At 36.2% G+C, this 72089-nt stretch overlaps 3 protein-coding genes and 1 pseudogene across 3 annotated transcripts; all 4 read left to right on the forward strand.

Moving 5' to 3' along the window:
• The first annotated feature begins 9416 nt into the window (after nt 1-9416).
• Nucleotides 9417-10355, forward strand: LOC116889954 (olfactory receptor 6C3-like). Its single transcript, XM_032890757.1, has one exon. The coding sequence runs from the start codon at nt 9417-9419 to the stop codon at nt 10353-10355; it is 939 nt and encodes a 312-aa protein (XP_032746648.1).
• Nucleotides 10356-21742: 11387 nt separating this feature from the next.
• LOC116910734 lies at nt 21743-22614 on the forward strand (annotated as a pseudogene).
• Nucleotides 22615-33603: 10989 nt separating this feature from the next.
• Nucleotides 33604-34549, forward strand: LOC116910867 (olfactory receptor 6C3-like). Its single transcript, XM_032914661.1, is given in 2 exon segments — nt 33604-34038; nt 34040-34549. Coding segments are annotated over 2 exon segments (945 nt in total).
• Nucleotides 34550-54689: 20140 nt separating this feature from the next.
• LOC116889955 (olfactory receptor 6C75) lies at nt 54690-55658 on the forward strand. Its single transcript, XM_032890758.1, has one exon. The coding sequence runs from the start codon at nt 54690-54692 to the stop codon at nt 55656-55658; it is 969 nt and encodes a 322-aa protein (XP_032746649.1).
• The last annotated feature ends 16431 nt before the right edge of the window (nt 55659-72089 follow it).

A 72089-nucleotide genomic window follows, 5' to 3' on the forward strand; every position in this document is an offset into this window, starting at 1 on the left:
ATGGGAAAAATATCCATAGGAGGGGATATGGAAGCAAAGTTTAGAGCAGCGACTCAAGAAATTGCCATTCAGAGCCTGACCCACATGTGGCCCCTATATATACAGCAACCAAAACTAGAAAAGATTGATGAAGTTAGGAAATGCATGCTGAAAGGCACTGGATATAGATTTTTTTCCTGAGAGACACATCCAGAGCATGTCCAATACAGAGGTCAATGTTAGCAGCAAAACACAGAACTGAGAATAGGATCCCCTTTGGAGGAATTAGAGGAATTATTGAAAGAATTAAAGGAGCTTGCAACCCTATAAAAACAACAGTGCCAACCAACCAGGGCTTCCAGAGACTAAACCACTACAGAAAGACTACATGGACTGACCCAGGGCTCCAAATGTATATGTAGCAGAAAACAGCCTTGTTGGGGCACCAGCAGAAGGGGAGGCCCTTGGTCCTGCCAGGTTGGACCCACAGTACAGGGGAATATGGGCGGCAATAAGGGATATATATAAGTGGGATACCCGTATGGGGAGGGGTAAGGAATGGGGTCTTTCAGGCAGGAAACCGGGAAGGGGAATAATGTTTGAAATATAATTAAAGAAATATACCTAATATCTTCATATTAAAAATACTTCCATTGTGATCTGTGTTGCACTAGTTTTTTTTTTCTTCCTTTTTATTATATTGGGTATTTTTTATTTACATTTCAAATGTTATCCCCTTTCCTGGCATTTGTGTTCTCTTCAGGTCTGTATGATATCTGTGCAGGATCTTTTGGCTTTTATAGTCTCTGGTAAGAAGTCTTGTGTAATTCTGATACTTCTGACTTTATATGTTACTTAACATTTTTCCCTTACTGCTTTTAACATTCTTTGGTGTTTTGACAGGATGAATTTCTCTTCTGGTCCAACCTATTTGGAGTTCTGTAGGCCTCTTGTATGTTTATGGACATCTATTACTTTAGGTTAGGGACGTTTTCTTCTATGATTTTGTTGAAGATATTTACTGGTCCTTTGAGCTGGGAGTCTTCAATCTCTTCTATACTTATTATCCTTAGGTTTGATCTTATCAGTGTGTACTAGATTTCCTGCATGTTTTGGGCCAGGAGCTTTTTCCATTTTACATTATCTATGACAGTTGTGTTGATGTTTTCTATGGTATCTTATGCTCCTGAGATTTTGTCTACTATCTTTTGTATCTCTTGTATTCTGTTGCATCTATATCTCCTGATCTCTTCCCTATGTTTTCTTTCTCCAGGGTTGTCTCTCTTTTTGCTTTCTTTTTTGTTTCTATTTCCATTTTCAACTACTGTATGATTTTGTTCATTTCCTTTTCCTGTTTGGTGGTCTTTTTCAGTAGTTCTTTAAGGCATTTTTGTGTTTCCTCTTTAAGGCCTCTAGTTGTTTACTTTTGTTGTCCTATATTTCCTTAAGGAAGTTATTTATGACCTTCTTCAAGTTCTCCATCATCTTGGTAGAATGTGATTTTAAATCTTGATCGTACTTTTCTGGTGTGTTTGGGTATCCAGTGTTTGTTTTGGTGGGAGAATTGGACTCTGATGATGTCAAAGTAGTCTTGTTTTCTGTTGCTTGGGTTCCTGTGCTTGCCACTCATCATCAGATTGTCTCTTGTGTTAGCTTCTCTTGCTGTTTCTGATGGTAGCTAGACCCTTCTGTGGGCCTGTATGTCAGCACTCCTGAGGGCATGCTTATGGAACACTGGGTCTGGGAGAACCTGAGTCCCTGGTTAGAATGGATTTGAAACTTTGAATCATGTGGCTCGTTCTCCTAAGGTTTACCTCACCCTGAAACATTTTAGTACTACAAAGAGCTACTTCAGTAGACTTTAGATTTGCTAAATATGTGAGATATTGCTGTTTTGAGGAAATTAAAGTTTCTGATTTATGGGACACAATTATGAAGTTATTCTCTTAAATCCCAAATTAGTTTCTATGCATAACTTTGCACATGTCTACATTACCTTTAATTTAAACTGTCGTATTTCCAGAACTTGTTTTATATTACAAAAATAGCTCAATGCAAATATAGTGTGGAGAATTGTTAAAAGAACACTTCTGGCTAGTTTTATATCAACTTGACACAAGTTAGTCATTTGGGAAAATTCAAATATCAACTAAGAAATTGTCCTCTAGTTTGGTCTGGAGGCATTTGGGTAGGGCATTGTTTTGATTAATGATTGCTGTGAAAGTGCCCAGTCTATTGTGGATGGGAATGCCAATAGGCACGTGATCCAGAATGCTATAAGATCTTCTTAGTACCTCATGGTGCCTTTTCCAAAAGTGATCACAAAGTAGGCATCAAAAGATACAAGAAGTTTGAAATAATTCAATGAAACCTATCAGATCAACATGGGCTAAGGCTGGTCTTCAATAATAAGAAAAAAAATAAGCAGAAGACCCATATACGCGTAGAAGTTGAACAAAGCCTACTTAATTATAACATAGTCAAAGAAAAAATAAAAGAAAATACTTTTTAGAATTTAATGAAAATGAAAGCACAACATACCCAAACTTATGAGACATAAACAAAGAAGCACTAAGAGGAAAAGTCACAGCTTTGAGTGCCTCCAAAAAGAAACTGGGGAGGGCATATACTAGCAGCTTGACAGCACACCTAAAAGCTCTAGAGCAAAAAGAAGCAAATATGCCCACGAGGAGAAGAAGGCAGGAATTAATCAAACTCATTGCTGAAATCAACCAAGTAGAAACAAAATATCTATACAAAGAATCAACAAAAAAAGAGATGGTTCTTTGAGAAAATCAATAAGACAGATAAACCCTTAGCCAGACTTACCAGAGGACAGAGAGAGAATATCAAAATTAACAAAATAAGAAATGAAAATGGAGAAATAACAAACTTTGAGGAAATTTTAAAAAAATCATCAGATCCTACTACAACATTCAACAAAACTGGAAAATATGGATGAAATAGGCAGTTTTCGAGACAGATACCAGATACCAAAGTTAAATCAGGATCAGATAAACCATCAAAACAATCCCATAACTCCTAACAAAATAGAAGCAGTTATTAAAAGTCTCCCAACAAAAAAGGCTCATGACCATTTGGGTTTACTGGAGAATTCTATTAGATTTTCATAGAAGACCTAATACCAATACTGTCCAAACTATCCCACAAAATAGAAATAGAAGGAACAATATCCAATTCCTTCTATGAAGCAATAATTATGCTTATACCAAAACCACACAAAGACCCCCCAAAAGAAGGAAATCTACAGACAAATTTCCCTTAAGAATTTCGATGCAAGACTACTCAATTAAGTTCTCACAAAGTGAATTCAAGAACACATCAAAATAGGCATCCATCATGATCTAGCAGGCTTCTTCCCAGGGATGCTTCTATATACAGGAATCCAACAATGTAATCCACTGTATGAACAAACTAAAATAATAATTATAATAAAAAGATGATCATCATTAGATGCTGAAAAAACATTTGACAAAATTCAATGCCCCTTCATGTTAAATTTCTTGAAAAGAGCAGGAATTCAAGGCCCATACCTAAACTTAGTAAAAGCCATATACAGCAAAGCAGTAGCTAACATTAAACTAAATGGAGGAAAATTTGAAATAATCTCACTAAAATCAGGGACTAGACAAGGCTACCCACTCTCCCTATTTATTCAATATAGTACTTGAAGTTCTAGCCAGAGAAATCAAACAACAAAAAAGAGGTTATTTGGAGAAGAAATGACAGTATACTTAAGTGACCCCAAAAGTTATGGCTACTAAGACAAATACTAAGCCTGATAAACAACTTCAGCAAAGTGATTGGGTGAAAAATTAACTCCTACAAATCAGTAGCCTTCCTCTATTAAAAGGATAAACAGGCTGAGAAATGAATTAGGGAAATGAGAGCCTTCACAATAGTCCCAAATAACATAAAATACCTCATCGTGACTCTAACCAAGCATGTGAAAGACCTGTATGACAAGAATTCAACTCTCTGAAAAAAGAAATTGAAGAAGATCTCAGAAGATGGAAAGATCTTTCATGCTCAGTGATTGGCAGGATTAATATAGTGAAAATGGCCATTTTGGTAAAAAGCCATCTACAGATTTAATACAATCCCCATCAAAATTCCAACTCAATTCTTGATAGGGTTATAAAGAGAAATTTTCAAATTTATTTGGAATAAAAAACAGGATAGCAAAAGCTACCATCAATAAAAAAGAACTTCTGGGGGAATCACCATTCCTGACCTCAATTTGTGTTACAGAACAATAGTGATAAAAACTGTGTGGTATTGGTACAGAGACAGGCAGGTAGATCAATGGAATAGAATTGAAGACTCAGACATGAAACCACACACTTATGATCACCTAATCTATGACAAAGGTGCTAAAACTATCCAGTGAAGAAAGATAGAATTTTCAACCAATGGTGCTGGTTCAACTGAAGGTCAGCATGTAGAAGAATGCAGATCGATCCACTCTTATCACCCTGTACAAAGCTCAACTCCAAGTAGATCAAGGACCTCCACCTCCAAACAGACATACTCAAACTTATAGAAGAAAAAGTGGGAAATTCCTCAAATACATGGGCAGTGGAGAAAATTTCCTGAACAGAACACCAGTGGGTTGTGATCTAAGATCAAGAATCGACAAATGGGATCTCATAAAATTGCAAAGATTTTGCAAGGCATATGACACTATCATTAGGACAAAATGGCAATGAACAGATTGGCAAAAGATCTTTACCAATCCTACAACTGATAGAGAGCTAATATCCAAAATATGCAAAAACCTCAAGAAGTTAGACTCCAGAGAATCAAATAACCCCATTAAAATTGGAATACAGAGCTAAAGAAAGAATTCTCAACTGAGGAATATCCAGTAGCTGAGAAGTACCTAAAGAAATGTTCAACATCCTTAGTCATCAGAGAAATGCTAATCAAAACAACTCTGAGATTTCACCTCATACCAGTCTTAATGGCCATTATCAAAAACTAAGGTGACAACAGATGTTGGCAAGGTTGTAGAGAAAGAAGTACACTCCTCCATTGTTGGTGGAATTGTAAGCTGGTACAACCACTCTGCAAATCAGTCTCCTGGTTCCTCAGAAACTTGAATATAGTACTACCTGAGGGCCCAGCTATACCACTTCTTGGCATATACCCAAATGATGCTCCAATATAAAACAAGGACACATGCTTCCCTATGTTCACAGCAGCCTTATTTATAATATCCAGAAGCTGGAAAGAATCCAGATGTCCTTCAACAGAGAAATGGATACAGAAGATGTGGTACGTCTACACAATAGAGTACTACTCAGCTACCAAAAACAATAACTTCATGAAATCCAATGGCAAATGGATTGAACTAGAAAATATCCTGAGTGAGGTAAGCCTGTCACAGAAAAACACAATATATGCAATCAGTTGTGATTGAATATTAGCCCCAAAGCTTGAATTATCCCAAGATACAATCCACAGACCAAATGAAGCTCAAAAGGGATGACCAAAGTGCAGATGCTTCAGTCCTTCTTAAAAGTGGGAACAAAAATATTCATAGGAGGAAATATAGAGACAAAATTTGGAGCAGAGACTGAAGGAATAGCTGCTCCATCTGGGGATCCAGCCTATAAACATACTGTCACCAAACCCAGGCAATATCGCTGATGCCAAGAAGTACATGTTGACAGGAGCACAATATAACTATCTCCAGCGAGTCCCAGCCAGAGTATGAAAAGTACAGAGTTGAATGATAGCAGCAAACCATTGAACTGAGAACAGGGTCTCCACTGGAGAAGTTAGAGAAAGGATTGATGGAACTGAAGTGGCTTGTAACCCCTGAGAACAGCAATACCAACCAAGCAGAATTCCCAGGGACTAAACGACTACCCAAAGACTACACATGGACAGACCTATGATTCTAGCTGCCTATGTAACTGAGAATGGCCTTGTTGGGCACCATTAGGAGGAGAAGCTCTTGGTCCTGCTGAGGCTGGACCTCCCAGTGTAGGGGAATGTCAGGGCTGGGAGTTAGGAATGGGTGAGTGGTTACACTCTCATAGAAGAAGGGGGAGGAGTTTAGAATATGGGGTTTATGGATGGGAAACCTAGAAAGGAAATAACATTTTAAATGTAAATAAAAAAATCCAAAAAAGAAAAATATTTCTATATAAGAGAAGAAAATTAAAATCAGTCCATTGAATAAAACAAAAAGAAAGAAAGAAGGCTGACTAATTCGTGAGTAGTAATCTAGTAAGCTACACCATACATGCCCTTTATATCAATTCCTGCCTCCAAGTTCCTGCCCTGACTTCCTTAAATTATAGACTCTTCTTACAATATAAAGAAATAAAATGAAATAAACCCTTTCCTGCCCCCCCCACAAATAATTTTTGTCAAATCAGAGAATAAGGTATCAGTTTTTGTGGGGATTAAAGTTATGTATTAAATGGTTCCAGTCAGAGGGATTAAAGATGTGCACTAAAAGGCTGTCTGTGATCTGTCAGTTCACACAGACCTAGAAGGCCTTTGGATGTGGTCAGAGCAGCCATGTGGCTGGATTAAAATTCCTCTACACAACACATTTTTATTAATACTGTGAAGACATTTCTCAAGGGGATTATGTGGTAGGGATGGCTCATCCCCAATATTGGCTACAATGTTCATAGATAAATATATATGGGATAGAATTGAAAAGGAGAAAACTATCTAGGGCAATAGTATTTTCTCTCAGTTCACTAGGACTCCATGATTTAAAATTGATCCATGGTACCATGTAGTCGATCACTAACATAACCTGTTGGAGGGAAATGAAGTATCTATCAAAAATTTGTACTTACATTGTACCAATAGTTGTCACATGTGTGGAAAAAGACAGAAGCACTAAAGCATCACAACCAGTGAGGTGAATTAGTAATGGCCAAATTCCCACTTCTCAATCAAAAATTAAATTAATAAATTGCATCTAACTCATACAACAATTACACAAATGTGAAGTTTGTCTAGATAATTTGACAAGAATAACATTCAATGTTAACTGTATAGTTAAAAAGCAGAATTAGAGAGTTATAGAATTTTTAATGTGACATGATTATACAACTACTGTGTTTGTGGAACTTGTAACATGGATTAAATAAAAAAGTAACTTAATACATAAAATATTTGATAGAATCTGTTTTTATGTTGCTAAACTTGAAGTTTTGATGGTAATGAACACCTGGTAGTAAATACATTGATAAGTTTCTATATACTACTATGCTTTTTGATTTCACATAGTAACTATAAAATTCAACAGTAAAATAAAGCAGAAGTATAATTCTAATTTTTAAAGATATTATTGAATTTTCGTTACTCCTTTTTTGTCTCAAAAGATTTAATAATGAATAAACTAGGTGCCCTACATTCAAAGAAGAATCATTGTAGGATTGGAATCAGCAAATCCCAGAGGTTTTTAGAATACATTATCTTCATTGTATACACTGAGTCTATCTGCTTGTTATGAAAATTAAATTTGGCCAAAGGGAAGCCAGATCAGATATTATCAGCTGATTGGGACAGGTTTCCAATTGTCTCCTTATATAGTGACATCACAGTGTCTTATGAATCTGCTTCTGCTTGCATCCATCATTTCTTCAGCCCAGTCTCTCAGGATTTCTGCACCATCCAGAAAAGGTCACTATCTATTATTTTTGTGCAGCATTGATTCTAACTTAATCAGAGTGCTTTGAAATGTTTCCCCTTCTAGCTTCTAAAAGCAGTTTTCTGACTGCATTTGCTTGAAGAAATCTTAGGGTCACCATAGCAAGTTTTGGAATTTGGGTCTTAGTCTGTTTCTGTGAAATACTAAAAGGTATTAAGGAGCAATATGCTTTATTTGTGAAGCTGGCATAAATCTCAGAAGCAATCCAGCTTGTGATTTTCCTGAGACATGTTTTGTGTAGAAGAGACAAGGGTGAGATGGGTGACAAACATTTGTTCTGAAGAATATTGTGAATATATTTCAACTAGTTTTTAGGTAAATAAAGACTAATTTAGGATTAAATGTTGGATGGTATCATCAGACATACCAAGCATATATTGCTTCCTTGGGAAGAAATGTACATTTTATAACATTTAAAGGCTTATTTTGGAAAAAAAAAGTGGAAGGATTACAATGACTATTTCTTTATAACGACTGATTTTTATATGTTCAGTATATTTCAAACATTGTTCAATCAACAGTATTAGTCTCTGCCTTTTAATGTCTGTTTTATAGCATTAATAACACACACACAGAGCTAAATATAGACAATTCTGAATGACAGAATATGAAACAATAAGAAATAACTAATGCCAATCATTAGCTTTAATATCTAATACATGGTGTGTTGCTCGATAAAGAAAATAACAGAGTGAATATGGTTGAGAACATAAATTATGGGCATTATGATGTTTGTTAAGTTGTAAGAGAGACTGAAGTCAGGATGGTATAGGCTAGCTCTTTGTAGTTTAAATAAGGTAAATCCTATACAAAAAATTATATATTCTGATCAGTCCTTAGAACAATGAGCAATGTTTTACTTTGAGATTTGGAAAGTAATTTAAATGTTCTTTTCTACACTCAGAAAAATTTTAAAGAGATGGCCCAAAGTGATCATAGTAAATAAATATAAAAATGAAAAGCATCCCACTATAATAGATATATTACCAATCTCTATATTATAGCTAATCTCTAGACATGGTTTCAATCCTATAGATTAAGATATTGATAAGAACAAATACTGCACTGGATCCTAGACCAAACTTTATTTTTAAAAGCACAGCTCATTTAGTCCATTATTTTCATGTTATAAATGTGTTTCTCCATTGTCATTTTAAAATGAAACCTATTAAATAATAGTAATTATAACAGGAAAGGGACTTGATATATGTGGTTACATGATTATCTTCTATAATTTAATTACACAATTTGGGAATGGTGTTAAATTTTAAATTAATGTAATATAACAGCATATTTAAAAAATTAAAATCAAAAAGGACTTAATAAAAAATTACACATACAGTTTAAATTTATTGCAAGAATAAATTATTTGAGGGTGTATAGCAGTTCTGACTTAACATAGATATTTCATGTAAAATTATTGAAGGTGATTTTGAACAAAAATCATAAATATTTGTTTTAAATTTAGAATATTATATATACAGTATATACAATTTATGTGTGCATACATAATTATATAAAGTATGTGTTTTATATTTAAATTATATAAATAAGTATATTATCATATATTGTATGTTTCTAGGAGGAATGAAGGGACTTGGTAATAATCTTATAGGAATAATTCTATCACCTTATGGCAAATAGTAATACTAATTTACCTTTTCAATTCTTCTGTATTAAGTTTATATTTCGATTTCTTTTCATCAATAGATTCTGCTAACAGTAACTCAGTATGAAAAACCATTCTGTGATTACTGAATTTGTGCTCTTGGGCATATCAGACAATCCAGAAGTTCAGGTTGCTATTTTTATCTTTTTATTTATTGCGTACATATTAAGTGTCACTGGAAACTTAACCATCATCATACTCACCTTGCTAGACTCCCAGTTAAAGACTCCTATGTATTTTTTCCTCCAGAACTTCTCCTTCTTAGAAATTATTTTCACCAGTGTTTCTATCCCTAGATTTTTGGAGTCAATAATCACTAAAGTCAAGACCATTTCCTATAACAACTGTTTGGCTCAGTTATATTTCTTCATCTCCATGGGAGTATCTGAGTTCTTTCTTTTAACTGCTATGTCTTATGATCGTTATGTTGCAATCTGCAAGCCACTGCACTACACTGTCATCATGAATCAGAAAGTCTGCACCCTTCTTGTTCTCAGCTCATGGATGGCAGGATTCCTGACCATCTTCCCACCATTAATGTTGGTCCTCAAGTTGGACTTCTGTGCTTCTAATGTCATTGATCATTTCTCCTGTGACTACTTCCCTATTTTACAGCTCTCCTGTTCAGATACAAGGAGTTTAGAGATGATTGGTTTTTACTTTGCATTTGTCACTCTGTTGTTTACACTGGCTTTAGTGATCTTGTCATACATCTGCATCATCAGCACCATTCTGAGGTTCCCATCAGCCAGTCAGAGGAAAAAGGCTTTCTCTACTTGTTCCTCTCACATGATTGTCATCTCCATCTCTTATGGAAGCTGCATTTTCATGTATGTCAAACCTTCTGCAAATGAAAGAGCATCACTGACCAAAGGGGTGGCTGTTCTCAATACTTCAATTGCTCCCATGCTGAACCCATTTATTTACACCTTGAGAAATCAACAAGTAAAGCAATCCTTCAAGGATTTAATTCATAAAGTAGTACTTTATAGAAGCAAATGAGGGTACATGTTAAGAGAAAAAAATATTGTAATGGCATAAGACAAAATAAAGTTTACTGTATTCTCCCATCCTGTCCCTATTTCTCAGATGTCTATGCTGCTGAGCACGTTGGTCCTTGGCTTACTATAAATGTGAAAGATATGACAGCATGATTTCCTTTAGACTCATGTATGCTAAATGCAAGCAAAGATTTACATTTCTGGTATTCACTCACTCCTTTCTTGGTTTGCTTGTTTGTTAGATTCGTTTTTGAGATAAAAGTCTGGTGCATAGCCCCAAATGGTCAGACACAACTACTTTCTTGGATTCCTCAGAGCAACTAGAATTTACAAGACTGAGTTTCAGATGTAGAATATTTTACAATTTTGATTAGAGAAACATTTGCTGGGGAACATATATCAATGTGCATATTCTTAATACAAATTTTTATTCTCTTGATATGTAAGAGTAGATACTATCTTGATACTAATATGAAAGTATAGTAAGATTTTATGAAATAAATATTTTAAAGACATCTCTCTGATATTTACACTTATATAATGTATTTATTTTTCTACTTAGAAACAATTTGAAATTGATGGTATTCCTTATTTTTAGTTATTCTGAAAGTATATATATATTGAAACCAATGCTTTATTCTTTCTGTGGTGATCCATGTTTGGCTGTAAAATATATTATAGGGTTAGTCATAATTGTTCTGACCAGAACTATCAATCTGAGAAGAATTTAGTACCAGTGTTTTTATAAAGAACTTATTCTATGTCGTGTCTTGCCTCAGTTATTTTATTCTATTTATACATGGGATATACATATATATCTCCACCTACCCATATATAACCCATAAATATGGATAAATTTATGCTCATAAAGTTGGAGTAACAAGACATGTAAATCAATGACTATATTTTATCCTGGGATTAAAGGAAGATATAACATAATTTTCAGAGCAATAATACCCATTATCATGGTGTAATTTTAAAATGAAACAAAATTTAATGCTTTTTTCTTTTTATGTTTCATAGTATTTAATAAGTCTTTGAACTATTTTTTTCAGCAACTACCTTCATTGAATGTGTTATATGTAATTATGTTCTCTTAAAGGTCTCTCATATATGTTTGGTCTCATAAATAACAATCAATAAAAACAAGGGACTCATAAACTGTCATTGCTATGGTGTAACAGGTTGAGCAGGAAAACATGAATCCTAAGTGATAGAAAAAACTTTCTTAAAGGAAGGAAATGTAAAAGGAATGGAGATGCTGATTTTTAGTACTTTATAGCACCTTCCCAGGTGAAAACTATAGCTAAAACTTGGGTATTAATTCCGATTATGGATTTTTACTCTCTATCTCCAAGAACATTGGTAAACACACTCATACTTGGAGTTATACTCTTGTTATTTACATCCCAATCACCTTGACCACACTCTCTGAGGTTTTAGCTCTATTTTTAATACAAATGTCTGTTATGTTTTATATTTATATTCTTTGTATTTTGTTTATATTGCTTTTATGACAATTTTGGTGGTTTAGACTAGTCCCTTAAGCAGGCTGCAGAGAGAGCAGTTAAAGTATATGTAAAAATATGTCAAACAATTTAACAGACCATTTTTTGATAATTTTCTTTGTTTTTTTCTTTTTTGCTAATTTTCTTTAGTCAAATAAACATGTCTAACTGCAGAAACATTTGTAATACTAGAAAACTAGTTCAGAGACACTGAAAATAGATAGACTTTTAGAAATGTTGGTTTCTCTTCATTGTATAACTGATGTAACTCATTATTCTAAGCATTCTGAATATTAGTTAAACTTTGAAAACTGGAGATGTATAAAACATACACAAGGAAGTAGAAGATTTGAACTTCGACAGACTCATCTGATAGCTCAATGTGTAATCAAACTATATTACATAGGACTTTATTTTTAAGCTTGATATAGTTAGAAGTTTACAGAACATATATATATATAGTATTATTATATCAGTATGTTCATTTCTGTTAATTAAAAATCAGGACTTATTATTTTCTGTCTCTGCTTCATTCAGTTATAGGTTACATAGGACTGTTTTTAAGGGTTATCAGAGATTGTATTCATAATGGTTAGGTGTATGAGAAATGCTAGCTGTGTGAATTAATGCGTACAGTGGAGTTTCTCTGAATAATAATACTTCATTTGTTAATAACCATAGTTTTCAAAGTGCAAATGAGCTGAAAAGTTTCAGTTCAGCTGGATCCCAGCAGCAGGTATGATGGTTCAATTCTGTAGATCTCTTACTTTCTTTTGCTTCTGGAAGCATGGCCTCAGAAGTGGTTTTCTCTTATGGTGCCATCAACAGGATGGTGCTCAAGTTGTCAGCACAGAGGAAGTAAGAAAGTACCAGAGGTAGTGCTTTCTGCCTGAGTATCAGAAAGGAGGGCAAGGTGACCTCACCATGTTCTCGGCAACAAACAGTTGATGATCCTAAACCTGCTTCAGAAGATGCTGCTGTACCAGAGTATACAATGTTTAAGAACAAAATGACCTAAAAAATGGCATCAACAAGAAACTTACAGGAATCAAGCACAAGTAGGAATTACAAGGAAAATAGGAGAAGGCACACCATTTCAGTGAAACTAGAGAACTTCTCATCTTCTCAGAGAGCAAATGTTTTAGTCTTCTCCAGTCTCTTGCCTGAAGTACATAGGAATCTCCTAATTCTTTATGTGTTTTGCAGGCTACCATATTTTTGGCAGAGTTGCTGAGGAGATACAAGCAGATGAAGGATAATCATTTTACCCCTTGACAAATGTCTCTTCTACACCCTCGACTGTCCACCTCTGTCCAACAACTATTTTTTGGTGTTTTATTAACCTTTAATTAAAACAAAACAAAATACCCTCAGGTACCCTGTTTTTGGGGGCATAGGAGTGAACTGTATCTTTTTAAAGACTTCCCTCCTCACCTTTGGTACTCCCTCCCATACTGCCAGCTTCTCAGTTCAATTACTATTGAACTCTACTTGTCTAGTTCTGTGTGAAAAAGGCCCTTCCCTGCACCAACTGGTTGACCTCCTTTTCCTTGACAAATAATGGAAATTAAGGGACCTTTGCCTTAAAAAAATAGTAAAAAATTAACTATTTTTTAAAACATTTGTACTAACTACAAATATAATGCTTTAAAAAGCCACAGATACCATGAATAACCCTCAGAAAGTTGAGAATAATTCCTAATGAAATAAAAAGGAAATAATTAGTACTTTTTGCTATTCTTGGAATCTGAGAGCCACACATTTATGGAAAACAATTATTTATTTTATCAAATATTAAAATATATTTCTTATAATTACATCTCCATGTTAAACAGTGAAATTGAACCTTAAGGACAGTAAGACATCTGTACACTATCACAAGTCTCTTTAATGATTGTTTGTGTTTTTTCCTAGGTCTATCTGATGGCAAAGCACATATTTTTTGTGAATCAAATTTATCCCCTAACATTCTTAATAGCAAATAAACAGTATTTCAGTATAATAATTTTGTTATTTCCTTTTTCACCTCTGTTTAATTATAGAAGCTAGTTAATGAATTGAAAGTATGAAGATTTGAATAAATATTTGCCATAAACCATTATAGTAATGATTGCTACCATTTGTTAATTTGTTATTCAAGGTGATGTAATGATCTCTATATTTCTTTGATTTATTTATATTAACACTTGTATTAGTACCCACAATTAAATGCCCTCATTACTGAAATCAATAATATAAGACTAATATTTTTCTAGAAAAGTTATATAAAATAATTATGGAAAGAGTAAAAAAATCAATAAAATCTTCTAAACACTCAGTGGCCTCTCATGAGGAGTCTTTGTTTTATCTAGTTCAAAGAAATCAACACTAAAGAATTCTTGTGTCATGACCCAGACCCTGCAATGCTTGAATACTGATAAGCATGTTTCAATGTTATTATGAGTAGAGCTGTTTCCTATACCTTGATGTAAATAATCATTTATGTTATATATGTTTTATCTCAAGTTTTTAACACAGTTACAAATGCATAAAATAGAAAGAAAAATATGCCATGAATGATATACTTGTGATTAGCTTGTAAAATGTTTCCAATTATTTTTTAATGAGTTCTAAAAGAATAAAAGACAGGCAAATATAGAAAAAGTTAAAAGTATTTTCCTTATAAAATTATTGAGGTACTTAGGAATGCAATGATCATGTACAGCAAAAATTATTAATTAAAATATAGCACACACATAATAATAACCTATGATGCTTCAAGCCTTATCTCTTTGACTATTAAATATATTTTCCACATCTTAACCAAGTTCACTTGAGGATTGTTCTTGATATTTCTTTGATTTTGGATAAGCAGGGAATAAAGATGTTTTCAAAATGTAAGTCATAAAGGTGTTATATAAACATTTTATTTAAATGTATAAAATCACTTAATTTTTATTTTTCAAGGAATTAATGTTAGAAAGATTATTTGGAGGTTAAGCTAGAATAATTTGGATAAAATCGTTGAAAACAAATGAGAATGAGAATGAAAAAATCATATTCTTCTAGAAAAAATACGAATCTGTGCTAAAGAAGCAAAACATAATTTCAGTGCCTCGGAGTAGCCTGTACAAAGACATCTTTGGGGTAGTTTAAGACTCCAGAAATCACAAGTAATTATATAATATTGAACTTCAAGTTTCTTAAAACTAATTATGTATTTAGCTATCATTTCATATCAATATATAAATCAAAATATGGAATTTTCAAAATGCAAGCCTAGTGTACCACTCCTGCTTTGTATATTGGATCATTTATTTTATTAATTATTTATATATTTACACCCCAAATGTCCCCCCTTCATGGCTTCTTCAACCTCTCCCTCCTTTCCTTTGCTTCTGAGAGGGTGCTCATCTACTCACCCACTCTCACCTTACCTATCCTGGGACATTAAATTTCTATGGGATTAAGTGTATTCTTTCCCACTGAGACCAAATGAGGCAGTCTTCTGCTACATATGTGTGGATGGGGGCACAGACCAGTCCATAAATGCTCTTTGGTTAGTGGCTTAAACTCTGGGAACTCTGAGGGGTTAGTTGATAATATATAATTTGTCCTGTGGTTTGAAATCCCTTTTAGTTCCTTCACTCCTCCCTCTAACTCTTCTGTTTTGACCCTGACCTCAATCCAATGCTTCCTTCAGCAAGGCCACACCTATTCCAAAAAGGCCACACCTTCTAGAACTACCGTTCCCTGGTCCAGGCATATTCAAACCAGCACAATAATCTATGTTGAATTATTAATATACGATAACATTATATTACATATCTAAGTGTAGAAATATAAAATTTTTAGAAGAGGGTTCTTGCCACAAGGAACATGAAAAATGCAACCCTATCTTCATGCCAGATTTATCATGTGTCAGTGTACAGTAAATAAGAAGTTGTGATATATGAAAATGGCACAAGCCATTCTAAAGTGGAGATATTCGTATAAGTTATGTCTTAACTCTTTCCATCAAATATTAATGTTGTATAAAGCAAGTAGAAACTATAAGCACATGTGTTGGCAATAAGATAAGAAGTATTGGATATCCAATTTGAAATTTGAGCAGAAAGCTGGAACTGGGACATCAAAGAAACCAATGGAAAACTGTAAACTTAACAGTCTCACTGTTTTCTACCATGTGATGAATTCATAAATTAAATAACAGGGTTTTAATGACCATGAATATATTGTCTAAACCCATATCTCTGTTGGAACTTTAAAATTCACCTTTTTTGTTTAATTGAAAATAATATTCATTAGATTGGCTTACACAATAAGTCTCCATGCCCCAACAATGGCTGCCTTCACATAGCACATTGAAACTGGTAGTTGTTCAGAACTCAAAGCTGGACACTGGGGACACTACCACTAGTAGCAAAAGAGCCATTGTCTTCAGTCCATGTTGGAAGGCCAAAGAGGCTGGTTCTGATGTCAGCAAATGAGGGTGGGGGCACCACTAGCAGCAGCAGAAGCAGAAATAGGGTAGATGAAATTGACAGCAATACATGAAGACCAAAAGGCAGGGATATAAATGTACTCATCTAGGCCTGCCATGTTTAGTTATGTGCATATGGATCATCACATAAATGAATACAGTAAATTTACATTTTGCTTTGTTATCTGAACTCTTCTTGAAAATTAAAACAAACAAAACCCAAAAACAAGCCTCTAAATCTAAAGCTAACCTACAGAAAAGGACAAGGGTACAGTTTGAGACACTAATATAAACTGTCCTACAGTTAAAATAAAAACAACACTTTTACTACTTCCAAAGAATTAAGTTAAAAGATATCGTAATCCTTGTGATGGAGAGCTACAGTTGCCAAGATCTTTCATTTCCTCACACTTTGTTATACTAAAGGAATTCTCAAGTTTCATATCATGCTTAATATACTTCTCCATGAATAACTTATTATTGCATGCACATATATAACCATATCAAAGTATCATATTATGTACCTTAAATGTATTCAGCTGTTGTCACTCATATTTAATGAGCTGGACAATATAAAATAAAATTTTTGTTATATATACACCATCTCATTTTTATATAAAATAAATGGTTAGTTGCTTTATCAAAATGCATAAAACTTATTTTTCATTAATATTAATTTTGTTAAACTGTACAATATTCTTTCAGAGGACAATCATGACAGGCCCTATTTTGTGAGCACTGCATAGTCTCAGTAATAGTGTCAGGCCTTGGGGCCTCCCACTGACCTGGATCCCACTTTGTACTTGTTGCTGAACCTCCTTTTCCTCAGGTTTTCTCCATTTTGGTTCCTGTAGGTTTTCAGACAAGAACAATTATGGGTCAGTGTTTTGACTGTAGGATGGCAAACCCAGCCCTCACTTGATGCCCTGTCTTTCTGCTAGAGATAGACTCTACAAGTTCCCTCTCCCCGCTATAGGGCATTTCATCACCTCAGGTCCCTTCCTTTGAGTTCTGAGAATCTCTAACCTCCCAGGTCTTTGGTACATTCTCGAAGGTGCCATAAATGTGAACACTAAAATTATGATGATTAAATTATATTGTAAAATGTCATTTTGTTTCATTTTGAGCACAATGTGTTTTAATTGTTAATATTTAACACATCATTCAAACTTTTTATTTTATGATACCTTGGCACCTAACAAAATTAAGAATAAGCCACCAAATGTGTGGAAAAATTACATTTGAAAAATATAATTAAATGTTAATTGTTTAAGGGCTCCAGGTTTTCAAGAAAGCACATTTCATAGATATTTTTGTTGCTCATGAATTATTAGATGAGAATAAATGTGAAGTAATTAATGTAACTAAATGTAACTAATGTCAGTAGGTATTTAGTAGATGACAACATTGTGTGCTCTCTGGGATAGAATTATTAACACATTCTCAAGAGACAACCACTGGTGAGCAGGGTTAGAGGTTACTGAAATATAGAATGTTGACCGGGGAAATCCCCCATGGTCTATAAGACAGCAGAGCTATGGCCTGGGCTTTGTTTTCTTCACAAAGGCACAAGGCTTTTGAAGTAAAAACAGATACATTTAGAACATTTGTTACTTAAGTACAAGCTGTTAGAAACATTTGCACTTATCATACCAAAGTGGTTCCATCCATCTGTTCTCTTGTTAAACAGTACTTCCTGATGAGCTACTCAAAATTACAGATGGCTGGAGGATATTTCCTTATCTCTGAGGAATTTTAATAATCGATTTTTGTATCAAGTATTTCTGTTCAATCATCATAAAAATAAAAAATTAACATCTGATTAATATGAATGTTGTAAATGTCCAGCAGAACAGCCATACCTTACACTCTGTTTCTCAGAGAAAATACCTACCCTTATAAAATAAATAGGCAATGGTATTTAGTATTTAAGAGACAAAAATCTAAAGAATATCATATTCTCTAGTCTTGTGTTTGAATAACTGAGAACTAATTAATTGGTGAATTAGTGAATTAATTAATAGGAAAAATTTTCTATGTACATCTGGGTATCCCTGTGGATGAATGGACCTATACAATGAGTGTTCTTATGTGGATTAAGAAAGCTGGAAAATAGATTATCTACGATTAAGCTTCAAAATAAGCAAAAGTATGATAAAATGGAAAACATGCTATAGGACAATTCAAGAGACAGAGCTACTAAGACCCAAGGCAAGTAAAAAATTCTCCCATTTTTGCTTTAGAGAAAAAATGAAAGCAAATAGTATCTGCCTCTTTAATCTCGAATGGAAAAATTTCTTTGTAATCTGCATGCATTTTTAAATTTGTAGACAGAATCAACTGTTACATATGTTGGTAGAATGTTGTCAATAACTAAATGTATATATTTACTTTTTAAAAAATAAAGTAATTGGTTGGGGATTTAGCTCAGTGGTAGAGTGCTTGCTTAGCAAGCACAAGGCCCTGGGTTCGGTCCCCAGCTCCGGGAAATAAAATAAAGTAATTAAAATTCTATCTTAGTCTTATATGTATATCATATTCTCTTCCTTTGTTCTTAACTGTCATTCCACAATATTCCTGTTAAAATAAATTTAGTTTCTTAAATGTAGATAAAACTTTAAATACTTTATTTGCTAAGAAGAATTATTAGCTGATTTCTCATGTGTAAAAATATAAGAATCTGTCATTACCTTTCAAGAACACTAGAAAAACATTTATGTTTTTTTAGAAGGAAGTCCACTCTAATGGATATATTGACTTAAAAAGCGAAATTCATGTTACAATGTTAACAGTGGTGTGACCTAATTAGACATAAAGTAAAAATTACTGATTTTATATTCCATCTTCTAATGCTATGACTTACAATACAAAAATTTATACTTAAGTGGCCATTAAGTGAGCTGCACTCATAAATGTACACTAAAACTGTGTGATAATAATAGTTCACATCCTCACAGGAGAATGTTTTGTTTAGCTCTGTACCTTATTTTTTAATAGGAGTATTTGGCTCTCTGGAGTCTAACTTCTTGAGCTCTTTGTATATTTTGGATATCAGCCCTATATCAGATGTAGGATTAGTAAAGATCTTGTCCCAATCTGTTGGTAGCCATTTTGTCCTAATGACAGTGTCTTTTGCTTTACAAAAGCTTTGCAGTTTTATGAGGTCCCATTTGTTGATTCTTGATCTTAGAGCATGGGCCATTGGCGCTTGTTTCAGGAAATATTTCCCAGTACCTATATGATTGAGACTCTTCCCCACTTTTTCTTCTATTAGTTTGAGTGTATCTGGTTTGACGTGGAGGTCCTCGATCCACTTGGACTTAAGCTTGGTACATGGTGATAAGAATGGCTCGATTTCCATTTTTCTACATGCTGACCTCAAATTGAACCAGCACCATTTGTTGAAAATGTTCTTCCATTGGATAGTTTTAGCTCCTTTGTCAAGGATCAAGTGACTGTAGGTGTGTGGGTTCATTTCTGGGTCTTCAGTTCTGTTCCATTGCTCTATCTGCCTGTCTCTGTACCAATACTATACAGTTGTTTGGTTTTTTTTTATGTTTATTTCTCTGTAATACTGCTTGAAGTCAGGGATGGTGATTCCCCCAGAAGTACTTTTATTGTTGAGTATAGTTTTTGCTATTCTGGGTTTTTTGTTATTTCAAATAATTTGCAAATTGCTCTTTCTATCTCTGTAAAGAATTGAATAGGAATTTTGATGGGGATTACATAGAATTTGTAGATCGCTTTTGGCAAAATGGCTATCTTTACTATATAATCCTGCCAATCCATGAACATGGAAGATCTTTCCATCTTCTGAGACCTTCCTCAATTTCTTTCTTCAGGACTTGAAGTTCTTGTCATACAGATCTTTCACTTGCTTGGTTAAAGTCACACCAAGATATTTTATATTTTTGGGAATATTTTGAAGGTTTCATTTCCTTAATTTCTTTCTCAGCCTGTTTATCCTTTGAGTAGAGGAAGGCTCTAACTGATTTGTTAGAGTTAATTTTATACCCTGACATTTTGCTGAATTTGTTTTTCAGAAAATTGGACGTTCCCTTACCTGAAGACCCAACTATAACCTCTCGTGGGCATATACCCAAAAGATGATCCAACATTCATAGTAGATTTATTTATAATAGTCAGAAGTTGGAACGAACCCAGATTGGCTTCGATAGAGGAATGGATCCAAAAAATGTGGTAAAACTACACAATGGAATACTACTCAGCTATCAAAAACAATGACTTCATAAAATTCATAGGCAAATAGAATGAACTAGAAAATATCATCCTGAGTGGGGTAACTCAATCACAGAAAAACACACTTGGTATGCACTCATTGATAAGTGAAAATTAGCCAAAAACCTCAAATTAACCAAGATGCAAACAGACCACGGGAATCTCAAGAAGAAGAATGAACAAAATGCAGTTGCTCCCACTCCCTCTTAAAAGGGGGGAAATATCCATAGGAAGGAATATGGAAGAAAATTTCAGAGCAGTGATTCAAGGAATGGCCATTCAGAGCTTGACCCATATGTGGTCCATATATATATAGCCACCAAAACTAGATAAGATTGATGAAGCTAGAAAGTGCATGTTGAAAGGGACCAGATATAGATCTCTCCTGAGAGACACATCCAGAACATGACCAATACAGAGGTCAATGCTAGCAGAAAACCACTAAACTGAGAATTAGACCCCATTTGGGGGAATTAGAGGAAGTATTGAAAGAGTTGAAGGGGGGGGGGATTTAGCTCAGTGGTAGAGTGCTTGCCTAGCAAGTGCAAGGCCCTGGGTTCGGTCCCCAGCTCCAAAAAAAAAAAAAAAAAAAAAAAAAAAAAAGAAAAAAAAACAAAGAAAGTTGAAAGGGCTTGTAACACGATAAAAACAACAATGCCAATCAACCAGAGCTTCCAGGGACTAAACCACTACAGAAAGACTATATATGGACTGACCCAGGGCTCCAACTGCTTATGTGGCACAGAATAGCCTTCTTGGTGCACCAGGAGAAGGGGAAGCCCTTGGTCCTGCCAAGGTTAGACCCCAGTGCAGGGGAGTATGGGGGGCAACAAGGGGGATGTACAGGAGGTATACCCATATGGGGGAGGGGGAAGAAAGGGATTGGAGGCTTATGGACAGGAAACCGGAATGGGGAATAACCTTTGAAATGAAAGTAAAGAAATATATCTAATAAAAATTTTAAAAATAATAGTTCATATCTAATTGTTATGAAGTATAGAAAATATTTTAAAACTATTTGTTACAATGATATTAATCATGAACCATATCTTTCAATTCATTTAAAATATTTCTGTTTTACACAAACTATCTTTAAAAGAGGAAATAGAAGAAGATGCAACATCAGGAAGGGGAAAAGAGGGAGGATGTGTTCCCACGGAGATTAAAGAAATTATCCTCATGACTCTGAACTTAAGATTGATTTTCCTCATTTTATTAACCACGTATATATTAAGTGTCACTGGAAATCTGACTATCATCGCTTTGACCATCGTAGACTCCCATCTACAAACACCAATGTATTTTGCTTCCATGGAAGTCTCATTTACAAACATATGTATCCCTAGATTTCTGGGATCTATTGTCACCCGGAATAAGACAATTTCTTATAATAACTGTGCTGCCCAGCTCTTTTTCTTTATCTTCATGGGGATGTGTGAATTTTACATTCCAACTGCCATGTCCTATGACTGCTGTGTTGCCTTCTGTAAACCTCTTCACTACACAACCATCATGAACAGGAAACTCTGCACCTTGTTTGTATTGTGTGTCTGGCTAGGTAGTTTTCTGACTGTTTTCCCACCTCTTATGTTTTTGCCACCACATGATTATCGTGCTTCTAATGTCCTTGATCATTTTGCTGTGACTTTTTCCCCCTCTTGTAACTGTCTTGCTCAGATACATTGTTTCTAGAAGTGATTGGTTTCTAAGTTGCTCTTATTGCTCTGCTGTTCACTTTGGCATTGGTAATTTTATCTTACATGTACATTATCGGGACTATTTTAAGAATTCCATCTACCAGCCAGAGGAAAACGTCTTTCTCCACTTGTTCCTCTCACATGATTGTCATCTCCCTCTCTTATGGAAGCTACATATTAATTTATACCAATCCTTCAGCAAAAGAAAAGGCCTCATTGACCAAAGATGTGGCAATTCTCAATATTTCTGTTGTCCCCATGTTAAACCCCTTCATTTATAGCCTAAGGAACTAGGAAGTAAAGCAAGCATTCAAAGGTGTAGTACACAAAGTAGTATTTCCTGTAAGCAAATGAAATTAAAAGCACTTTAAAAATAAAAAAAAACTCTACTAAGATATAATGAATTATAATTTTGAAATTATTAGTATCTTTTCTGATAGTTTCTTTGCATCTAACATTGTAGCAACCTATATAGTTTTAGAGTCACTTCTCTTATCTTTACAATCATGTATATATTTATATTACACTGTTGTTTGGAAATCTTTAAAAATATTGACAGGATGGAAAAATCCAAAGCCAGATCAATTCTCAGTACTGAGAGGAAATTGAGGCAGAAAATTACACCCGTAGCCTAGGAGTTCTTGGTAATTCTTGGATGCCTGGAAAAAGTGTTTGTTTCTTTTAGTGTATAAACCTGAATAAGTTGTTTACATTCTAATGAAAGGCAAAACAACTAAGAATATTTCGGTAGCACAAATTGGCCTTGGTAGTCAAAAATTGACAAAGACACAAAGTCGATTGAGAAGGAAGGGGAAAAGAAAGATGAATGTGACCAAACTCTGTTGTACAAAATTTCCAAAAAACTAACAAAAGCAATAAAAAGTATTTTTTGCACAGATTCTTTTGGAAATGTTATATATTTTAAAGAAATATTCTATGGGAGGGTACCATATAGCAGTTCTAATTCTGTTTATATATCCATAATTTATATATATTCTATCATCAAAATAATCAGAAAAAACTTATAGATTTTATGTTCCATATTTTCAAAATTTATTGACATTTTTCATAGCATTTAAGATTGTCTATGTTCTGTATACTCATTCCTTATGAGCAATAGGCTCTATTTCAATGTATTTTTAAATGCAAGTTTATGTTTTGTAGATTTTAAACTGTGCCACACTTGTTCTCTCTGTAAATTAAGTGAGTTATGTCTTTAAAACAGAAAAGGTAATTTGGGGATGCCCTCTAATTGTTTCAACCATGTGGGCATCAATTCCATAACTTGTCTTCTGCCTTGAGATATCTGTAGCTAATTAATAATTATACAGTGTGAGAGTTCATTTCTTTCTTTTACATTTTCCCAACTAGTTAAGATTAGAAAATGTTATATCAGCAACACCCCATGAGCAAACTTAAGCCTCGGGACGACAGGTAAGACAAACTTTCCAGCTCCAAGCGACCTGCCTGGTGAACTCAAGACACAGGCCCACAGGAACAGCTGAAGACCTGTAGATAGGAAAAACTACACGCCCGAAAGCAGAACACTCTGTCCCTATAACTGGCTGAAAGAAAACAGGTCTACAGCACTCCTGAAACACAGGCTTATAGGACAGTCTAGCCACTGTCAGTAATAGCAGAACAAAGTAACACTAGAGATAATCTGATGGCGAGAGGCAATCACAGGAACCCAAGCAACAGAAACCAAGACTACATGGCATCATCGGAGCCCAATTCTCCCACCAAAGCAAACACAGAATATCCAAACACACAAGAAAAGCAAGATCTAGTTTCAAAATCATATTTGGTCATGATGCTGGAGGACTTCAAGAAAGACATGAAGAACTTCCTTAGAGAAACACAGGAAAACATAAATAAACAAGTAGAAGCCTACAGAGAGGAATCACAAAAATCCCTGAAAAAATTCCAGGAAAACATAAATAAACAAGTAGAAATCTATAGAGAGGAATCACAAAAATTCCTGAAAGAATTCCAGGAAAACACAATCAAATAATTGAAGGGTTTAAAAATGGAAATAGAAGAAATCAAGAAAGAACACATGTAAACAACCCTGGATATAGAAAACCAAAGGAAGAGACAAGGAGCCGTAGATACAAGCATCATCAATAGAATACAAGAGATAGAAGAGAGAATCTCAGGAGCAGAGAGTCCATAGTAATCATCAACTCATCAGTCAAAGATAATGTAAAGCAGAAAAAGCTACTGGTCCAAAACATACAGGAAATCCAGGACTCAATGAGAAGATCAAACCTAAGGATAATAGGTATAATAGGTATAGAGTGAAGACTCCCAGCTCAAAGGACCAGTAATTGCTTCAACAAAATCATAGAAGAAAACTTCCCTAACCTAAAAAAAGAGATACCCATAGGCATACAAGAAGCCTACAGAACTCCAAATAGATTGGACCAGAAAGGAAACACCTCCCGACACATAATAGTCAAAACAACAAACGCACAAAATAAAGGAAGAATATTAAAAGCAGTAAGGGAAAAAGGTCAAGTAACATATAAAGGCAGACCTATCAGAATCAAACCAGACTTTTCGCCAGAGACTATGAAAGCCAGAAGATCCTGGACAGATGTCACACAGACCCTAAGAGAACACAAATGCAAGCCCAGGTTACTGTATCTGGCAAAAATCTCAATTAACATAGATGGAGAAACCAAGATATTCCATGACAAAACCAAATTAACACAATATCTTTCTACAAATCCAGCACTATAAAGGATAATAAATGGTAAAGCCCAACATAAAGAGGCAAGCTACACCCTAGAAAAAGCAAGAAACTAACGTTTTGGCAACAAAACGAAGAGAAGAAAAGCACACAAACATATCCTCACATCCAAATATGAATAAAACAGAAAGAAATGATCACTATTCCTTAATACCTGTCAACATCAATGGTCTCAACTCCCCAATAAAAAGGCATAGATTAACAGACTGGATATGCAATGAGGACCCTGCATTATGCTGCCTACAGGAAACACACCTCAGAGACAAAGACAGACGCTACCTCAGAGTGAAAGGCTGGAAATCAACTTTCCAAGCAGATGGTCGGAAGAAGCAAGCTGGGATAGCCATTCTAATATCAAATAAAATCAATTTTCAACTAAAATTCATCATAAAAGATAAGGAAGGACACTTCATATTCATTAAAGGAAAAATCCACCAAGATGAATTCTCAATCCTAAATATCTATGCCCCAAATACAAGGGCATCTACATAAGTAAAAGAAACCTTACTAAAGCTCAAAACACACATTGCACCTCACACAATAATAGTAGGAGATTTCAACACCCTACTCTCATCAATGGACAGATCATGGAAACAGAAATTAAACAGAGACGTAGACAGACTAAGAGAAGTCATGAACCAAACGGACTTAACAAATATTTATAGAACATTCTATCTTAAAGCAAAAGGATATACATTCTTCTCAGCTCTTCATGGTACTTTCTCCAAAATTGACCATATAATTGGTCAAAAAACGGGCCTCAACAGGTACAGAAAGATAGAAATAATCCCATGCGTGCTATCAGACCACCACGGCCTAAAGCTGGTCTTCAATAACAATAAGGGAAGAACGCCCACATATACCTGGAAGTTGAACAATGCTCTACTCAACGATAACCTGGTCAAGGAAGAAATAAAGAAAGAAATTAAAGACTTCTTAGAATTTAATGAAAATGAAGGTACAACATACCCAAACTTATGGGACACAGTGAAAGCTGTGCTACGAGGAAAATTCATAGCTCTGAGTGCCTGCAGAAAGAAACAGGAGAGAGCATATGTCAGCAGCTTGACATTACACGTAAAAGCTCTAGAACAAAAGGAAGCAAATACAACCAGGGGGAGTAAAAGACAAGAAATAATCAAATTCAGAGCTGAATCCAACCAAGTAGAACCAAAAAAGACCTTAGAAAGAATCAACAGGACCAAAAGTTGATTCTTTGAGAAAATCAACAAGATAGATAAACTCTTAGCCAGACTAACAAGAGGACACAGAGATTGTGTCCAAATTAACAAAGTCAGAAATGAAAAGGGAGACATAACTACAGATTGAAAGGAAATTCAAAAAATCATCAAATCTTACTATAAAAGCCTGCATTCAATAAAACTTGAAAATCCGCAGGAAATGGACAATTTCCTAGACAGATACCAGGTACCGAAGTTAAATCAGGAACAGATAAACCAGTTAAACAACCCCATAACTCCTAAGGAAATAGAAGGAGTCATTAAAGGTCTCCCAACCAAAAAGAGCCCAGGTCCAGTCGGCTTTAGTACAAATTCTATCAGACCTTCATAGAAGACCTCATACCAATACTATCCAAACTATTCCACAGAATTGAAACAGATAGAGCACTACCAAATTCCTTCTATGAAGCCACTATTACTCTTATACCTAAACCACACAAAGTCCCAACAAAGAAAGAGAACTTCAGATCAATTTTCCTGATGAATATCGATGCAAAAGTACTCAATAAAATTCTGGCAAACTGAATCCAAGAGCATATCAAAACAATCATCCACCATGATCAAGTAGGCTTCATCCCAGGCATGCAGGGATGGTTTAATATACGGAAAACCATCAAGGTGATCCATTATATAAACAAACTGAAAGAACAAAACTACATGATCATTTCATTAGACGCTGAGAAAGCATTTGACAAAATTCAACACCCTTTCATGATAAAAGTCCTGGAAAGAATAGGAATTCAAGGCCCATACCTAAACATAGTAAAAGCCATATACAGCAAACCAGTTGCTAACATTAAACTAAATGGAGAGAAACTTGAAGCAATCCCACTAAAATCAGCTACTAGACAAGGCTGCCCACTCTCTCCCTACTTATTCAATATAGTTCTTGAAGTTCTAGCCAGAGCAATCAGACAACAAAAGGAGATCAAGGGGATACAGATCGGAAAAGAAGAAGTCAAAATATCACTATTTGCAGATGATATGATAGTATATTTAAGTGATCCCAAAAGTTCCACCAGAGAACTACTAAAGCTGATAAACAACTTCAGCAAAGTGGCTGGATATAAAATTAACTCAAATAAATCAGCAGCCTTCCTCTACACAAAAGAGAAACAAGACAAGAAAGAAATTAGAGAAACAACACGCTTCATAATAGACCAAAACAGTATAAAATACCTCAGTGTGACTTTAACCAAGCAAGTAAAAGATTTGTACAATAAGAACTTCAAGACTCTGAAGAAAGAAATTGAAGAAGACCTCAGAAGATGGAAAGATCTCCCATGCTCATGAATTGGCAGGATTAATATAGCAAAAATGGCCATTTTACCAAAAGCGATCTACAGATTCAATGCAATCCCCATCAAAATACCAATCCTCCAAAAGATCCAACAAGCAGCTAAAAGAGTCAGATAAATATATTTGTACTCAACCAATGAACAGAAGCTGCTAACCTTTCTGGTTTTATTTGAAAACTGGAGGAAGCTGAGGAGGAATGTAACCGTGTAGCAGGACTAGCAGTCTCAATTAACTTGGACCCTGGAGATCTCTCAGACACTGGATCACTACCCATGTAGCATACACCAGCTGATATGAGACCTACAACACATATAAAATGGAGGACTCCCAGGTCTGGGTTCAGTCAGAGAAGATGCACTTAACCCTCAAGAGACTGAAGGCCCCAGGAAGTTTAGAGGTCTGGTGGGGTGGGTAGGGTGGGGGCATCCTTGTGGAGATGGAGGTGGGTGGGTATGGGATGTAGAATAGTCAGGGAGTAGACTGTGAGGTGAATAAAATCTGGAGTGTAAAAGTAAATAAATAAATAAATAAATAATATATTCATATTGAATAAAAAATGAGTCAGTAAAATAAAAGATTTGTCTTGTCCCAATATAGTTATAAAGGAGAAAAAATACAAGAGATTAAAATATATACCACAACAGGTAACTTTATAAATTTTAGCACAGCACATTGTACAAATTACCAATGATATTGAAACCTAAAGAATAAACAAGTTAGTATTATCAGCAGTGTATTCATTATACCAAGGAGAGAACAAACCTGCCATTGCTATTTTTCCTTACTCGAGAATATCATGAAGCCTTGAGAGAGAAACATGGTAAGGAAATGCACATATCACAAAGTCTCAGATGAACAGACATACCCGTACTAAGCAGAAAACTCTTACTATCTAAAACCCATCTAAGACTTGCTGTAAAGTAGAGCTTATGAGATATGGAGAAATAATTCTTTTCTGTCACTAGACAACTTATCAATACTATGTAACACAAGTGATACGACACTTTTTTTTTTTTTTTTTTGCTTTTAAGTTGAAGTGCTATGTAAACACAACTTCCATTCTAACGATTAGTCTGAATTTTCCCTCTGGTATAATATTTGTTTATAAAACTCTTTAAAAAGGGGGGAAGAAGCTTTTACTATTTGTATAACTGTATTTGATGTCTGTTCAAATATTGTCCATTTATGATTCATTATGTCATTTATGAATCATTATAATAATTTGAAAAACAAATTATTAGCAAGGAAATATATTTTTGGCTACATTGTGAAACATTATTGGTTTAATTTAAAAATAATTTTGTGTTATTCTGTTATTGTGTGATTATGTCATTACCCTTCCCTTTTCTCTTCCCATCTTTTTTTATGTACCACACTTTCTTGCTCTTTTTCTCTCTTTCAAAATCACAATTCAAGGGCTGGGTAGATTAAGAACACCAACTGCTCTTCCAGAGGTCCTGATTTCAAATCCCAGCAATCACATGGTAGCTCACAACCATCTTTAATGAGATCTGATGCCCTCTTCTGGTGTGTCTGAAGACTGCTACAGTGTACTTATATATAATAAATAAATAAATCTTTAAAAAATCACATTTCACCATTAATCACTATTATATACATATAAATACAACCTATTTAGTCTGTATATAGGTCTGTGTGTCTGAGACCTAAATTACAACATGTCCTAACTAAAAATTCAAGAAAATTTAGACACACTAGCATTTTGAGGCTAATACTAAAGTTTGTTATTACTTTAGGATGAACCTAAAAACTCAGAACTGCAAATCACAACTAGAGGGAAATATGTTCCTATTTCAGAAATAAGAAATTAGGAAAAATTATTTTAAATGAAATGCTGAAGATTTTTTTCCAAGACTTTCAACATGAAGGGGTATTGAATTTTGTCAAATGTTTTCTCAGCATCTAATGAGATGATCATGTGGAAATTTTTTTTTTGAGTATTTTTATATTTACATTTCAAATGTTATTCCCTTTCCCAGTTTCTGTCCATAAGCCCTCTATCCCATTACTCTCTCCCTTCTATAAGGGTGTTCCCTTCCCCAACCATGCCCACTCCTGCCTTCTGTCCCTGGCATTCCCCTACACTGGGGGAGGGGCCAGCTTTGGCAGGACTAAAGGCTTCTCCTTACATTGGTGCCTAACAAGGCCATTCTCTGCTAAATATGCATCTGGAACCTGGGTCTGTCCATGTGTAGTCTTTGGGTAGTGGTTTCATCCCTGGAAGATCTGGTTAGTTGGTATTGTTGTTCTTATGGTATTGCTAGCCCCTTCAGCTCCTTCAATCCTTTCTCTAACTCCTCCAATGTGGACCCCATTCTCAGTTCATCGTTTTGCTGCAGAATTTGCTTCTGTATTTGTCACGCTCTGGTTGAGCCTCTCAGGAGATGGCAATATCATATCAGGGTCGTATCAGCATGTACTTCTTGGCTTCATCAAGATTGTCTAGGTTTGGTGGCTAGATCCACTGGTGGGGCAGTCTATGAATGACTATTCCTTCAGTCAGTGCTCCAAACTTTGTTTCCATATGTCATCATATGAATATTTTTGTTCTCTCTTTTAAGAAGAACTGAAGAATCCACAGTTCGTTCGTCCTTCTTCTTGACTGAAGAATTTTTTAAAGGAACTCTTAAAACCCTTGCCTATTTTTGGTAGAGATATGAAATTATATAGCAATTCTCTATGGATTTTCCTAAAAGTATTAAATATAGAAGTGCCATATAATTCAACTATTAGGTAAATGTGAAGTGAAGTCAACATGCTGAATAGCCAATAAAATGGAAAGAATATCACTGTCCACCTAAAAGAAAAACTAGGGTAAATTAGCATTTATATAGAATAATTAATCAGCTGTAGAAAAGAATAGACCCTATTTCATGTAGTAACATGGAAGAAAATGAAAATCGTTGTAAAAAAATAAAGCAAGCACAGAAAGTCAAATGTTAGTTGTACTCCCATGTGTACTTGAATTCATAGAAGAAACTAAAGAGATACGGTTGATTAGTACATATTAAGTTGTAGTTAAACAGTAACAAGAAGTTCTGGTGTGCTATCAAAGAAGGATAATTATAGACAAAGCTAATGTACTGTATATTTCAAAAACAGAAAAAATATTCTGAAATAATATATTAATTAAAATTCATATTAAATAGACATCCTTCAGAAATCTATATCCCATTCCTTGAAACTGTTATAATTGATTTAATCACTTGACCTCTTGTTATAAATCATTCTTTTATTAACATAATTAATAAAATGAGAAATTAATATCAAATTTCAAATGATGACTTCTTAAAACAAGGTATGGAAGTGTCTAGACTTCTCTGGGTGAAGCAATAACACTATTTTCATATTTTAATAGAATGGAAATCAAAACAGTACATTTATGTCAGTCATGGGAAAGCATGACATTTTTTCCTTTACTAATTCTCTAAGATAGTACAAATTGTGTTTTGATCATATTGACCCCTTTCTTCAACTCATTCCAGATCCATCCGCATCTCCCAATTTCATTTTTATTTTTAAATACGTTATATCCATTTAAAATCCATTATACCCAAATATCCTCGGTGGACGGATTCCTGTGGAATGCAGTAAACATACTGGGGATCACATCCTTAAAAAAAAAAAAAAAAAAGCTTACTCTCCCTCTCCTAAGAGCTACCAATGCTCAACATCTTCTCAGCTAAGTGTGGTGTGGCACATTGTGCCTTTATCTTTGCACACAGCAGGAATTTTGTTTGGCTTGACCTTCCATAGGTCTTCAGAATGTTGTTTCTGCCACTGTGGGTCCATTTGTGCAACATTCCTGTTGTATCTTGAAAACAATGTTTTGTTGTAGTCATATACCCCCTCTAGCTCTTACAATTTTTCTTTCCCCTTTCCACAGTGACCCTTGTGCCTTTAGAGGTCAGACTGTAATGTAAATATCCTATTTAGGTCTGAGCACTCTGCTAGCTTTTATTCTCTACAGGATGACCAGTTGTCGGTTTTCATATTAACTGCCACCTACTGAAAGAAGAAAATTCTCTAGTAGGTGCTGAGAGGCACACTAATTTATAGGTATAGAATTAAGTCATTATAAATCACTTTATTATGTCTATTTATCAGAAGGACGCCCCTAGGGCTTATGACTTTTCTATGGAAGACTTTTTGCAATAGCAATGGTTTCATAGGTATATTCCATTGTAGGAGCAGAACTTAAATCTAACAATCTTTTTTATTTCTTGCAATGTTCAGAACTGAGTAAACTAATGATTACTATTCTCCTTCAATAGCATTAACACCTTTAGCACTATGAAATCCAGACTGCTGGAAGACCAGCATGAATTAACACATTTAGCACAAGAAACTTAGGGGGCTTATATCCAGAAACCAGGAAAGGGAATAAAATTTGAAATGTACATAAAAATATACCATAAAAAATTAAAAAAGAAGCCAAGCCTGCCAGAGGACCAGCATACATTAACACCTTTACCACTAGAAACCTAGCCTGTCTGAGAACTACCATGCATTAACACCTTTAGTACTGGAAACCTAACAAGCCTGAGGACCATCTTCAATTCTCTATGTTGTTATTCAAGTGTGTGTTGGTTTCTGGGATAGTGACTTGCCACCAAATCCTGAGGATAACCAAAAGCAGTAACAATAACCTGCAATATTTGGGTAGTCTATGTATCCACTCCAGCCAACAACTCTAAAAAGGGTAGCCTAGTCCTTACATTTGGGCCTTTTATTTACTAATGTGTGTTTCTGCTATGGACATTGTCAGCCCATTATAATGTAACTTCATTTAAACACTTTTTTATAAATGGATATGTATAGATTTTAAGAAGTTTTATAGTAATGGGGTTCTAAGTGAGTCTTCCATGAGATCTTTCTTGTTATCCCCCCATACTTAATTAGTGTGGCAGTAGGACTAATCAAATCTCATGAAATTAAAAAAATTATATTCAGAAAAGTATCATTTAACTGAAAAGGCAGGTAAAAGAACAGAAAAAATCTTTACCAGATATACATCTGACAAATATTTTGTAGCTAGAATATACAAAGAATTCAAACAAAACTAAACAAAAAACTAAACAAAATATGGGACATTAAACTAAACAGAAAATTGCCATATGATAAATCACAAATGACTTAGAAAATTTCTAATGGTCAACATACTTAACAATCCAGGGAAATAAAAATTAAAACTACTTTGAAATTCATATGGTTAGTCCTCAGAATATTGAAAATAGTTCTAGTTCCCAGAAAGTTGATCTCTGTTTTATTTCTGAAGGAATGCTGAAAGAAGGTGTCTTTTTTCTCCCTCATTTTGAATTTTCAATCCCATTCTTTCCAGTATATAAGATTTCTATTAATATCTCTTTTGGTAGGCACATTGGGTCTCCTGTGAATTATCTCCTTTTCTCTTGCTACTCTTAGAATCTACTATTCTTCTCAGGTCTCAATAGTTTGATTACCCTAAGCCTTGAGGTAACTTTTTTTTCCTTTTTTTTCTTTATTAACTTGAGTATGTCTTATTTACATTTCGATTGTTATTCCCTTTCCCCATTTCCGGGCCAACATCCCCCTAACCCCTCCCCCTCCCCTTCTATATGGTTGTTCCCCTCCCCATCCTCCCCCCATTATCACCCTACCCCCAAGAATCATGTTCACTGGGTGTTCAGTTTAGCAGGACCAAGGGCTTCCCCTTCCACTGGTGCTCTTACTAGGATATTCATTGCTACCTATGAGGTTGGAGCACAGGGTCAGTCCATGTATAGTCTTTGGGTAGTGGCTTAGTCCCTGGAAGCTCTGGTTGGTTGGCATTGTTGTTCATATGGGGTCTCGAGCCCCTTCAAGCTCTTCCAGTCCTTTCTCTGATTCCTTCAACGGGGGTCCTATTCTCAGTTCAGTGGTTTGCTGCTGGCAATCGCCTATGTATTTGCTGTATTCTGGGTGTGTCTCTCAGGAGAGATCTACATCCGGTTCCTGTCAGCCTGCACTTCTTTGCTTCATCCATCTTATCTAATTGGGTGGCTGTATATGTATGGAAAGAATATTCATAGTGAAAAACTGCACAATGCCCACAGACTGTCACATAACCCTGAGATTCAGATTGTGATATTCCTTTCTTTTATTCTCATGTACATGCTAAGCATCACTGGAAACCTCATCATAATTATGCTCACCTTGGTAGACCCTCATCTACAGACCCCCATCTATTTCTTCCTCAGGAACTTCTCAGTTTTAGAAATAACCTTTACAACTCTCTGTATCCCTAGATTTCTAAGCACAATTGTTACCAGAGACAAAACTATTTCCTGCAATAATTGTACAGCTCACTTGTTCTTCTTGATCTTCCTGAGTATCACTGAATTTTACCTTCTAACTGCTATGTCTTATGATCGCTATGTGGCCATCTGCAGACCATTGCATTATACCACCATTATGAACAGAAAAGTCTGCATATTGCTGGTTTTTTTCTGCTTGGCTGCCAGAGTTTCTAAACATCTTTCCACCTGTCATTCTCTTTCTTCAATTAGATTACTGCGGCTCCAATGTCATCGATCACTTTGCTTGTGACTGCTTCCCCCTCCTGCAGTTATCCTACTCAGACACATGGCTCCTGGAACTGATTGGGTTTTATTCTGCAATAGTGATACTGCTCTTCACTTTAGCATTAATCATTCTTTCCTACATGTTCATCGTCAACACAATTTTGAAACTGCCATCTGTTAGTCAGAGGAAAAAGGCTTTCTCTACATGTTCCTCCCCCATGATTGTCATTTCTCTCACATATGGCAGCTGTATATTCATGTATGCTAACCCTTCTGCCAAGGAGAGAGCATCACTGACCAAAGGAATAGCTGTTCTCAATACTTCTGTGGCTCCTATGGTGAATCCATTTATCTACAACCTGAGGAACCAGCACATAAAGCAAGCCTTTAAGGACACCATCCATAAAGTAGTGCTTTTCTCTGGCAAATGAAGACATTTGTAATGTTAAAAGCACAAGTTCTTCTTTCCAAATCTATAGGTAACAGAGATAAAGCATGATTTTGGATAGGGTTGGCATTTTGGTATTTAATATTCCACGTTCAGGATAAGAATAATGATCTGTACATCCAGCTCATTTTATCATCCATTGTATATACATTTTTTCCTAAAAAAATAAAATCCTTTTAGGTGTTTCTATATTGTGCAATCCATATCTGAACTCTCCTTCATGACCATTATTACTATAATTACCATATTACTACAATTTTATTCTCATTATAGTTAAAAAATCTTGGGGAAAACTGAAAACTTTTTTAATATTATCTAATATTTCAAATCTTTATTGAAATTTATTTAGATGATATGGAAAGTCTAGGCTAATATTCATGCTTTAGGATAGGCATATATTATTTTTTGTAGGGAAAATACATTTAGTATGCTAGACAATGTCAGGACTAGATTTAAGAATTATCATTTTACCATTTAATGGGAGAGAAAAATACCAGAAAATCTAGTTCTACTCAGCATTCTGTGAAATCAGATAACCACAATCATTGGTGGTTTTATGAAAAATATAAATATCCACTAAATATTTTAAATATTATAATCATATCAATCATATTCTTTATACTAATAATTATAATAAGGAGAAATGGAATAAAAGGTGAAATAAAAGTATGCAGTGATTATTAGTGATTGTGACAGTGAAGACATTTTCTGTTTTAACATTTTGGTTAATTGACTATTTTTCAACAAGTTCATGAGGTATCTGCTCCCCATCAATATGATTCTTTTTAAGATTTAGTAACTATATTAACATAAAGCAGAAATGAAAACTAGTACGAAGAAAACAAAATTATAGTATGCCTATGTGACTTCAGTTTTCTGGAGAGTTAATTTCTAATCTCAGGGTCTAGTACTTTAGAATTGCTGATAGGGTCTAGTTTCAGTCTGAGAAGATGCACCTAAGCCTCATAAGACTGGAGGTCTTATGAAGTGGAGAGATCTGGTAGGGTGTGGGTGGAGAGTGGGAACAACTTCATGGAGCCTTAGTGGGAGCAGTGGAAGAGGTATGGGATGTGAAACAGTCAGAGATTGGACCGGGAGGGGGATAAAATCTGGAATGTAAATCCCATGTTATATACTCTATTGTTGATGGACTTTGCAATGTATGGTTTATTCACTCCCATAAGTTTTGCTGTGAGTTTTAAAACCAGAGTAAATTCCACATACATTTTTCAAAACTTCTCATTAATAGGAACCACCATCCAAAGAGTACACATGGACAGACCCATGGCTCCAGCCAAATATACAGCAGAGTATGGCCTTATGAGGCACCAATGGGAGGAGAAGCCCTGGGCTTTTCCTGGGGATTTTTAGGGTGGAGAGTCAGAAAGTGGTGTGTGTGTGTGTGTGTGTGTGTGTGTGTGTGTGTGTATGTGTGTGTGTGTGTGTGTGTGTGTGAATATCCTAATAGAAGTGGGGAGGAATGAAGATGGTATAAGGGATTTATGGATGGGAAACAACCGGGAAAGGGGATAACACTTGAAATGTAAAAAAATAAAAATAAATCCCCTCCCCAAGAAAAAGAAAGGAAAGAAAAAGAAAAGTAAAACCTCAAAAAGCTGCTGAAGTTAAAAGAAAATAGGAATTGGATTTCTTATTTGGCATCGTACAATGATCACTCACTTAATATCTTAATTTCTCTGAAACCATCATAGAGAAGGATCCCTTATCTGTCCCTGTACCTCCTCTGACTCCAGAAGTATTATAGAAAATTACCTTAGCTATGCGTGGGTTAAATTCAAATATTTTGTGTATTTCATTGTATGGTAAAATAATGGGCATTAATCTAAAATTAAAACACTTAGTCTATAAAACAAACAGAAAAGGGGAATAGGTCAAATATTGTTCCTATTGACAGAGACAAATAGCATGTGTCTCTGTCTCATCCTTGAAATTTCCTGGAATGATCAGTCATTTTTTTTTTTATTAACTTGAGTATTTCTTATATATATTTCGAGTGTTACTCCCTTTCCCGGTTTCCGGGCAAACATCCCCCTAATCCCTCCCCCTCCCCTTCTTTATGGGTGTTACCCTCCCCATCCTCCCCCGATTGCTGCTCTCCCCCCAACAATCAAGTTCACTGGGGGTTCAGTCTTAGCAGGACCCAGGGCTTCCCCTTCCACTGGTGCTCTTACTAGGATATTCATTGCCACCTATGAGGTCAGAGTCCAGGGTCAGTCCATGTATAGTCTTTAGGTAGTGCCTTAGTCCCTGGAAGCTCTGGTTGCTTGGCATTGTTGTACATATGGGGTCTCGAGCCCCTTCAAGCTCTTACAGTTCTTTCTCTGATTCCTTCAACTGGGGTCCTATTCTCAGTTCAGTGGTTTGCTGCTGGCATTTGCCTCTGTATTTACTGTACTCTGGCTGTGTCTCTCAGGAGCGATCTACATCTGGCTCCTGTCGGTCTGCACTTCTTTGCTTCATCCATCTTGTCTAATTGAGTGGCTGTATATGTATGGGCCACATGTGGGGCAGGCTCTGAATGGGTGTTCCTTCTGTGTCTGTTTTAATCGTTGCCTCTCTATTCCCTGCCAAGAATATTCTTGTTCCCCTTTTAAAGAAGGAGTGAAGCATTTGCATTTTGGTCATCCTTCTTGAGTTTCATGTGTTCTAGGCATCTAGGGTAATTCAAGCATTTGGGCTAATAGCCACTTATCAATGAGTTCATACTATGTGTGTTTTTCTCTGATTGGGTTACCTCACTCAGGATGATATTTTCCAGTTCCATCCATTTGCCTAAGAATTTCATAAAGTCATTGTTTTTGATAGCTGAGTAATATTCCATTGTGTAGATGTACCACATTTTCTGTATCCATTCCTCTGTTGAAGGGCATCTTGGTTCTTTCCAGCTTCTGGCTATTATAAATAAGGCTGCTATGAACATAGTGGAGCACGTGTCTTTTTTATATGTTGGGGAATCTTTTGGGTATATGCCCAAAAGTGGTATAGCTGGATCCTCAGGCAGTTCAATGTCCAATTTTCTGAGGAACCTCCAGACTGATTTCCAGAATTGTTGTACCAGTCTGCAATCTCACCAACAATGGAGGAGTGTTCCTCTTTCTCAGCATCCTCGCCAGCATCTGCTGTCACCAGAGTTTATGATATTAGCCATTCTCACTGGTGTGAGGTGAAATCTCAGGGTTGTTTTGATTTGCATTTCCCTTATGACTAACGATGTTGAACATTTCTTTAGGTGTTTCTCAGCCATTCAGCATTCCTCAGCTGTGAATTCTTTGTTTAGCTCTGAACCCCATTTTTTAATAGGGTTATTTGTCTCCCTGCGGTCTAACTTCTTGAGTTCTTTGTATATTTTGGATATAAGGCCTCTATCTGTTGTAGGATTGGTAAAGATCTTTTCCCAATCTGTTGGTTGTCGTTTTGTCCTAACCACAGTGTCCTTTGCCTTACAGAAGCTTTGCAGTTTTATGAGATCCCATTTGTCGATTCTTGATCTTAGAGCATAAGCCATTGCTGTTTTGTTCAGGAAATTTTTTCCAGTGCCCATGTGTTCCAGATGCTTCCCTATTTTTCTTCTATTAGTTTGAGTGTATCTGGTTTGATGTGGAGGTCCTTGATCCACTTGGACGTAAGCTTTGCACAGGGTGATAAGCATGGATCGATCTGCATTCTTCTACATGTTGACCTCCAGTTGAACCAGCACCATTTGCTGAAAATGCTATCCTTTTTCCATTGAACGGTTTTCGATCCTTTTTCAAAAACCAGGTGCCCATAGGTGTGTGGGTTCATTTCTGGGTCTTCAATTCTGTTCCATTGGTCTATCTGTCTGTCTCTGTGCCAATACTATGCAGTTTTTATCACTATTGCTCAGTAATATTGCTTGAGTTCAGGGGTAGTGATTCCCCCTGAAGTCCTTTTATTATTGAGAATAGTTTTAGCTATCCTGGGTTTTTTGTTATTCCAGATGAATTTGAAAATTGTTCTGTCTAACTCTTTGAAGAATTTGGTTGGTATTTTGATGGGGATTGCATTGAATCTGTAGATCGCTTTTGGTAAATTGGCCATTTTTACTATATTAATCCTGCCAATCCATGAGCATGGGAGATCTTTCCATCTTCTGAGGTCTTCTTCAATTTCTTTATTCAGAGTCTTGAAGTTCTTATTGTACAGATATTTTACTTGCTTGGTTAAAGTCACACCGAGGTATTTTATACTGTTTTGGTCTATTATGAAGCGTGTCATTTCCCTAATTTCTTTCTTGGCTTGTTTCTCTTTTGTGTAGAGGAAGGTTACAGATTTATTTGAGTTAATTTTATACCCAGCCACTTTGCTGACATTGTTTATCAGCTTTAGTAGTTCTCTGGTGGAACTTTTGGGATCACTTAAATATACTATCATATCATCTGCAAATAGTGATATTTTGACTTCTTCTTTACCAATCTGTATCCCCTTGATTTCCATTTGTTGTCTGATTGCTCTGGCTAGAACTTCAAGAACTTTATTGAATAAGTAGGGAGATAGTTGGCAGCCTTGTTTAGTAGCTGATTTTAGTGGGATTGCTTCAAGTTTCTCTCCATTTAGTTTAATGTTAGCAACTGGTTTGCTGTATATGGCTTTTACTATGTTTAGGTATGGGCCTTGAATTCCTATTCTTTCCAGGACTCTTATCATGAAGGGGTGTTGAATTTTGTCAAATGCTTTCTCAGCGTCTAATGAAATGATCATGTGGTTTTGTTCTTTCAGTTTGTTTATATAATAGATCACGTTGATGGTTTTCCGTATATTAAACCATCCCTGCATGCCTGGGATGAAGCCTACTTGATCATGGTGGATGATTGTTTTGATATGCTCTTGGATTCGGTTTGCCAGAATTTTATTGAGTATTTTTGCGTTGCTATTCATAAGGGAAATTGGTCTGAAGTTCTCTTTCTTTGTTGGGTCTTTGTGTGGTTTAGGTATAAGAGTAATTGTGGCTTCATAGAAGGAATTTGGTAGTGCTCCATCTGTTTCAATTTTGTGGAATAGTTTGGATAATATTGGTATGAGGTCTTCTATGAAGGTCTGATAGAATTCTACACTAAACCTGTCTGCAACTGGGCTCTTTTTGGTTGGGAGACCTTTAATGACTGCTTCTATTTCCTTAGGAGTTATGGGGTTGTTTAACTGGTTTATCTGTTCCTAATTTAACTTCGGTACCTGGGATCTGTCTAGAAAATTGTCCATTTCCTGCAGATTTTCAAGCTTTGTTGAATATAGGCTTTTATAGAAAGATCTGATGATTTTTTGAATTTCCTCTGAATCTGTAGTTATGTCTCCCTTTTCATTTCTCATTTTGTAAATTTGGACACACTCTCTGTGTCCTCTCATTAGTCTGGCTAAGGGTTTATCTATCTTGTTGATTTTCTCAAAGAACCAACTTTTGGTTCTGTTGATTCTTTCTATGGTTCTTTTTGTTTGATTTTGATTATTATTTTTTTTAGTTTGATTATTTCCTGCCTTCTTCTCCTCCTGGGTGTATTTGCTTCTTTTTGTTCTAGAGCTTTTAGGTGTGCTGTCAGGCTGCTGACATATGCTCTCTCCTGTTTCTTTCTGCAGGCACTCAGCGCTATGAGTTTTCCTCTTAGCACAGCTTTCATTGTGTCCCATATTTTTGGGTATGTTGTATCTTCATTTTCATTAAATTCTAAAAAGTCTTCAATTTCTTTCTTTATTTCTTCCTTGACCAGGTTATCATTGAGTAGAGCATTGTTCAATTTCCACGTATATGTGGGCATTCTTCCCTTATTGTTATTGAAGACCAGCTTTAGGCCGTGGTGGTCTGATAGCACGCATGGGATTATTTCTATCTTTCTGTACCTGTTGAGGCCCATTTTTTGACCAATTATATGGTCAATTTTGGAGAAAGTACCATGAGGAGCTGAGAAGAAGTTATATCCTTTTGCTTTAGGATAGAATGTTCTATAAATATCTGTTAAGTCCATTTGGTTCATGTCTTCTCTTAGTCTGTCTACGTCTCTGTTTAATTTCTGTTTCCATGATCTGTCCATTGATGAGAGTCAGGTGTTGAAATCTCCTATTATTTTTGTGTGAGGTGCAATGTGTGTTTTGAGCTTTATTAAGGTTTCTTTTTTGTATGTAGGGGCATAGATATTTAGGATTGAGAGTTCATCTTGGTGGATTTTTCCTTTGATGAATATGAAGTGTCCTTGCTTATCTTTGTTATGACTTTTAGTTGAAAATTGATTTTATTTGATGTTAGAATGGCTACTCCAGCTTGCTTCTTCCGACCATCTGCTTAGAAAGTTTATTTCCAGCCTTTCACTCTGAGGTAGTGTCTGTCTTTGTCTCTGAGGTGTGTTTCCTGTAGGCAGCAGAATGCAGGGTCCTCGTTGTGTATCCAGTTTGTTAATCTATGTCTTTTTATTGGGGAGTTGAGGCCATTGATGTTGAGAGATATTAAGGAATAGTGATTATTGCTTCCTTTTATATTCATATTTGGATGTGAGGTTATGTTTGTGTGCTTTTCTTCTCTTTGTTTTGTTGCCAAGACGATTAGTTTCTTGCTTCTTCTAGGGTATAGCTTGCCTCCTTATGTTGGGCTTTACCATTTATTATCCTTTATAGTGCTGGATTTGTAGAAAGATATTGTGTAAATTTGGTTTTGTCATGGAATATCTTGGTTTCTCCATCTATGTTAATTGAGAGTTTTGCAGGATACAGTAACCTGGGCTTGCATTTGTGTTCTCTTAGGGTCTGTATGACATCTGTCCAGGATCTTCTGGCTTTCATAGTTTCTGGCGAAAAGACTGGTGTGATTCTGATAGGTCTGCCTTTATATGTTACTTGACCTTGTTCCCTTACTCTTTTTAATATTCTTCCTTTATTTTGTGCGTTTGGTGTTTTGACTATTATGTGTCGGGAGGTGTTTCTTTTCTGGTCCAATCTATTTGAAGTTCTGTAGGCTTCTTGTATGCTTATGGGTATCTCTTTCTTTAGGTTAGGGAAATTTTCTTCTATGATTTTGTTGAAGATATTTACTGGTCCTTTGAGCTGGGAGTCTTCACTCTCTTCTATACCTATTATCCTTAGGTTTGATCTTCTCATTGAGGTCCTGGATTTCCTGTATTTTTTGGACCAGTAGCTTTTTCTGCTTTACATTATCTTTGACAGTTGAGTCGATGATTTCTATGGAATCTTCTGCTCCTGAGATTCTCTCTTCCATCTCTTGTATTCTGTTGGTGAAGCTCGTATCTACAGCTCCTTGTCTCTTCTTTTGATTTTCTGTATTCAGGGTTGTTTCCATGTGTTCTTTTTGATTTCTTCTATTTCCATTTTTAATTCCTTCAACTGTTTGATTGTGTTTTCCTGGAATTCTTTTAGGGATTTTTGCGACTCCTCTCTACGGGCTTCTACTTGTTTATTTATGTTTTCCTGGAATTCTTTTGGGGATTTTTGCGATTCCTCTCTGTAGGCTTCTACTTGTTCTCTAAGGGAGTTCTTCACGTCTTTCTTGAAGTCCTCCAGCATCATGACCAAATATGATTTTGAAACTAGATATTGCTTTTCTGGTGTGTTTGGATATTCTGTGTTTGCTTTGGTGAGAGAATTGGGCTCCGATGATGCCATGTAGTCTTGGTTTCTGTTGCTTGGGTTCCTGTGCTTGCCTCTTGCCATCAGATTATCTCTAATGTTACTTTGTTCTGCTATTTCTGACAGTGGCTAGACTGTCCTATAAGCCTGTGTGTCAGGAGTGCTGTAGACCTGTTTTCCTGTTTTCTTTCAGGCAGTTATTGGAATAGAGTGTTCTGCTTTCAGGCGTGTAGTTTTTCCTATCTACAGGTCTTCAGCTGTTCCTGTGGGCCTGTGTCTTGAGTTCACCAGGTGGGTCACTTGCAGCAGAAAAGTTGGTCTTAGCTGTGGTCCCCAGGCTCAAGTTTGCTCGTGGGGTGCTGCCTACGAGCTCTACGTGGCAGCAGCAACCAGGAAGATCTGCGCCACCCTTTCTGTGAGCTTCAGTGCACCAGGGTTCCAGATGGCGTTTTCCTCTGGCGTCAGAGATGTGTGCAGAGTGCAGTCTCTTCTGGTTTCCCAGGCGTGTCTGCCTCTCTGAAGGTTTAGCTCTCCCTCCCATGGGATTTGGGTGCAGAGAGCTGTTTTTCTGGTTGGTCCCTTCAGGCTCTGGTGTCTCAGACGCAGCGGACCAGCTACTCCTGGGCCCTCCTCTACCGGAACCCAGAGGCCGTATACAGTTTCTTCTTGGGCCAGGGATGTGAGCAGGGGTGGGCAGTGTTGGTGGTCTCTTCTGCTCTGCAGCCTCAGGAGTGCCCACCTGACCAGGTGGTGAGGTCTCTCTCCCACGGGGTTTGGGATCAGAGAGCTGCTGCGGGCAGGGATTCGCCAGTTTTCTGAACCTGGAATGATCAGTCTTATAATTGCTAAATATGTGTTCATGTTGGCCCACAATCAGAAGCCTATGATACATGAGAGATCTTGACTTCTGTCTTGACTTTGATCCTTGTGTTTCTCGATTGACTTGGAATCATAATCATATTACTTCCTTATTGCAGGGGATTGTTTGAATCAGAGTATGATGATCCCCAAATAGTGACAAAGACCCACTGGTGATTCTATATTCTTCCAATTCTATTTGTAAAGAGTTATATGAAATGGTTTGTACGTTAAGAGCATTGACTCTTATTCCAGAGAATCAGGGTTAATTCCAGCACACAGGGCAACTCACAGCCATCTGTAACTCCAGCTCCAGGGAATTCAACACCCTCTTTCAGCTTCCACTGCCACCTGGCACCCACATGTATACACTGTATGTGTAAACAAATCCCCAAGTACATTAAAGACTAAAATAATATTTAATTAAGTTATTTACATTCTAGATATCAGACTGTTTCAAGTATTTATTATTCTACATCTAGGAAAACCAACTGTGTTCTATACACAAAATCCTGAAAAGTATAAATAGTGAATAATCAAACAAAGTATCTTGTAAATAATTAAACAGGTGATTATACTCTACTCGCACAATGTATTCATCATATCAATGTGTGGATTGGTTTTTAAAAATGATCAGGTACCTGCCAGGTATAAATTTTCACAAATTTTTATAAGGTGTTAGAAATTTATACGATTTAATTCTAAAGTATAAATTACTTAATTTCATTGTATTATTTTTTAGTAAGGGTCTCACTATGTAGTTCATGATGGCCTCTATTTAAGATGCCCCTGCTTTAGCCTCCCCTCCCATGTGCTGAGATTACAGTCAAGCACCTTCAAGCTCAGATGCCTTCTCTCTCTCTCTCTCTCTCTCTCTCTCTCTCTCTCTCTCTCCTCTCTCTTTCTCCCTCTCCCTCTCTCTCTTTTCACTCTCCTCCCTCCTTTCTACTTCTTTCCTTTCTTCCTTTCTTTCATTCATTTTTATTGCTTCTTTTCTTATTACTTTTTTTTAACACTCCCGTCATTGCTCCCCTCCTGGTCCACCCTCCCACAGTTCCTCACCCCATTCCTCCTCCCCCTTTCTCCAAGAGGATGTCCCACACCTGCGAAGCCTCCCCACTCCCTGGGGCCTCAAGTTTCTTGAGGTAACATTAGGGGCTTCTTCTTCCACTGACAGACCACACAGTCCTCTGCGGTGTATGTTTTAGGAGCCTTGGACCAGTTCCAGTATTCTGCCTGGCTGGTGGCTCAGTGTTTGTGAGACATCAGGGGTCTGGGTTAGTTAAGACTGCTGTTCTTCTTCCTATGGGGTTGAAAACCCCTTCAGCTTCTTCAGTCCTTTCTCCAACTCCTCCATTGGGTTCCCTGTGCTCAGTCCAATGGTTAGCTGCAAGAATCCCCATCTGTATCAGTAAGGCTTTGGCAGAGCCTCTGTGGAGACATCCATGTAAGTCTCATGTCAACGAGCACTTCTTGGCATCAGCAATAGTGACTGGGTTTGGTGGCTGCATATGGGATGGATTCCCAGGTTGGGCAGTCTTTGGATGGCCTTTGTTTCAGTCTCTGCTCCTTTCTTTGTGGAAAGGGGGGAACCGGAAAAGAGAATAACATTTGGAATGTAAATATATAAAATATCCTATAAAAAAGACTGCTGGTCTTCTTATGCCCGCCTCTTCAGCTTCTTCCAACTTTTCCCTAATTCAACTACAGGGGGTCCCCAACTTTAGTGTAATGGTTTGGGTTTGGAGCAAGTACCTATATCTGTCTGAGTCAGCTTCCCATTGGGCTTCTCAGCAGACCTAGACTCTTTTCTGTAAGCACCCCATATCATCAGTAATAGTGGCTGGCCTTGGCATCTCCCCTTGAGATGGATCCCAAGTTCGGCCAGCCACTGGACTGCCTTTCCCTGTATGTTCTTCTTTCTTGTCCCTGAAGTTCTTTTAGACAGGAACAATTCTGGGTTAATGGTTTTGACTCTGGGATGAAAACACCAGCCCTCCATTTGATGTCCTGTCTTTCTACTGGTGGTGAGCTCTGTATATTCCCTCTCCCCACTGCTGGACATCTCATCTAAGGTCTCTCTCTTTGAATTCTGACAGTCTCTCAGCTTCCAGGTCTCTGGTACTTTTAAGAGGGTCTCCTCACCCCCCAACCCCTGTGTTGTATATTTCCATTCATTCTGCTAGCCCTTAGGGCTTTTTACAAGGTACTTAGGAATTTTTACAAGGTACAGGAATTTCAGTTTTAAAGCCATCTCTATTAATGACTGTGATATTTTTAAAGCAAAGAGAGCATTGTGCTCATTATTGTCTCCCAAAGGATGTATTCAATTATACTCATTCAGTAAAATGTATTTGTTAAATTAATAAGCAAATAAAAGTTTCAAAATACCTGCTCCCTGATCCCAATATCAATAATTTTTTTCAAATATAATATTTATTTCTATCTTTTATATTTTTTCTTAAAACTGCTACTGATTCTTTAAACATTTTTTAATTTATTTATTCACTTTGTACCCCAATATCAGTCTCAGTTCTCCCTGACATAGATCCTACCCCCTTTCCTCTTTCTTTCTCCTCTGAGAAGGAGGAGGCCTATTGTGTCTTCTCCTCCCCCAAGCAAATCAAGTCACTTAGGACTAGACTTAAAAGTTCCCACTGTGACTAGAGAAGGCAGCTTTTTTGTTTTTTTTTTTTTTAAGAATTATTGGGTTTTATTTATTTTTAATTTTTCCTATGCTTCTATCCAAAAAACATACATTCAGTGATCAAAGTTTATTTTAAATATATTTTTATCTATTTTTCAAATTTTCATATAAGCACACAAGGATCCATCTATCACTCTCCTTCTCCATACATACCTTCCTATACTCGTCCCACTATTTCCTTCCCAGCTTGAAATCTCTCTCTCTCTCTCTCTCTCTCTCTCTCTCTCTCTCTCTCTCTCTCATTATCTTTAATTTTTTTTTCTTACAGTCCAGATGTTACCACTATCCCTGTCTGCCTTCCCACATTTCCTTATCCCATACCTCCTCCCTATTCTCCAAGACCACTGTATCCCTAGCCCCAGCCCCATCCTGCTAGGCCTCCTCACTCCCTGGGCCACAAGTCTCTTGAGGTTTAGGTGCATTTTCTCTCACTAAAGCCGGGTCAGACAGGTCTCTCTCTCTCCTCCTCCCTCCTCCCTCTCCCTCTCTCTCTCCCTCTCTCTCTCCCCTCCCTCTCTCTCTCTCTCTCCTCTTCTCTCGTGCTCTCCCTCTCTCTCTCTGTCTCTCTCTCTCTCTGTGTGTGTGTGTGTGTGTGTGTGTGTGTGTGTGTGTGTGTGTGTTGGGGACTGATTTAGACTAGCTAATGTATGCTGCCTGGGAGATCTGGAAGGTGAGAGACTCTCAGTACTGGAAGGGAGGGATCTTAGCTGAAATGACCAACAGTGGGAAGAGAGAACTTGTAGAGTGCACCTCCATTAGAAAGATGGGGCATCAAGTGGAGGGACGGGGTTGCCATCTCACAGTCAAAAATTCTGACCCATAATTGTTTCTGTCTAAAAGAACTGCAGGGACAAAAATGGAGAAGTGACTAAGGGAAAGTAGGCCCCGCTTCAAATATTTTTATAACTTGCTTGTTGATACCCAGATGCATATGATTGTTGGGTCATCCATTAGAGAATATTCCTAAAGAAAACTGTTCCTGACTCAGGTAGTAATTATCAGCTATCAATAGCTCCTTAGCTAGATGTGGGGGTCTGACTCTGCCTGCCCCTTCCATGTTAGAGTGTTGATTTTGCTCAATCATGTACAGACCTCATGTAGGCAACTGCAGCAGCTGCACATGGATGGAATGGATGTAACTGTATTGCCATGTCCAGAAGACAGTTTTGCCTAGTGCTCTTTATACTCTGGTTCTTAGCATTTATAGTCATTTTAATTATCTCTCCCACATTGTCTCTGAGCCTTTCAAGGAGAGTTTCTGACACAGATGTGATGCTTTTGTGGCTGAGCATTCCATAAACACTTCTGTCCTGCTGTTTGACCAGCTATGGGTCTGTGTATTTAACCCACTGTAAAAGAAGCTTCTCTGATGGAGACTAAGAACTATGTGAAGTACAACTACATTTTTCTATTAATTAGTATTCCCATGTCTGTTTGCTTACCTTTACTTACAAAACTAATGGAGTCAGTTTTCAATAACCCTTCAACAGTACTGAATGATTTTTTTTTTTAAAAAAATATTGCTTATTCAAAGACTGGAAGTGCACATTCTCTCTCCCTCTTCTTTGAAGATATATCTTCCAGGATTGCTACTGGAGGCATAGACAGAGAAAAATTATTTTCTTTTCTCACTAAGCTACCATTTTAATTCCTATGATCAAATTATGTTGAATAGAACAGCTTTGGTATTTTCTTAATTTGGAATATTTCGATATAAGATGATAGCAAAATACATTATACTACAGAATTTAATTAACAAGAAACTTCTGCCTCACTCCTCAGATCTCACTGCTAATAATCTAAGTATCATCTCAGCTATTTCCTCACTGGCTCTGTTGAGTCTTAGGGATTAAACTCTTGATATAACTTTGGGAACTTGCCTAAACATACAATGAGATAGTTTCAATGTCTGACAGCTAGGGAGAGTAACGTTCTCTACTGGTATGAAACCCTCATAAAATATCTATATATCTGATATGCTTAATAAAGTGCAACTATGGAGGGAGAGGGAGAAGCCGTGGCAGGAAGATGGAGGCTGACATAAAGATCTCGCTCTGTGTATTTACAGCACTGGGATCGCATGAATGCTGGGGATCGAACTCAGGACCCTTATGTCTGCAAAGCAAGCAAGCTCTTTACTGACTAAGCTGTCTCTCCAGACCTGGAATGGTTTCTCTACCTGGTTTGTCACGTCTGGGCGACCAGCAATTGTGCTGATTGCCTGAAATGAGGTACTGTCTGCTGCAGCCTCTGGGCTCATGGCATGCATGCTGACAAAAGAGGCAGAACACATAGTCACTGCTGAGATGACAAGAGGGTCTGAGGTAGTGTGGATAGGAAACAAGAGCAGGGCCTTGGGTGTCCTGCTGCTGAGAGAAATGGGAGAAATGGAATGGGTGTGTAGTTCTAATGGCCTTGAAGCCAACAGCATGATTTACCTTCCATTAGAGGCGGAGGAACCAGAAGCCAGGAGGCACTGAATCCTGCCCAGAAGTGAAGACCTTGAAATATTCAGAAAATGACTGGATCCTGAGAAGCATGCAGAGGCTGAGAGTGGCGCTCATTAGCAGCCAGCGGAGGTCAGGGAGGATAGGCACCTGTGGGCCAGTGAGTTTGAGAGTAAGCCCACAAGCCCACTTAGGCTCCCCGGGAATGTGGGAGGCAGGGAATCTTCACTGAGAGAAAAGAGCCTTGCCTGTGTTTTGTCTGTAAATCAAGAGGGTTGGTCTGTAATGCCTGTTAGCGTTGGGGTGCTGCCCTGCAGGTTCTGGTTAAAATGGAAATTTAAGTGCCCTCATCTGACTCCTCGACACCACACAAGGACAAAGCAGATCTTCCGTCTGGGCTGCCCTTTGGGGCTTTAAAGAACCAAAAGAAAGAGGAGTCATTATGTACAGTTTCAACTGCCACCTGGGTCCCTGGGAAGAAAGGGTGGCTTTGTGTAGACAGGGAAGTCAGGCTTGGAATGAGACCTTGAGTAGGAAGGCTATGAATGGACTTTTCGGAAGCAGGGCTCCGAGAAGCTTGTGGCCACTGGCTCAAGCGCAGTGGAGGCAGGAGGGGTGGCAGCTGACAGAGCATTTCCAAGAACAGTGCTATCTAACATCAGATGCTTCTCAAGCCCTCTGCGCTGTGAGCCTGCCACCACTCTAAGCCCTGAAATTAAGCACGCCATCTGGAGATAGAGACCTCTTACCAGGAGTTCGGACGTTTGCAGGCAGAAGCTAAAGGCTTGGGTTATCTTGATAACACTTCCTAGGGGCTTTTCCTTCTGACTCCTGTAATACTTCTGTCAGAACATTTTCATAGTCTATTGACTTTTTTTTTCCTTCTCAAAGTCTATGTGTTATTAAGCTATGTCCAGATAGCACTTGGCCATAGCAGACTCCCAGGCTTGGGAAATAGGTTCAGGGAATCACCGCCTACTTCTGCTCTGTTGTTTCACCCAGGGCTTTCTGTGCTGACATGGCGGAAGACCAGAAAAGTTTTTGAAATGTGAGCTACAAGAGTTGTGCTTCCTATATCCTCAAAGCATTTCTACAAAGTATGTAGCTATAGAATACAAATTCCACTTCCAGGGTCATGAGTGTCACCTGGTAATTCAACATCATATACTACCCACTCCACTCACCATACTTTAAATTAAAAAAAAATTCATTTATGTATTCAGTGTTCTGCCTGCATGTATACCTAGTGCCAGAAGAGGGCACCAGATCTCATTATAGATGGTTATGAACCATTATGTGATGCTGAGAATTGAATAAGGACCTCGGGAAGAACAGTCAGTGCTTTTAAACTCTGAGCCATCTCTCCAGCGCTCCCCTCCCCAATCCTCCTACTTGTGTGCATAATTACTCCCCATTCAACCTCAGGACAATTAGAGAAGCTTGGTTTTGGGGTGTAGTTCAGTTGGTGGACTTCTAGGTTAGAATGCAAGACTTCCTGTTTCAATCTTTGGCACACCATAGAAACTGAACTAAGCCTTGGGCACATGTAATCCCAGCATGTGAGTGGTGAAGCCAGGAAGATCTTTTAGCAATGTAGTGAGTTAGAGGCCAGGTTATTGTAGATGAAGTCCTGTCAGAAGAAATAAAGATGTCTATTCTCTTGAATTGGACTTAAGGCAGTGGTTCTCAACCTTCCTAATGCTGTGACCCTTAATACATTGCCTCATGTTGTGGTGACACTCATCTATAATATTATTGTTACTACATCATAATTGTAATTTTCTACTATTAGGAATCATAACATCAATATCTAATATGCAGTATTTCTGATATGTGGCCCCTGAAGGAATGAAGACTCAAGACTCATGGGTTGAGAACTGCTGACCTTAGGGTCATAGAGCAAATAAAATATTATTAATTGTGAAAAAAGTGTAACTATTAGTTTTAGGTTTAATTTAATCATAAATGGTGATATATAGCCATTTTCTCATTCAGTTGTATCAAAACCAATAGAGCTTATGCCCCCTAATAGTGGTAACAGAATAATAGCCTTTGTGTACTGCCTTATATGGTACAATCTTAATTACAGTGGAACCAGATCAGTTTTCTCATGTGAACATTAGAGAAAATAAACCTTAATGATGTATTTATGTAAATGTCATTTTTCTTCACAGTCATAAAATTTAAAATAACATGTATATATTCATTTTTCACTTTTCAAAATACTTCAGATAATGCCTATCTACATGCAGAGACTATATTCAACACTTTTCCAGTTGTAAATGTTACTTCATTCTTCAAGTCATATATATTCATAGAGATTTGAACTTCTAACTCAGGTACAGTTATGCATCTAAGGTGCCAGTTTAGATCTCAGGGGTGAAAGAAGTCCTAAACATACACTAATAACATTGAATTTATAAATGTTTGCTCTCCTGAGAAATCAGTTTGGTCAGTGGCTTTAAGATCATTCCCCCAAAGTGAACCATTCTTTAATGTATATTGTGTGATATTATGTGTAACCACATAGAGTGAAGGCATATCACTTGATATTAAAAGGATCCTTAAGAAACTGACCTTAAAATACTAAGAATCTATGACCACTTAATGAAGTTTGATATGGAATAAGCCATTCTATTAGGCAATGAAACACTGGTGGTCTGCAAAAAACACATTATATAAGACTATATATCCAGTATGTACACTGAGAATGCCGATTGTTTATGCAATATCGAATGGTCATATCTGAAACATATACATAATAATAAGATTCATAGAAGGGGAGGGAGAAGGGGGTACAGGAGAGAGGGGAAAGGGAATAATATTGAAATGCAAATACATAATATACCCACGAAAAAAAATAAAACCCAACTTTTTAACATAGACATAATTATAGACCATCTCAGGGTAATTTTAACTCTATTACACATTCCAAGCACACACACACACACACACACACGTATGCTCACAGGTTTTCAAAACAATAAAGTATTTTATTGAGCTCAAAAAATTACATTACATAGACTGAGGGGGTTATATTTATATATTGAGGTGTGAGTGTGTGTGTGTGTGTGTGTGTGTGTGTGTGTGTGTGTGTGTGTGTAACAAGAGGCCAGAGACTTGAAAGACAGCAAAGGTTAGTACATAGGAAGGTTTAGAGAGATGAAAGAGAAGGAAGAAATTCCATAATTATATTATAATATCAAAAAATTTAAAATAAAAGATGGTAAGTGTGCAGAAAGAAGGTTATTGGCATTGGAATTGAAAACTGAACTGACTCCAACATTGTATCTAATTATCACTCTGTTTGGTAAAAGTAAAATCCAAATGAGTACTGCCTTTAATATTTCTGTATGCCTAGAATCTAAGGCATATAGAATCAAAGGCATACAATATTTAAGGCGTAAGAAGGTAAAACAGATGAATTTTGGAAAATAATGGTTGAATGAATAAATGGTAGTGATTATAACCACAACTTGTTGAAGGATATAAAACCATAAAGAATAGTCTTATATCTTTCATCATACAGGCTAATGGGCATTTCAAATCATTCTAAAATCCCATAATTAACTATCATTTGCCTCTAAAATAGAAACATCTCACTCATTCACAGTTTATTATGCTGCCATTTAGAAGCTATTGACCTCTATTTTTTGTTTGCTTATTTTATGTGTTTAAATATTTTACATATGTGCATGCATGTATACCAAATACATTTCTGGTTACAATAGAAGTCAGAGGAGAGTATCAGATTCCCTGGAATGAGAGTTGTATATGGTGAGATACTTATGAGGTACTGAAAACCAAATGCTGCTCCTCCATAGGCATATCGAATGTTCGTAACTGCCAAGCCATCTTTCCAGTCTCTAATCTTTATTTTTCTTCTATTTTTAAAGTTATAGTATATTATAAAATATAAATGATTTCTTTTATTTTTCTGCTTTGATTTCAGGTCATAATCTACTCTAAATTATATACAGTAACTTGGACACATTAATACTAAGTATCCTGAGGATCTATTCTCCATGGTGTTTCCTGTTTACTCATTCAACCCCTTGGGTCCAAGATAAATATAACAGATAAAATTAGGACTATCCTGAATAGCATTGCTGTAGCATCAATCTATCATCTCTGCCATCAAGCTATTAAAGAAATTATATTAACTTTTAAATGATAATTTATTTTTAACTATCAAGGTATTATTTCTTTAGGTACAGAGATACAATAATCTGGACCATAGGTTCTTACATGTACTTGGATTCATGAGGAAAATTGAGTTGATAGGTGTCTTTTTAAAAATTCTTAGAATTTTATTTATTTAATTATTTTATTATTGATATTTTGGAGATTTGATTACAAGTATAAGATAACAGGATAAATCAGTTACAAAACTATATTTAAAGGTATGAAAAGTTATAGAAACAAACTAATAGGATATTAGAAATAAAAGTGACTAATTCAGTAATAATGGAGTAAAATGTAAGTATGTTTTTTCAGGAATATAATTTTTGCTTTTCAAGTATGTATTTGTGGTCTGTAAAAGCAATATATAATTGAACAATAAATTCCAATTACATACAAAAATTAAGGAAAAAATTAGCACTGCAATGAAATGTTTACATTGTAGCAAAACTATATTATAAGACGTAGGAGTAAATACTTTTTCATGTTCTCATCATTTCAATGGCTTGCACTACATTTTAGTTTATGGAACCATGTGATCAATTTGTATAAAACAGGAAATAGTCTTTGGTATACTAAGCATGTATATTTTATTTTGGCTTTGCATGTGAATTTTGTGACATGGATTGCAAAGATTAGGACCCAACACATAAAACCAGAAGACAAGAAGCTGTAGACCTGCTGTATGTGATCACAAAGAACAGAAGACAGATAGTGAGACCACCTCATTTGCAAGAAAACCTATAGGTAAAAGTTTGAGGTTAATATATTGACCCTTAAAATGAATCAACTAATGCCTAGAAAATATTATTCTGCTTCTCAGTAGTTCGTTCTGAGCAAAAATTTGTTTTCAGAGAACGGAGAAGACAGGGGCAAGTTGCCTGGACATAGAGGCAAAACTAAAACTTAGAAATAACTTCATTCACGAATACACATGTTAAAAATAAAAACACCTGTATGACATCAAAAGTTATGATGGATGCTAATTATGGAAATAATTATGGAAATAAAATAATCTTTCTCTCCTGGAAAGTTACCTTGAATTTTGAATGCTGTTGTTTATTTTTTTTACAAAGAGAATACACAATGTTGCATTAAAAGTGCTTTAAAGCATTGAAAATAGAACAGGCAAGGAAACTTATAATTCCACCAAATAAAATTAGAGTCTGGAATAGCAGTACACATCTGTAGTCTCATAGTTCATGGTGTTGAGACACGAGATTGTGAATTCAAGCCAGAATGCCAATATAACAAGACTTGTCTGACTGACAAAATAAGATAAGGTCATTTATGTCAGTACTGCTTTATATGTCATGCTGTAGTTTCAAGATAGAAATGTGGTAAATTAAATAGATCCAATAAAGAGTAGATTCCTACAAAGAATAATTATAACAGACAAGAAATGTCCTACAACATAAACATTGAGATTACACTAAAGTGTCTTTCATCTATCCGATATGTCCACGTGTACAGACCAGGAACACATTTCTACAAACCATAGAGTTATATCTAAGAGCATAAAGTTTTGAAAAGAGGAAAAGAAAGATAAGACAGAAAAATTAAAATGTAGAGGAAAGCACTATAAATGAAAATCTTTTATACTATACTGAAAATGTGTTCTTGGGCATTTTCTTTTTTCAGGAACTATTCAATAGACATAGACTTGTGACTAAATATGTGAGAATATGGTGAAGAAAACAAAGTTATGATTATGAAATGAGTAAGAACAGAGCATTTTAAAGTCTTTCATTTTATTTACCACAAAATCAATTTTAAATAATGATAACAACAATAATTCTTAAGTATATGTGTTTAACCCAGGTATTTTATTCATTAGATATATAAAGTATACAGGTATTTCTTGATACATACATGTAGTAAAATGATTCCTACAACAATGAAAATTATTTTTATCCATCATTTTCTAGTTATTGTTTTTCCTTTTGCTGCAAGAGTTCATAAAGTACACTCCAAAAATAAGTTTTAGTAAACTATACAACAGTATTAATTGTGCTTTAGTTAATATACACACTACCCATTGGTTATCTAAATTTATTTATCCTATGTGACTACAAATTTATACTCTTTGAATGTATTAGGATTACATTGACTATGTTATAAATATAAAAAATGTATAGTGCTACTCTACTCATGCATACATTTTGTAATAATATCTAGCTTTACAGAGGAGAAATGGCCGTCTTAACATCTGTAACATCACAGATGTATATGACAATATGGTAAGAAAATAAACCAGATACACATAACAAGTGTGTCTCTTTATTAGCAAAGTTGATTTCTTTTTTTTTTAATCTATTTAGGAAATGTCTTCAGAAGCAGAGACTATTATGAGAAATTCCACAGCAGTGACCAATTTTATTCTTCTTGGACTGACAAATGATCCACGGTGGCAGTTTGTGGTTTTCACATTTCTTCTTGTTACCTACATGTTAAGTGTGACTGGGAACCTCATCATTATCATCCTCACACTTTCAGATGCCCATCTGATGACACCAATGTATTTCTTCCTTCGTAATTTCTCACTCTTAGAAATATCATTCACATCAGTCTGCATCCCTAGGTTCCTTGTCACTATTGTGACAGGAGACAGAACTATTTCCTACAATGGTTGTGTGGCTCAGCTATTCTTTTTCATTTTCTTGGGAGTGACAGAATTTTACCTTCTGGCTGCCATGTCATATGACCGTTATGTGGCCATCTGCAAACCTCTTCACTACACAACAATCATGAGCAACCGTGTGTGCAATCTTCTTGTCTTTAGCTCATGGTTTGCAGGATTCCTGATTATCTTTCCACCAATTATCCTTCTGCTACAGTTAGACTTCTGTGCCTCAAACATAATTGATCACTTTATCTGTGACTCTTCTCCAATTTTGCAGCTTTCTTGTTCAAATTCTCACTTTCTAGAACTCATGGCATTTCTGTTAGCTGTAATAACACTCATGGTCACCTTGACATTAATTATTCTTTCCTATACAAATATTATCCGAACAATTCTGAGAATTCCTTCTACAAATCAAAGGAAAAAGGCCTTTTCAACCTGTTCCTCTCATATGATAGTTGTCTCCCTCTCTTATGGCAGCTGCATCTTCATGTACATTAAGCCTTCTGCAAGGGAGAGGGTGACTTTAAACAAAGGAGTAGCTGTGCTCAACACTTCAGTGGCTCCTCTCCTGAACCCCTTCATCTATACACTGAGGAACCAGCAAGTAAAACAAGCCTTCAAAACTATGACTCAGAGGATACTGTTTTCCTCAAAGAAATTTACATGACCATAAGGAAAGTGAACCTCTGAAGACAGAGCTGAATGAAAACCTTTGCCCTTCTCTACGTAGACTCTTTCCAAACACCTAGTAAAAATTTTATATTTACTAATAAGATGGAACAAAAGAGAATAAATATAAATATAAGGTAAAATATTTTGTTTTCTAAATTTATTTTTCTAAGGAAAATATAAATAAAAGTAGGAAATTAATTTTATTCTTTGATACTATTTCTTAAATAATAATTATTCAAATGAAAATGACTTTATATCTACTAATCATATTTTAAGTATAAAAATTATATTCTCTAAGAGTCCCTTGTTGTCCTGATTTTAGTTTCAGATTATTTCTACTTGTACATTTGTAATTTCTGCTACCATACTACCAAATGAACAGAAAGTGTTGACATGAGAGGAATGACGAAATGCTGACTTTCTATTTACCATCCTAGAATTTGTGAATGGTATTTACTAATATCTTTGATATTTTCTGTTCAATATGCAATGATGACTTTCATCTTTCCATTGTATCCTTTACAGAAGTTTCCTTCCCCACACTTGTACTCAAGATAATGACTTTTTTAAATGGCCAAGCAAATGAAAACAGTGTTCCAAAGTTGGTCCTGTATTAATGAGTCCCTCAACTCCTGTGTTTCATTAAGGAGATTAATTGCCTTGGGATAGAAGATAAGAGTCTGACTAGGTACTAGCTAAGATTTTTACCTTCTTTTTTTCAGCTGATCTAAATTGTAAGCTAATGCAATGATCTCTACATATTTCCTATGTGACTTAAAGAAATAATTATTCTCACAAACAAGAACAATCAGAAACTCTGATTATTTCGCTTCACTCACAATAAATGATATACACATCATTCAAATATATTTTAAACTAGTGGTTTATGAAACAGAAATTATGTAATGTTTATTTGATTATAACTTTTAGAGTCAACTGATTAAAAAATGAAATTATGTAAGTTGATTTTGTAGGATAAAGAAAGTGAGCAGAAATATAAAATGAAAATTCAAAGTGTGAAAAAACTAGAAAGATTAAGTAAATGAATATAAACAATAGGCAAACAGGAAAGACTATTTGAAATAGGAAAAGATAAATGGAAAGTAAGAGTCTAAGGCAAACATTATACTCTTGATTAGCAAAGATTATCTGAAGATTTCAACTCCAATTTCCAAATAGGAAAAAAACACAGACAAACTGCTGTTCTACACAAGCTCAAACTGCCTGGATTCATTTATAAAGAAGTATTTCCTTTTTCTCCTATTATTTTCTGTTTAGAGATTTGTAACAATTTGAAAGAGCTACATATCAGATAATATGCTTGTCTTGGAGATACTGATAAAAATTTGAGTAATATTGCTTGTGTGATTTTTACTTATATTCCATTATCATATCTTAATGGTTATAATTTTTTCCAGCCAAATACACTGTTGTTATGAATCCAAGGAATACAGTTTTGCACATTCACAAATATATTTAGATGCTAGTATCTTTTGTCACTTTCTGCATTAAATACAAATAAAATAGTTATTTAAAATAACACATAAGATTATTGAAATGTATGGATACATGCACTTAGAGGGCACATTGTAGCTCCATTCAAAGAGAAGGAAAATAAAAGAAAACTCAAAGATGTATAACATTGATTATAATCAACTCTGTGATTGTACATAATTTCTGTCCTGTTTCTACTTCAGTCAGCACAAGTATTGACAAATATTCCTAAAAAGTCTATTTTTCTCTCAAGAGTAATAGGCTATTCCAATAATTTATTGTTGTAGTAAAAATGATCTTTTACTTCTTACTTCATCTTATTTTTCCACTGTATGTAATCTATAAAATAAACAAAATTACATATCAGCAAGGGCTTTAGAAGCTGGGAAAATGACTCAGTTTGTAAAGTGTTTTTCATTCAATCATGAAGATTTGTGTTTGGATCCAGATATTTGTGTGAAAAGCAAGGTGTGATGTTGTGCACCAGGATGTATGTCAGACAGAGGTGGATATAGGAGGAATCTTCCTGGAAATGATGAGTTCCAGGTTTAGTGAGAAAACGTGGCTTAAACAATATAATCAAAAGCAATAGAGGAACACACCGAACATTTACTTTTGGACTACACACACACATACACACACACACACACACACACACACACACACACACACGCACACACACACACACACACACATACACACATGTGAATATTGCCCTATACACAGGCAAGCATGCACTATATAAAACATACATGATCAGGCTTTTGTTTTATCAGCAACACTTTCTGATAAAATTAAGTTACCAGCAATTTATTATGAGTTAGTCTTTGGATAGTCAGCTGTTATGCATAGTGTTTTGACTTTATGGGAGCACAAAATACGCACTTATGAAAGACACAACCCCCAATGTAGAGGAATGCCAGGGCATTAAGGTTGAGTGAATGGGTAAGAAAGGGAGCATCCTCATAAATGAGGGGGAGGGGGTATGGAAGAGGAGGGAAATGGAGTAATATTTGAAATATAAATACATAAAATATCCAAGAAAAATAAAATTAAAAAATAATAATTAAAAAAAGAAAGAGAAAGCCTAGTGGTGCAAACCTAAAAGACAGATTTTTATCATCAAGATCCCTGCTCTCATTATTCACCACACCAACAAGACTATACTATAATGACAACAGGTTATAACTGTGAAGTAAAAGTAGACTTATTTACTCTGAGAATGTGTTCTTACAGAAGGTAAGTCAACAAGAGGGACAAAAGAAAGAACTGGATTATATCAAAGAGTCTGGTACGTTATTCTCCTGCTACTCCATCACCAAATACGGTAACTAATAAAACATGTTCTGATTTCAACAAAACAATCAAAAACATCACAAAAGATATTATCACCAGAGCCGGACATAACATAAGGAATTGAGCTCTTTGACTAGGAATTTAAAACTATGATTAATACTTGTTAAATATATTGAATGATTAATATGGCAGAGACTCTGATGGGAAAATCAGATAGAATGTAATTAACTGTTAACCACTCTAAGTAGAGAAATGAAAACTAAAAGAAGGAATCAAATGGAGATCCTAGAAATTAAAAGCCATTATAAACGAAGAATGCCTTTAATAGGCAAACTGTTTATAGGCAGAAAGCAATGAGTCAGTAATTCCTAAAGAGAAGCACAGTAGAACTCTACCAAATAACATTTTTAAACAAAAAAGTAATGTTTAATTAACAAAGCAGAGCTTCCAAAAATGATTTCCTAGTCTCATGTTAATGTCTCACGTGTTAGGTCCCCAGCATGACTTTGGAAAAGAAGAGACACAGCTCAACCATAACAAGTTCTGCAGCATGGATGACAGTTTTATGATTATTTGGCAATGCTTTTCTCCTTTAAAACTCTTTCTAAGGACAGACCTTATGGATCTTCTTTTCAATATTACACATGTCATATTTCTATAAATAATTAAATTACCATATTGATAAAGAAATTAAAGAATTTTAAAAATTTCAATCTGAGAAGAGGAAAATTTGCAAAACTTGCCAATCAAAAATTTAATTTATGACAAAAATGGAAACATGAATTCAAGAAACTTTGAGTAGAGCACACACTAAAACTGGATGTATTTTAATTACAATACTGAGTGTCACATTCAAAATGAGAAAAATGTATAAAATTTGTAGGGAGAATATTATTTTGTTTTTTTTTTTTTTATTAACTTGAGTAATTCTTATTTACATTTCGAATGTTATTCCCTTTCCTGGTTTCTGGACCAACATCTCCCAAACCCTCTCCCTCCCCTTCTTTATGGGTGTTCCCATCCCCATCCTCCCCCCATTACCGCCCTTCCCCCAACAGGCACATTCACTGGGGGTTCAGTCTACCAAGGGCTTCCCCTTCCACTGGTGCTCTTACTAGGCTATTCATTGCTGCCTATGAGGTCAGAGTCCACGTTCAGTCCATGTATAGCCTTTGGGTAGTGGCTTAGTCCCTGGAAGCTCTGGTTGCTTGGCATTGTTGTTCATATGGGGTCTGAAGCCCCTTCAAGCTCTTCCAGTCCTTTCTCTGATTCCTTCAGTGGGGGTCCTATTCTCAGTACTGTGGTTTGCTGCTGGCATTCGCCTCTGTTTTTGCTGTATTCTGGCTGTGTCTCTCAGGATAGATCTACATCCATGCTCCTGTTGGCCTGCACTTCTTTGCTTCATCCATCTTGTCTAATTGGGTGGCTGTATATGTATGGGCCACATGTGGGGTAGGCTCTGAATGGGTGTTCCATCTGCCTCTGTTTTAATCTTTGCCTCTCTATTCTCTGCCAAGGGTATTCTTGTTCCCCTTTTAAAGAAGGAATGAAGCATTCACATTTTGATCATCCGTCTTGAGTTTCATGTGTTCTGTACATCTAGGGTAAGTCAAGCATTTGGGCTAATAGCCACTTATCAATGAGTGCATACCATGTGTGTTTTTCTCTGATTGGGTTACCTCAATTAGGATGATATTTTCCAGTTCCAACCATTTGCCTATGAATTTCATAAAGTCATTGTTTTTGATAGCTGAGTAATATCCCATTGTGTAGATGTACCACATTTTCTGTATCCATTCCTCTGTTGAAGGGCATCTGCGTTCTTTCCAGCTTCTGGCTATTATAAATAAGGCTGCTATGAACATAGTTGAGCACGTGTCTTTTTTATATGTTGGGGAATCTTTTGGGTATATGCCCAAAAGAGGTATAGCTGGATCCTCAGGTAGTTCAATGTCCAGACTGTTTTCCAGAATGTTTGTACCAGTCTGCAATCCCACCAACAATGGAGGAGTGTTCCTCTTTCTCCACATCCTTGCCAGCATTTGCTGTCACCTGAGTTTTTGATCTTAGCCATTCTGACTGGTGTGAGGTGAAATCTCAGGGTTGTTTTGATTTGCATTGTAGGGAGAATATCTTATAAGCACCACGTATATATAAAAATACTTATGGCCAATGAGCTGAGGCAGGAAATCAGAGGCAAGACATCTTGCAGGGGTAGAGCGACTTCTGGGAAATAGAGAATCAGGAGATTCACCCTGATATAGAAAAAATGATGGTCCTATGAAAATGAGGACCCGAAACCAGCCACATGGCAGAACATAGAATAAAATAATTTTCTTTTTTTAAATTAAGGTATTAAGGTAATTAAAATGTGTGCTAGAGGGGGAACAGAGCCAAAGCTATTGGTGTCAACAAGTATTAATAAAGAGAAATCTCAGACTTGGCAATTCAGGGAACTTTTGCTAAAATGCAGTTATGGGAATGACAGGTTTAAAAAAAGGTAAATTCAAAGCATATTATAATGAGAAAATGCATAGGAAATAAAATGTAAAGTTGAAAAAGAAAGGCCACTAAGTTCTATTTATTTATGCCGTATGTTGGAACTCTTGAATAACCATTTAAAAGGTGAAATATATATGATTATTGGGGCCTCTTGGGCTCCCTCAGTCTTTTCCCCTTGATGAGCCTTCCTGACACATGTAGAAACTTGTTTTTTTTTTTAATGAAAAAAAATCTTTGTCTTTTGTTTTTAAGAAAATAACATCTTAGCCTTTGCTGTTCGGCCAATGGGCAGTAACACCATTGAGTCATTTCCTGTTTTTATCCTGAGAGTATAAAATTGGTTTTGCATTTCCATATTACTGTTTCTATCCTGAGAATATAAACTTGTTTTTCCACTGTGTTTCTGGGGTTTTTCTACCTGGTGGACTTGGTGTATATATTCTGTGAACGTCATTAAGCTTTGGCATTCTCGTAGCATGAATCACCCTAGTCTGTGTCTGTTGTTAAATTCCCCAGACCTATGCCTGGTTCTTGGTACTGTGGCAGTGCAGGTGCGTTCATATGATATATTAGGATTGGTTATAAAAGAAACCAAATAAATTTACTATTAAGAATGTAAAATCAATATTCAAAATAAGTTTAAAATTACAAACATAGGCAATATTATATGAATTATTTGAAAATTACATTAAATGTGACTAATTTTTCCATATCAATTAAAAAACAGATTAAAAAGGAATTAAAAACGCATATTATCAAAAACTAAATTTAAATACAAAAACACAATTAGATTAAAATTAAAGGGACAGACAGCCCAACGTGGAGTATATAGTACAAACCTGGGAACAGAAATGGTCTAAGATCCTGAGATGGTAGATTGCTATAAGGAAACATTGTCTTCTGGAAACAGTAGGGACACTGAAAGGACACTGTAAAGATGATACAACAGGAATGTTTCACCTTGTACAAAATCTGTTCACATCTAAAACAAACCATATCCCTGTATGTAGACAGGAGGGTCTACTGAAAATTGAACACTGCTAGGAGAGAAAGAGTCAACTTTATATAAAAGTCTGGGCCCTCATAATTCTCTGTGACCTTGACAGAAGATCACTTACCCAAGATTATTAGCTTAGCATAAATTGACTGATGGGGAAAAAATTCATAAAGCTGAATAGGAAGGTAAGAGGTGGTGGATCTGGAAAATGGGGGAAGGATGAATATGATCAAAAAACATTGAACAAACTTCTCAACAAATTATTTTAGAAGGAGGAGGAGGGAGTTGTGGAAGATAAAGATCAGAGGATAAAGTGTTTGTATAGGATTTAGGAAGCCTCGAGTTCTAGTGCATTGTAGTTTACATCTGAAATCCATTCACTTGAGAGACAGAGGCAGGAGAACAAGAAGTTCAAAATCATTCTCTGCTATACAGGAAACAAGTTGAGACAAAGTTTTTCAACAAAATATTAGTAAATCAAATTGAACAGTACCTAAACATCTATACTTTACATATTTAGTCTTAACTACACTAAATAATTTGTAAATTAAGACATGTATCACATCACCAACCTCAAAAATCTAAAAAAATAAAAAATATTTTATCAAATAGAGCATTATTTTCAGAAGATTTTTTTAATTTTCTTGTTTAATTTTTTCAGACATGAAAAAATTTACATTTGAGTAAGATTTTACAGACTCTGAATGTTACAGGAATATATATGTATGCATACATGTATATAAGAACAATTAATAAAAATGAGGCCATGAAATAGAAAGAGAACAAGGAGGAATGTATGCAAGGGTTTTGGTTGGAGGAAAGAAAATGGAGAAGTGATGTAATTATAATCCTAAAACAAAAAGAATAAAAAGTTTATAGGGAAGGGGAAGGGGAAGCATAATAAATATATGCTAGTTTAAAACATTACAATTTTTAATTGAAAATGTAAGAAAGAATATGTTGTTGGAGATTGGTTCTAGTGTTTTGAGTTAATTCAGTTCCTCAAATTGGGAATTTGTGTGTCCAAATGCTGACAGTCTTTGTACCCAATTGTTTTCTGATAAATCAATAAAGATCCAACCGCCAGTGACTGGGCAGGTAGACTGAGGCAGGACCTTTGGGTTTGTGAGGTATAGGAACAGGAAGAAAGGAAGGCAGAGATCTTCATAGAAGGGAAGAATTAAGGCCAGACCTAAAGGCCTACCAAAATGTGAGAATAAGGGAAAGTGGTCACACTGGCCCCTTCCCCAATTATGTTTGGCATAGCAGAGAAGAAACAGAGATTTTAAAAGATGTTAACTTAGGACTAATGGGGAGTGTTTGCTAGCAGCAGGGAGGATTATAACTGCCCAACCTTTGAGTTAATCATGTAATTTATAACTAACTGCTTTGTGTGTGTGTGTGTGTGTGTGTGTGTGTGTGTGTGTGTGTGTGTGTGTGTGGGTATGTGTGTTAGTCATGAATCCAGAGGGCTCTGGAGGTGGCAGGGTGCAGGAACTGCCTGGAGGAACATTAAAGCACTTTAACTACAGCCACAAAATATAATTAGAATAAGACATTCCCAAAGCTCCCAGAGATTAAAGCACCAAGCAGAGTACACACGGGGGAACCCATGGCTCCAGCTGGATGTGTAGCAGAGGATGGAATTATTGGGCATCACTGGGAGGGGAGCCCCTTGGTCCTGTGGAGGCTCCATGACCCAGTGTCGGGTAATGCTAAGGTGCTGAGGCAGGTGCCGGAGGGTGGGTGGAGGAGTCCCTCATAGAAGCAGGGGAAAGAAGAATAGGGTAGGGGGTTTGGGAAAGGAAAATAGTGGAGAGAGAATAACATCTGAAATGTAAATAAATAAAATAACTAATGAAAATGAAAAAATTATAGATTTAATGGAGTTTTATTCATCCACACATTAAAACAAAATTCTGTCATTTAAAGAAAAATGAGAGAAAGATTTTAGTACTCATTTTAGTAAATAAAATATGAGAGATTCAGAAAGACAAATACTATATATTTAGACATATGCAGTATTTAGTTGTATGTGCATGTGTGTGAATGTGTATGTGCATGTATGTGTATGTATATGTGTGTGCATATGTTTTTATATGTGTGTATGTGTATGCATGTGTCCCTGTGTATGTGTGTGTATGTATGTGTGAATGTGTGTATATGTGTATGTATGTATGTGTGCATGCATGCATGCATGCGTGTATGTGTGTGTGTGTGTGTGCGTGCGTGCATGTGTGTGTGTGTGTGTGTGTGTGTGTGTGTGTGTGTGTGTGTGTGTGTGTTGTTTCTTGGAAACATAGAATATGTTGATAAAGGAGAGAGCGTAAAGAAGAGGGAGAAAGAGCTACAAAATACAGTGTATCATTTCTTTTCACAGACCTAGATTTAACTATATAATACATAGTGTGCATACATGAATAGACATATAATTATATGTACACAAATCTATACCTGCATGTATATGGCATGAAAGCAGTAATATTTAAAGGAAGGGGTCAGCAAAACTGGGAACAAGGGAATGTTAGCTTGGCAGAAGGGTGGCTATAAGTAAAATACATTATTTGTATATGAATGTCATATGTAAACTCATTGTAAATATGGCAATTATTAAATTTTATTTTAAAGTAAAGTAATAGAATAGGAAAAAATATACAATATATTTTGACAATGTTGTTCCCTTCAAAATCAATTTATTTGCATGTAAAATATTCTATTCAAAAAATTCTGAGGAATTAATGGAGATAATATTTTTAAGTGTCTACAAAAAATATAGCTGTTCAGAGAATGAAATGCAAGTGATAAAGCAGGATAAAATATTCACAAATCAGTAACTTATATAGATCCTTTCTTCAAAATGTTTGAAGAATTCTCAAAGCTAATGAGAAATTTCCTTAGCATTTCTTTTTACTTTCTGGTTTTTGTGTAGTTGTTTTGAAGTTTATGGAAATGTTTCAGTTGGAGGATTTGTAGAGACAGTTATTAATCAATTGTCCACAATTACCAAAGAGACCTCATTCTGCAATACCTGCCTTCCCACTTACTTAACACAAGATTGTCACAGACAGTTCGCATATTACAAGATTTAAATCTCTGGTAAAATAAGGACTGTGGAACTAGAGTATTACATATCTGGAGTCACTATGATTTACTAGAAACATCATTTACTTTATTAATATATATTGAATTTCTGTATATTAAATGTGTGGGTGAGTGCATGTGTGTGTGTATGTGTGTGTACATGAGTGTATCTGTATAGTTATTACTAAATATAACAAGTTTTTACAAAACAAGACATTTCTGAGACCAGGCTACACACACACTTGCCAGCCTGGACCCCCCAGGTAACATTCTGTTTTATCAACTGCAACTGCCTATCCAAACTCAGTTCCAGACTGTACAAGTAGTTAAAACATCCACCCACCACGTAAGGCTCTGAAATACCAGTCCATGCAGGTTCCACCAGCTCTGGTGACACAAGTTCCTCTAATTTCAGAATGAATACTCCTAGCTGCAGATCTGGGTGTGGGTCCAGTCCTTCCTTTTTTGGTCGCTGAACTTGAGCCACTGGTGACTGGTTCCCATCCCAAAGGTCTTCCATGGAAACTCAGAAACGAGCCTGGTAATGAAGAATGTGGAATGACCTCAATATCATCCTTATGGCAATAAACAGGTCAACCAGACAAATACTAAATAAAGAAATTATTGAATAATGTTATAATTGGACATACACAAGAGACATTTCTAGAATATTCCACCAAAACACAAGAATATCCTTTATTCTCAGCAGCCCATGGAACTGTTTTCAAAACTAACCACATATCAGGACACAAAGCAAGTATAAGTTAAGTAGAAGGAGCAGAAAGATTGTAGAGAAAGGATTGGTGGATAACTATAAGAAAGTAGTACCTGCCTCACCTTGGGATCCAGCTCATATACAAACGGCCACCAAACCCAGGCCATATTGCTGATGTCAAGAAGTGTATACTGACAGGAGCCTGATATAGCTGTCTCCTGAGAGGCTCTGCCAGAGCATGACAAATACAGAGGTGGATGCTCACAGCTAACTGTTGAAATGAGAATGGGGTCCCCATTGGAGTAGTTAGAGAAGAGATTTAAGGAGTTGAAGGGTTTTGAAACTCCATAAGAATAACAATACAAACAAACCAGAGCTCTCATGGACTAAACAACCTTGCAAAGAGTACAAATGGACAGACACATGGCTTCAGCTGCATATGTAGCAGAGGATGATCTTTTTGGAGCCCGATGGGAGGAGAAGTCCTGGTCTTGCCAAGGTTTGACCCCTTGTATAAGGGCAGGGAAGCAGGAAGGGGTGAGTGAGGGAAAGGGGATAACATTTGAAATATAAATAAAAAATCTAAAGAAAGAAAGGAAGGAAGGAAGAAAGAAAGAAAGAAAGAAAGAAAGAAAGAAAGAAAGAAAGAAAGAAAGAAAGAAAGAAAGAGTTTTCATGGCACAAAAGGGCAGATACACACAGACTGTGACACCATGCACAATACCTGATAAATTTCAAACCAAACAAAATCTAAGGATGAAGAAAAGGAAGCGAACACAAAGTAACATCAATATGTGAGAATCTATTTGCAATTGATACCTTTTGAGAAAGGGGAATTTGATTTTCTTCAATGGTGTGATGCTAGGTATGTCAACCACACTCCAGGGTATGGCCCATGATAAGGAGTAGTTGGCAAATTCAAAGGATTCCATAGATCTGTGCTTTATGGTTTAATTTGTTATTTTTTGACATTGGGTTGTTTGTTTGTGAGAGACAGAGAGACAGAGAGAGAAAAAGAGAGAGAGAGGCAGCAAGAGACAGAGAGACAGAGACAGAGAGACAGACAAAGACAGAGAGAGACAGAGAGACAGACAGAGACAGACAGAGACAGAGAGAAAGATGAAAAGAGAGGCAGCGAGAAACACAGATAGAGACAGACAGACAGAAATACAGAGCAAGACAGAGTGAGACATGGAGAGAGACAGAGAGAGAGGGAAGGAAAAGGTTTGTGTGTGTGAGTTTTGTGGTTATGTTTGAAAGAGCGAGAGAGAGAAACAGAGAGAGAGAGAGAGAGAGAGAGAGAGAGAGAGAGAGAGAGAGAGAGAGAGAGTTGAATAGGTATGGAGGTTTGGAGGTCCTGAGAGGAGCTGAGACAGAAGAAATAGAAAGGTATAGTGGTGGCCCTTGCATAGCTCTCTAAATGAGTTTAAGGCCGACTCAATAGGATGGAAATCACACAAAGATATAAATTTAGCCAACTTCCTCTGGATCATGAGTCTGTTGGTCTTAGAGTTGAATCTACCACTGCTGCTTTCATAAACATTTAGTAATTCTAAAAGTTTAACTTTATACCTATAGATAAATGTAGATCACATATTACATATAAGAAACTTCCTGTTACAGAAGACAGAGACCATTAAAGAAAGTCACAATGGAAAAAAAACAGAGAGCAACTGCCCAACCTAAAATGGTGAATCTGTCAAACCACTGACGCACATAAAAGTTAAGGAGTATGTTCATAGCAGCGTTATTTATAATAGCCGGAAGCTGTAAAGAACCGTGATGCCCTTCAACAGAGGAATGGATACAGAAAATGTGGTACATCTACACAATGGAATATTACTCAGCTATCAAAAACAAAGACTTGGGGTTGGGGATTTAGCTCAGTGGTAGAGCACTTGCCTAGCAAGCACAAGGCCCTGTGTTCGGTCCCTAGCTCCGAAAAAAAAAAAAGAAAAGAAAAGAAAAGAAAAACAAACAAACAAACCAAAAAAAAAAAAACAAAGACTTTGTGAAATTCAGAGGCAAATGAATGGAACTGGAAAATATCATCCTGAGTGAAGTAACCCAATCACAGAAAAACACACATGGTATGCACTCATTGATAAGTGGCTATTAGCCCAAATGCTTGAATTACCCTAGATGAAACTCAAGAAGGATAACCAAAATGTGAAGGCTTCACTCCTTCTTTAAAAGGGGAACAAGAATACCCTTGGCAGGGAATAGGGAGGCAAAGTTTAGAACAGAGGCAGAAGGAACACCCATTCAGAACCTGCCCCACATGTGGCCCACACATACACAGTCACCAAACTACATAAGATAGATGAAGCAAAGAAGTGCAGACTGACAGGAACCGGATGTAGATCTCTCCTGAGAGACACACCCAGAATACAGTAAATACATAGGCGAATGCCAACAGAAAACCACTGAACTGAGAACAGGACCTCCTTTGAAGGAATCAGAGAAAGGACTGGAAGAGCTTGAAGGGGCTTGAGACTCCATATGAACAACAACGCCAAGCAACCAGAGCTTCCAGGGACTAAGCCACTACCCAAAGACTATACATGGACTGACCCTGGGTTCCAACCTCATAGGTAGCTATGAATAGCCTAGTAAGAGCACCAGTGGAAGGGGAAGCCCTTGGTCCTGCCAAGACTGAACACCTAGTGAACATGATTGTTCGGGGGAGGGTGGTAATGAGGGGAGAATAGGGAGGGGAAGCCCATATAAAAGGGGAGAGTGAGGGGTTGGGGGATGTTGGTGTGGAAACCGAGAATGGGAATAAAAATCTAAATGTAAATAAGAAATACTCAAGTTAATAAAGATAAAAAAAAAGAAAGAGGACAGGAAAGATAATAAGAGACAGAGGACCAGGAAGTCTGCCATTAGATTGTGTCTTCTAGATGTGACAGAAAAGTGACATTCATGAAATTTCAACAAATGACTGTCTAAGCAAGACTTAAACAGTGACAATACTAACTTACATACCAAAATGAATAGAGGAAATCTCATGGAACTCCACTCCTAAATGAGAAACGTCAGGCAATTAGCAGCTACTGAAGAGACGGGGCATTACTCTTGCTAAGGAATAAACTCCCTGACTGCTTGTCCAACATAAATTAGTAATTCCTACATGCAAGTAACACTAAAGGGATTCAGCAGGGTATATTTACATATTTATTCACATGTCCATATATATATATGAGTCTCTCTCTCTCTCTCTCTCTCTCTCTCTCTCTCTCTCTCTTTATATATATATATATATGTGTGTGTGTGTGTGTGTGTGTGTGTGTATATATATGTGTGTGTGTGTATATATATATAATGAATGTGCTATGTGATATATGGTATATCAAATACACACACATATATATATATTTATGTAAATATAAATACATATATATATATATATGATTGTGAATTTGAGGAGTAGGAGAGAAAGTTGAAGTGCTGAGAAGATAGTTATATTTAATTTAAAAATTATCAAAAACAATAAAACCTTTGCCTACATAAAAACTATATGTCCAGGTCTTTGCTATTTTTGTTGTTGTTTTGGTTTTTTAACTTTTGACTGATTCTTTGGGAGTTTTACACCATGTACCCAGTCTCACTAATTTCCCAGTTCCCTCATATCTGCTCTCAACCTTTATAACCTCCCCTCCAGAAGAAAATAAAACAAAAAATCACAAACAAAAAATTAAACCAAACAAAACATAGACAACATCTTGTGGAAGCTGTAGTGTGTCATAGTGTGTCCCACAGTATATCCCTATCTCCACACATCTTCATTTGCAAATAGTCACTGCAATGAGTCATTGGCCTGGTTTCAGATCTCTAGATTCTGTGACACTGTCAATATTGGATCCTCATTGGACTAACTCTCAGTTATCCTTTTGTTGCCCATTGTCATGGAGATACCGTAGCATCAGTAGAGCTAACACTTTCATGTGCTTCAACAGTTGATAGGTTATGTAGATTTAGGGATAGGCCAATTCAAAGCGCTGGATCTGGCCAGATCCACTTTCACACCCTCAAGGATGGTTCACATTCACCATCAAGGCCAGCTCCATTATGTTGCTCTGGTGAGAGTAGATGCAGGCCTCAACTTCCTGAATGCTACAGTTAGTCAGAGGCAGAGCTAGCTCTCCCACTCTCCTAACCTTGCTGCCAGCAGTCCGAACTACCTCAGGTGGCAAAGGACAAAGGAGAATATTATCAGCCTACATTCTATCTCATGGCAGACTAGTGGTGGGGCCAGCTCTGCCACCCCCACATCCACAGCACCACTCATCCACATTCCCTCCACCAGGGTAAGCTCTGCTGTGCTGCCCAATACCTGCTTTCCCGAGTACTGCAGATGATCAGGGGTTAGGATCTCCTTACTTCCTCTCATGACTCTATGCACTTGCTCTTCAGATTGCAACAGTTGTGGGTGTGTATGTGTGTAGGGGGAGGGGAGCGTAAAACCTGCACACTTTCTACCTTAATATGTCCAGGTTTATTACAGCATTATTTCCACCTACCCCAACTGAAAACATTCAGCATGCTCATTAATATATGAATGGATTAAAAAAATAGTATTAGGTACATGCTGTCTTTCAGTAAGTAAAGCAAATAAGAAATTAAACAAAAACTATATAAATGACCCTTGAATAAAGACTGCCAAGTGATGAATGTATATCTGATAAGACAATATAAAATATTATTCAAGTTGAATAATATTCTGAAAAGGGAAACTTTTACAGAAAATAAAAGTGTCAGTGGCTATCAGCACCGAAGGAAAAGATAATTAAATGTACTCTTAGCAAGCATGATTTAATGCAATAAAATTCTAATAACGACAAATTCAATTGTCAAAAATGCTAGATATTGCTGTGCCAAAGAGATTATCACTAAAGCCATTCCTGAGGGAACTAAGAATTATCCAAAATGAAAACTTCCATTTTTGCATTTTTTGAAAACCCTCAGGAAGCTGTAGTTGTATGACACTGGCTGCTCTGCTTGGTCAACATTTCAGTACACGTTCTCCTAGATCAACAGCAATCCTCCAAGTTTTCTGTAAAAGTGACCACTTACCCAGAATAATCTTCTGAAAAGGAACTGAGCTATGCTTTATGTTCCCTATTGGATTTATAAGACTTAAGTCTCTAAGAACGATGATTTGTTTTTCTACAACCAGAGGGATGACATTATTTGCAGAAATATTTGCAAGAGTATAATAAGTAGGAAGCCGTGGCAGGACAATGGAGGCTGACATTAAGATTGTGCTGTGTGTATTTGCAGGTTGTTTTTAATGTTCCTAAGAGATGAATGGTACTGGGCTTTGTACATTTTGTGGGCAATTATATCTTATCAATTGGGTCAAAGATTATTGTGTTGTATGTTCTTTTATGTGACGGTTTGAGTGTAGGAAAGTGTGTGGCGAAAGGAGACACTGGGCTACCTTGGAGTTGGGATGTGTTTCTGCCAAGATATCTGGCAGATATCTTGGGACACTGTGGTGCAAACCAAGCAGGTTAAAAGGTACTTCTTTTTTATTTTTCATATTTTTAGAACAACAGATGGCAAACTAATGTGATGGGCAAGAACCCACTAGTAATCCTAAGAGTTGAGAGAAAGTTTTTATTTTCTTAGCAAGAGAAGTCCAGGGACATGTTAAGTCAAGTGATATCTCAAGCACAAGAATTTAACAAAGAACCAGGGAAGTGGCCTGGGCTGGCAGGCTGTAAGTTCCAGACTGTGTGATAAGTAGTGGCAGCTGAGAGAGTTAGAGATTAAAAGCTGTTTTTTAAAGAATATTGTTTAGAAAGTCTTCCAGGATACTCATATTCTTTTTAAAGTGGGTTCCACGGGAATTTTAGGATGAACTCCTAGTTTGACAAGCTACTTCTTAATTACAGGTATTATTGAAAGGTGCTTAAGTCTTTTTAGAAAGAAGAGAGTAAAGAGATTACCTGAATCAGGTGGGCATTTTCATCCATGGTTCAGAACTTAGATAGGAAAAAAATTAGTCACTACCTCCAAGTAGAGACTGTAGAGTTGTGATGAATGTCTGTAACACCAGGGAGAGTGAATGCAGACATATATTATAGAAGTTATTAAGGTTAAAGAAAAATCTATGGCTCTGGGTAGAGAGCTTAACAGATGGATATATTTTGGGCCAAAGTCCCGAGTTTTAAGTTGTTTATTGGTTTTAGAATTGATAGAAGGTGTTTAAGTTTGTTTTAAAGAGATTAAAGACATTACCCGAATCACATGGGGATTTTCATCTATGGTATAGAACTTAGATAGGAAAAATTGTTCACTAACTCCAAGTACAGAGTTCTGATAAATGTCTGTAA

This window comes from Rattus rattus, chromosome 1, assembly GCF_011064425.1.
Source record: "Rattus rattus isolate New Zealand chromosome 1, Rrattus_CSIRO_v1, whole genome shotgun sequence".
Taxonomy (NCBI): Eukaryota; Metazoa; Chordata; class Mammalia; order Rodentia; family Muridae; genus Rattus; species Rattus rattus.

Bases quoted from the DNA above. Each gene is read 5' to 3' on its own strand.
- LOC116889955 (XM_032890758.1), top strand. From the start codon at position 54,690: ATGTCTTCAGAAGCAGAGACTATTATGAGAAATTCCACAGCAGTGACC.
- LOC116889954 (XM_032890757.1), top strand. From the start codon at position 9,417: ATGAAAAACCATTCTGTGATTACTGAATTTGTGCTCTTGGGCATATCA.